Source organism: Lepidothrix coronata, unplaced genomic scaffold (genome assembly GCF_001604755.1).
Source record: "Lepidothrix coronata isolate B3197 unplaced genomic scaffold, Lepidothrix_coronata-1.0 Scaffold183, whole genome shotgun sequence".
NCBI lineage: Eukaryota > Metazoa > Chordata > Aves > Passeriformes > Pipridae > Lepidothrix > Lepidothrix coronata.
The window spans coordinates 1,388,968-1,450,700 of NW_016690363.1; the positions used below are offsets into that span (position 1 = coordinate 1,388,968).

Here is a 61,733-nt window from a genome sequence, read left to right on the forward strand (position 1 = left end):
ACAACAGCTTGGAGTAAAAAGGGAATCTGGAGGCTGAGTATTTTTCACTTCCTCAGCAAGAAAGGTTTTCAGATTCCTGGATAAACCTCTCATTTCTTTGCCCTCATTTGGGTACTCATCTCACATCCAGCCTGTCTTGTACCACTGCTAAGCACACACTATGTACTTGGATGTTTTAGCTCCTAGAAAGGCCAGGTAATTTTCTGTATTGCCACCTAGGAACAAGTGGTGGCTTGAAAAAACCATCACCCGTAAAGGCAGTGTATTTATCTGTTGGGAAACAGTGGCCAAGGTGAAAAGCAACATATTTCTTATGGCCTCGTGAAGTCTTTCTGCTGCCTCCTGCCTGTGGCCACAGGGTGGCTTCCTCCGTCTGCAAACCCGCTCCCGGTCCTCTGGTAAGGTAGCAGGAAAACCCAGGTGATCACCGTGGAAAGAAAAAGGCAAACACCCAGGTCACCACGGCAAGAAAAGCCCTCCAGCATCAGAGAGGGAAGAATTCAAGCACGAAGCCAAGCTCTCACATTTCCCACGACATTTCATGAAAACACACGGTTATCTACCTTTTTTCCCTTCAGGTATGAGACACCTGGAGAAATTAAGAAGAGCAGGCACCGTGTTGTAAAACCACCTGTACATTTCATTCCACTGGGGAAACTCCAAATAAAGGAAGTAATTCCAAAACAGCAACTTCCTGTCTCTTCTCCAACTTTGCATAGCACAGTGCCCTCAGAGGGAGCTGCTGGGGGCTTTTGTGTGCCCTGCTTTCTACCACTGACAAGTACTATGCACTCCAGCTGCTTCCCCTCTGCCCTGAATTTGGGCCTGATAGTGTGATCTTACAGCACCTGTGTCGTGGTTTAAGCCCAGCTGGAAAATAAGCATCACACAGCCCCCTGATTAACCTCTCTCTCTTGCCCCCCCACACTGCTGGAATGGGGAGGAGAAGAAACAGTAAAACTTGTAGGTTGAGGTAAGAACAGTTTAATAGTTGAAAACAAAGTAAAATACAAAAATAATGGTAAATAATAATGATAATAAAAAGAGAAAGGAAAAAAATCCAAACAAGTGATGCACAATACAATCAGTCACCACTTGCTGACCGACGCCAGACCTCTTTCCCAAACCCAGATCAGCCCACCTCCTGGGTAACTCCCCCCAGTTCATATGCTGGGGAATATCCAGTGGAATATCCCTTTGGGCAGCCTGGGTCACCTGTCCCACCTACGCTCTCTCACAGTTTCCTTTTGTGCACCTTCTCTCTGGCAGTGCATGAGACAGACAGACAGACAGACACACACACACACACACAAAAAACCCCACTGAATTACAATAAACCACGACTTAGCAAAAGCCAAGAACATCAGCGCGTTATCAACGCTATTTCTCATTCTGAACCCAAAAGACAGCACCGTGCCAGCTACTGAGAAGAAATGAACTGCGTCCAGCCGAAAGCAGGACACAAGGGGAAACACTTCAGCACATGAAACAACCAACCCATGTGCGGGCCACAAACCCACAGCGCTACATCGAACCCCTGGGATGGGCGAGAACCCGCCCTTTGGGCAACACCCTGGGAGAGGTTCCAGGCTTAAGGCTCCTGAAGAGGGGCAGCTCCAAAGGCGAACAGTCCATCCCTGCTCCTGGCGGTCCCGGTGCCCCGGGAGGGGCTCCCGCAAGGGAGGAACGGGGTATCCCGGGAATATCCCGGCAGCATCCCAGCTCGCTGCCCCGCCCAGGAAGCGCCCTTTGCCCGCGGATCGGGAAGCCGGGAGGCCGGGCGGGAGGGGCGCCCGCAGGTAGGAGCGGGGACGGACACCCCCTCTGACCGCAGGGCCTTCGTGTGCCGGCCCTGCCGAGGATGGAGCCGGAGGAGGACAGGACAGGACAGGACAGGACAGGACGCAGCTCGGAGCAGGGGGAGGGCCGGCGTGTCCCTTTTGCTGCCGTCCCTGTGCGCTGTCATCCCTTACTGACGATGTGGCTTCCCCCCCTCCCGCCCCTTCCCACCTGCGGCAGAGCGGGTCCCTCCCTCGCCCCGGGTCCCTCCCTCGCCCCGGGTCCCACCCGCTGCCTCCGGTCGCGCCACCTTCGCACCCCTGCCCCGTGCGAATCCCTTGTTGCCAGAAGCCGCCTCGCGCTCGCCCCCTCCTGCATTCCCCCTCCTCGGCGTCCTCCCCATCCCGTCCCCCCGCGCCCCAGCCGGGCGCGGAGCCGCGCAGGAAGGCGGGCGTTGTGTTCAGGAACAAACCTGACGGCGATGGGGGGAGGCTCCCATCGCGCCCGAGAGAAATGCGGGCAGCCGCGTGGTGAACAGCTTTCTGTGATTTAAAAACAAACAAACAAACAAACAAAAAACAAAACCAAAACAAAACAAACAAACAAACAAAAACAAACCAAAAAAACCACAACCGAGTCTTCACCTTTTGGCTTTGCCGCGAGCGTTATCTATCCCCGCCCAAAAAAGTAGCTGGGGAGAGGAAGGTTTGAGCGCTGCCTTCTAAATTTGGAGTTGGTGCTGTTGTTGCGCCCGGAGAGCGCTCGGCTGCTGGAAGCACGTCAGGAGCACGAGAAGCTGAAAGGATGGAGCTCCCATAAACCCCACACCTCGGTACCAGCCATGGGGGGAAAGCAGAGCTGAGTGTTCGGAAGGGAAAATGAGTAGCCGAGGCAAAGAACGTACGTTGTAGGCTCCAGCTACAAAAATAAGCTATCACAATGCTAAAGCTGAGGCCCCAGGAACAGTGTGGTGTGGTTGCAAAGCCCCTGTTGAGGTCCAAATTGAGTGTCCTTCATGTCTCGTTTTAGTAAAGCTGTGGATGTTTCCTGCAGTAAATCCACACGCCCCTGTTTCGGTTTCCACATTCAAGCAATAACCCCATATGCCCAAGGCTGTGCCTTTGCTAGTAACAGATGAAATCCCTGATGGAAGTTCCCCTCTGTTGATGAGGTTTGTCCCCTCCTTTCACAGAGACATGACTGTGATCATGGGAATCTTTCTCCAGACTACCCTGTTGATTGTACAAAGGTTATCTGCTTTCTGCTGAGCTGCCATAGCAAATCTGAGCATAGCAGCAGTGTCTCAGTGGCAACCCAAACTAGGAAGTTTTTGCAGGGTCAGAAGGGAACTCTTCCTTCTACTTTATCTGCCTGCTTAGATGTTTCCCGGGGTGGTGATCATTGGGCATTTGTCAGGTGCTGGTACCACCTCTGAAATGCTGGTGGATTTGCTCCTCCAAAGTTCCTGTTTGTTGACAGCTTCCAGAGCAAAACCCTTCTGTTTGTGGGGAGTTGCCTGGGGGAAAGGTGTGTGTGTGTGGACATGGTTCTGACTCCTCCTGCTCTGGAGCGGGGGTGGCCCATCTGGTACACATTGCAGCATGTAAATAGCTTGGTTGGGTTGTTCTGCCAGACTGTTGCAGCAGAAATTCTCGGTAGTGGCAAAATCCTGAGAGCTGCAGGGCTGCAGAAAGCAGCCTCCCTTTGTCTATTGCCTTGGAAACAACCCATCTGCAGGGGTGGTCCACTCCAGCATTCAGCAAATATTTTAAGTAGGGCCTGAGATTATTAGCTTTGAAGGTTTGGGGGTTTTTTCTTGGGTTTTTTTTTGGGGGGTTGGGGGGAGTGTTTTGCTTGTTTTTGTTTTTTTTTTATAAGGCTTCTTTTTTGCTTATCTGATTATTTTTTTCTTCATGATTCTTCAGGTCAAGACTGCAGTCTGTCTCTTTTGCTTGCTTGCTTTCTTTCTGTCCAGCTTTGCCACATAGCATAAAAGACTTCAGGACTGGTGGTTTTGTGGTCTCTGGCATTCAGGGTCCAAAACTGTTCCATTCATCTGAGCTGTCTTCTTGATTCTGACACAATCCAATCCCTTATTACCCACTGTTAAATAACTGGTTTTGGTGGATGAAGCGGTCCAGGACCAGGCACCCATCAGTTTGCTGTGTTTATTTGCACCAGCACTCATCTGTCCAGTTCAGTCAATGCCATCTGGAGCTTGACTAGCTGTCCAGAGGTATTGGTTGTCCAGAGAGATTGGTAGCTTCAAGCAGAGTACAGCATCTTTGAAGTGATTCAAACTGGTAGTAAGTATCTATAAAGAGGGGGGAAAGAAAGTAATGTCTTAAATGCTTTAAAAATATTCCTGTATGTGATCTCAGCTTTACCCAGGGTGCATGTGGCTCTCTGGTTATAGATTCATCCCTGTGGTATCCCTTCCCTGCCATTTTTGATTCGTACTTTTTAAAATAAAGTGGGATTTTTCTTACCATTGTATTGTCCCTGTTCTTCTGCTTTTTTTTCTGCAGCAACTGCTAACTGCTGTTGCTTGCTGTTTGTCTGGGTTTGGCCTCAAAATAGTAAATACTGATGGAAAAATTCTTGTCTTGGGTGCTGATGGCATTTGTAAGAGCACTCTGCCTGAGAGTTGCATTCATGGTGGTTGTTGGAGCTCAGCAGGGATGCCAGGCTGGCAACTGAGAGAATCCAGCCAGAGTTGACAAGACATCAAATTGCTTTTTTGAAAAATAGGCTATGTCAAACTTGGATTTTATATCAAATGTTAAACATTTTTTCTTGCATAAAACTTTTTAATTTGAACGCTATGGTTAGGAGTTGTTCATGATTACGAAGAGGTAATCATGAAACTGATTTCTAGAATTTCTGTGATATTTTTATGGGGGGTTTTGACAATTTTAATAATGACTTTCTAAGGAATATGGGGGAGGCAGGATTCTGAGAAAGCAGAATGAACTGACCTCTGAAGAGATCTTCCCCACTTTGATGAGGAGAACACTACTACTGGGAGTCTGTCCTTAAAAGGAATTTCTAGCTCAGGCGACTGCTTGGTACGGGGGAGGAGAGAACTGGCAGTAATAACAAAGATGTTAATATCTCTAGCAGGAAGAACTCCCTGTAATGAACGTGGCAGTGTATACTGAAATGCCTGTTCCACCCACAGAGACAAATGGGAAGAAACCACAGTGTGCCTCAGGGAAGAAAACGGGGAGATCAAATCTGTTGTGCTGCGGGGTTTTTATTTTCAGCACCTCACATAAGGCCTGGTGGTAACAATGAGCTCTCACACAGAGGTGAGCTCCCAAGTGGGAGAGATCACTTAGGGCAAGGAGAATGCCCAGCATGAAGAACATGGGATCCCGGGGAAGCGAGCAGGCTGTGACCAGAATGTGACTGGAATTGCTGGCTGAGCAATGTGGATACATCCACACCTTCCCTGGCCACCAACTGCTACCACAAAGGGCACAGCTTCGTGCTCCATTGGCAGTAGATCTGGTTTCAGTCATTTGTTCTCACTCTACTGCCACCTTCTCCCCAAGAGTCTGAATTAATACAGCTGTGCTGAGTGTTCTCATGCTCCAGGATCCTTAAGGGGATCCACGTTTCTTAAATGACAGACTTCATTTTAAAATCTGTTAGTCCAGCCTAGACCACAGCCTTACAAGGAGCAGGGTATGTACCACTGAGAGCTTGGAGTCAGAGAACAGACTGGCCAAAAAAAAAGAATGAAATAATGTGGCCAGTATTGCTGTTAGTTCCCAAGAAACACATCACTTAAGATGTTTGTTGCTTTTCCTTCTTCTTTTTTTTTTTTTTATGTTTCTAGGAAGGGCTAGACCTGGAAAAGCCTGACATAACCTAGAGGTACTAATCAGCTGAGTGAGATGATCGATATTCCTACAGCACTTTTGTGTTGCCACTTGATGTGTTAAAAGCACACCAGCATGTTCCCCTTCACTTTGCTCCTGTGCTTGAATTTAGTGCTTATCTGCAGGCAGCTGTTTTCCTTTTCTCCTCCCAGGCTCTCCCTACCAGCTGCTTCACGAACACCGGCGTCCTCGCTCATTAACCTAAACTGTTTTTCCAATATTTTGACCGTGGGTTCTTTTTGGTTTCCCCATTAATCTGAACAAGCTTAATCATGAAATCGGTGTAATTGAGATGCTCAAACGGGAAATCAGTTAAGCTTGGCTGCAAGGGCTGCTTCTTAATTGATTTGCTTGCAAGTGAAGTTGAGCTTTTCACAGAAGTGTGTGGATCTCAGATCTCCACAGCAATACTTGGGATGCTATCCATACTCTGCCTTTCAAAGATCTTTGAAGTAGTACAAAACTATGCTTCTGCTCTTCAAACACATTTTGAGATGTGTTCTCTGCATGCTGAACATGTTCAAGTGTTGAATTGTTAGACTTATAATTCTCTTGAAATCCTCTAAAGCCCCTTGTTGTTGGGAGCTTTTCAACTCCAGGCTCATCGATGTGATGAGGGAAGTTGGGACACTTAGGAATTGTTTCAGCTACAATGCAGCATCTTTGCTTAATTAAGAAGTGTTTCTCATCAGGATGACTGACTGTCCATGGAGACATCTTGATTACAGAGCTCTGCTGCAGAAGCTTTCCTTTTACAACTGTTCACAAGAACCAGCCTAGGTTGCATTTTACTGAAACTGGGGAGTGAAATTTTGCACTCAGGCACCATACTGACTTGAGCAGAAGGCAGCCCTAGATCTCTCTTCTGAGAAGCAAGGACAAAAACTTATATAGATATGAAAATATATTTCTATCTAAAGGGGAAAAAAAAAGGAAAAAAAATTAACAAAAAAACCCCAAACACATTTCACCATTTCACTCCGCCAGTACTATTTAAAACATACCTCAGGCTCAGAGCTTGCTACCCACACAAGTTCTGTCACTCTGTCCATCAGGTGAAGGCCTATTTATGCATGAGACCAAGTGCTCTCCAAGCCTTGGCAGCTCGGTTCTGCAAAGATGCAGGTTCCAAGTAGCATCAGGGGGTTCTGGCTGTCAGGGATGCACACTGCAGTCTCTGTAAAGCAGCTGCACTAGACTGCATGTGCACTGTGGGTTTACTAATTTAAGTAGTTGTACTTTCTCAGGAATCCTGAGCACTTGGCTGGGCTAGTGGTTCCACCTCAAGGAGCTGGGACTCCGAGGTCTAAAGAAAACTGTTCTGGGTACCAGCCCCACACATCCTTTCTGTATGCACTGATCTCCACCTTACTGGATGTCAAAGCCCTTGCCAAAACTTGTGATTCCAAGGTGAGCAGGACTGAGGCCTGTACGAACACACGCTCTGGCTTTGCCAGGAAGCAGGGAACTTTGAGAGACTGAATTAATTAATCATTTAGCAGGCTCTTGAGTGCAAAATGCGACCAGTTGGAGCTCTGCCTCTCCCTACTCTGGAGTACCTATTCAGAGACAAGTGCACCGAGTGATCTGTTGCTCAAAGAGAAGATGTGATAACTGGGACATGAAAATCACCCACACCTGCTCTGGAGAGGCTGATGGAAACTAACTTGACATGTAAGCAGAAAGGATTTCTGTCACACAGTGAGGACTAAACGAAAACACCACACCTGCTGTAATTAAGTGGTCCTGTGCCACTTCAGGCAATTTTTTCAGGCTCGTTTCTCTAATTCAGAAATGGCCCTGAAATCTCAAACCTGTATCTACAGCCAAGAGCTCTGGACCAGCTGTGTCTGGGCACAGAAGAGCCTTACCTGTGTGAGGGGTAACCAGGAGCTTACAGTGGGAGCTGCAGGGGCACCTCTGGCTTCTGCCTTGCTGGCACAAACACCTCCCCAGCCAGAAGTGCTCTCCCACAGAGTTCTGAGCTGGGTGACCTCTCAGTACCTCTGTTGTCAGGTCTTTCTCACGCCCATTAGTCTTCAAGGTACAGGTGGGCACCTTTCCTGCTCCACGTTGGAGATTCCTGTGGGAGCAGGGGGGGAGCATTGAGGGATGGAGGAGGAATAAAGCTGGCCAAAGGAACACTGAGCACGTTCACGTGGGGTCAAATAAAGGATGACAGACAATTTTCAGATACAAGTGTTAAGCTTAGAGGCCTTTACCACCACCCTCCCCACTGCATCAGCCTCTTGCCAGCCCTCTGCCTCCCACCACCCTGGCAGGAGCTCCTCTCACCCACCCCCAGGAGCAGCCAAAACATGGCCAAGTGGTCAGCTCTGGGCCCCCAAAATAAGAAGGATCTGGATCTGTTGGAATGAGTCCAGAAGAGGAGACAAACATGATCAGGGGGCTGATCACGTCTCCTATGAAGATGGGCTGAGAGAGTTGGGACTGTTAGACCAAAGAAGAGAAGGCTCTGGGGAGACCTCATTGCAGCCTTCCAGTATTTGAAGGGGGCCTAGAGAAAGATGGGGACAATCTTTTTAGCAGGGCCTTTGTGATAGGGCAAGAAGTAATGGTATAAACTGAAGAAAGGTTGATTCAGATTAGATATAAGGAAGATTTTTTACAATGTGGGTGAAGAAACACTGGAACAGGCTTCCCAGAGAGGTGGCTGATGCCCAGTCCCTGAAAACATTTAAGGTCAGGCTGGATGGGGCTCTGAGCAACCTGATCTAGTTGAAGATTCCCCTGCTGATTGCACAGGGATTGGATTAGATGACCTTTAAAGATCCCTTTTCACACAAACTATTGTACGATTTGGGAGAGGCAGCCAGAGAGGGGCTGAGCCTGCTCGGCCTGACTGGCATTGTCCAAGGAAACAGGTGTCCCTGGATAGCTTCCCTTTCCAGTGAGGAAACTGGAGAGCCAAGGAATTTCCCTTGCACAGGGAAATACAGAGCAGAGCTGTGTGCACTTCTCTCTCACCTGAGTGCTGGTAACACCTATCAGACATGGATCTAAACATGTAAATGCTGTTCAGATTACACCTACAAACAGTGTGAGTCTGAATCCATTATTTATAACATGGAGACGGGATCTGAATGAAGTTGCTTGTTTATGAGAGTCAAAAACATCAGTCAAGAGTACTGCAGGCTCCAGGACAGTGAGGTCATACTGCCAAAAGCAAATAAGATTTCTACAGGAAAAAGATAGAAGTTTCCCTCTAAAATCCACAGGAAAAAAGTTTTTAGGTCTGCAAAACCAGGGGAGAGTTTGTCCTTTCTGTGCAGTAGTGTGGCTCCACAGGGTACTTGCAGGGATTTCTTGAATGAAAGGAGGATGGGAAAAATGGGTTCGTATATGTTATCCTGTGAATGGTATGAAATTTATGAAGGGTCTCCTGCTCCACTTGAAAATGTTTGTTTTATTGTCCTTTAATCAAAAAATGGGTCGAAAACCACTCCTGTAAACTTCTCATTTCTTAGCAAAAAGTGGGAAAATTGTTTGCCTGCAGGATAATAAAAAGGTAGATTGGTGGTAGCTTTTCCTGCATTTATTCTCCATGGTGACAACTCAAAGACAACAACTTAGATACTGCAAGCATGGCAAATGTATAATGCTTGGTAATTGGGGATGAGGATGTGTCTCAAGAAGCTATAAAACTATTACATTTTCATTATAGAGTATTGTTATGTCCTTCTTCCCCTCACACTGAAAATAAGTTCATTACAGGGGAGAAGAAAAATATAAGTAAAATAAATAATGACAGCCAAGTACAGCAAAGAAAGCCACTCACTGTGTGATGGCTGGGAAATGGCTGTGGCAGGCAGCAACAGCAGCAGGGAGAAAGCCCAGCTTGTTGGTAAACAGCAAGAGAACTGTACCTCTGAGCTGGGGCTCAAGTTTCCTTGGACTGAATTTTGCTTTTAAACTGAGCCTGTCGATTTTTAGTCCACACTTCTAACTCACACGTAACTGGGAGCATCTTGGAACTCCACTTACCTTCTCACTCATTACGTGCTGCTTCTCTCTGCCACTGCTCTCACCAAGGACAGTGAAACCTGAGTGCATTTGCTCCTGCTGTTTGCACTTCAGAGCTCTGACTGCAGCTGCCCTGGGGCTGAAAACAATTCTTACTCTTCTTGAAATTATGTTCAGCTTTAATTTTTAAAATGTTTCCGGTAACATCCCTGCTTGGGCTTGAGAGAGTATCTGGAGGGCTGGGGGTTTTGTTGTGGGTGCTCTGTAATTTTTGCTTTTATAGGGGGTAAAAATGTCTTTTTACAAAATGCCACTCATTCTACATCTGAACTGATCCGGAGCCCAAGGCACAACGCTGAAGGTTGACTGGAAACAGCCAAAGGAAAGCAGAGGGGTCACAGAGGCACTACAAGCACGACAAAAAATGACAGGCAAAAGGGAGAGGAGGTGATGGGCCCCCTGGCAAAGGCCCCCCTGCAGGCAGGGGGAAATGTCAAAAAGCAATTATAGAGGTCACAAGAGAATTCATATGGGAATCGTGGCAGGTTCCTTCCTTTAGTATTAGCCAAGTTTATTCTTCAGATTTTTTCTGCTTCTAATGCTGGTAATCCAGCTGGCATTTCTGAGATCATATCAGAATGGTACCTGTTCTGTCACATCATGTAATAGATCCCTTTTCTGATCTTCCAGGAAATGGGAAAGGGACTTTAAGAACCCCAGGTGATGATGAAGGTGGTTTCAGCATCACAGCTGTTGTAGAAAGCACGTACAGCCAGTGGAGCCCAATGGAGATGCTGCACCGCAGGGATTTCGGGAATCATAGGGTCAAATCTGCAGCACCTGGTTTATGCCAAGGGTATCCTTGCTCCTGGACCCAGACAAAAAAATGAGCTAAAGCCCCTTTAGCTTTTATTTCCTTGTGTCCTAAAGCTTGTACTTAGTGACAAAGAACAGATTCTCACCCACATCTTTGTGTGAAAGCTCCCTGGAGAAAAAGGAAGACAGCTCCATGTGGTTTCTCAACAATCTCCACGTCATTACAATTATTTTCAGAATAGCCCAGGCATCATAAACACTGTGGTGTTGTGTTTATGTACCTGTAACAGTTTGTGGCAAGGTCTGACTTCTGAAATATTTTGATTTTTCCTTCTCATGGATCTGTATTTGTACAGCCCAGTGGCTGTCCTGTATCTCTCAGAGAAGCAGCCTGGGGAGGAACCTTGGTACTCAAAGATACAGGAGTCCTCTTCCACTTCAAGAGTATGGAGAGTTCCAGTTGATTTGCTCAAGACAACCCAGACCTGTAGGAGCAACTTGACCAAGGAAAGGTCTTCTGTGCAATGTCAGATCACTGTTATTGGAGGAAGCTGGTCCCCAGTCCAGTAGTGGCATCCATGTGTGGTTAACCCTCCTGACACTCCCTGAAAAAAAAGCTCTGAAACCCCTTCTCTCTTCCCTGCAAAGGGCCACTTCCATCTTACAGTGCCCAATACTTACTTTACACACAAATTTATATGGCCAGTGTAAGGTAAATCTGGAGAGGACTGGAATGTAAAAGTGGCGACTTGCAAAACCACTTGTCTTATGTTGGAGGTGAACTGGTGCTGCCCACCTGGAAGAGGTCAGGCAGGCAGTGTAACTGCTGATCCGTGGCCAGCAGGGACCCAAAGTCACAAGCCAGAGTGAAAACCACAATTCAGTGAGCTGTGGAAGGACCCAGATACCTGAGCAGGAGCTGGGACCCCCCACAGGGAAACCTGGCACACAGAGCTGCCAGTGGTGGCTGCAGGGGAGGAGAGGTGAGCCTAGGGGACAGGGCTGATGGCCATCTCTGACCTGACTGCAGGAACAAAGGCAGGGATGCCCAACAGTGCCCTGTATTACATGCCAGCACAAAGGCCTGAATCATTCTGGCTTGCTGTTTCAGGTTATAAATGTTGGAGTTTCTCAGAAGTTTAAAATATTCAAAGTGCTAGTTTTGTTAATTTTCCATCTCAGTGGAAATGGAGTGTTCTGAGGATACTCACATTGAAGCCACCCACTGGAACTTTTACAATGTGCTCTAAAGGAATAATGGGATTGATGAGAAGTCATTACCACTGGTATTTATTTTCCCATTCCATTATGTCAAAACTTTTTTTTCACTAGCCAAGATCACTTTTCTTGACAGCACAGCCAAATCTACCACTGATGCTTGATCCTGCTGTTGCTCTAAGGGCTCTTTTATTTTTAAAGGATTCATTAATCACCTCGGTTGTCTTCTTAGCAAGCCACTGTTGTGTTGTTGTGATTTCAAGATCACAAAACTATCCGTGTCCTTGACATGACCCAGACATCCATATCTGGTACGAAAAGGATTTTAATTTTATGCCAGCAATAAAAACCGATAACTGGAAAACTTATAATAATTTGAGACCACATAATAACCAGGCTCGTTCTTTTCCAGTGCCAGCGTTCTGCAGGTGTTCTGAAGGATGGTGCAGACACAAACCATTGCTTCTCTCCTGAAACACGAGGCTCCTCTCGGGCTCTCCAGCAGCCTCTGGCCCCTGCTCCCCCGTTCAGGAGTCACGGGTCATTAGGGTTGTGTAGCTGTACAAATACTCTACGTCACCCCTCACTTCTTGATTTGGTCCATTTGCTCCTGCTGCTGCTGCAGACACATTTCTAATTGGAAAAATAAAAGGTGGCCTGAGCACAGACACTATCAGTAAGTGGAAAACATGAAAATGCCTTCAGATTTGGGGAGATAGGAAATCTGAAATTTTAGAGCAAGGTGCTGCCCAGATCTGACTTCAGGGAATTAAGACCTGCTCTTTTTTTTTTTTTTTTAAGGTTGAAATTCTTATCATCTGGTAAAACTTCTGGAATCACTAGTTATAAAATCTTCAATACTTTTCCAGCTACTTGGATTCAAGAGATGTGGAGGAGTTCTTACAAACAGTTGTTTCTATAATTAAAAGAGTTCTCTTAAGAGAATTAGTTTGCAACTACTTATTTATAAGCTAGATACACAAATGGCAACTTCTTACACACAGTGTACAGAAGCCCTAAAGTACCAGCACTGAGCAAACAAAACCAACTCAAATAAATGAGGGGAAGGCTTGTATTTTTAATACACACAAATCATTGCTGAGGGCTTGATCAAATAAACTGCAGTGACTGAGATAAGGGACAGAACATAACCAATATGAAAAGGAGATTGTGATGCTCAGTGTGATGCTTTCAGTGTGATTAGAAGATAGAGGTATTCAGAGACTGTAAAATCAGGTTTTTGGCCCCTTTCTGACATAGTCATTGTTGCAGATGCACTTTCAAATTTCTATGTAAACTGAGTCTTCTGGATGTCTCATGGAAAGGATAGAAGGCTGAGCTCCCTTGAAATTCATGGCATAGGGGTTCCCAAGGTTTTCAGACTAACAAAACATCAACATGCCAGTACCATCATATGTCAGGGATGAAATGTTAATTTAAAACAACATGTAGTGTGGCTCCGTAGACTCCTCAAGGCCCCAGGGGTCTCAGATGGCAGCCACCTCCCTACTTCTTGTTAACTGTACTGGGATTTTCCTAGGAACACACATCAGTGATGAGAAGAGATGAAAATACTCAACATTTAGACTCTCCAACCACAATACAAGCACGTAGCTGGCAAACGTAGTTGCTAAGCTGCTCTCCCTATTTGAAAAGTCATGGCAGTCAGGTTCCCCGTGGCTGGTAAAAGGGAAACATCACACTCATTTTTAAGAGGGGTAAAAAAAAGAGAACCCTAGGAACTATTGATCACTCAGCCTCACCTCTAGGATCATGGAAGAGATCCTCCTGGAAGCTATGTCAAGGCGTATGATGGCAGGGAAGTGATTAGAGACAGCCAGCAGGACTCCACCAAGGGCAAATCATGCCTGCTCCCTTGGAGGTCTTCTGTGATTTCCTTATTCCCCAGACTGCACTGGGGAATAAGGAAAGTGAATCTGATGTCATCCATCTTGACTTTTTACCTTCAATGGAGAGGGGCACTGACTTGCAACTAAAAGACGGTAATTTAGGAGATACAAGAGAGAAATTCTTTACTATTAGGGTGGTGAGGCACTGGAACTGTCTGCCCAGAGAAGCTGCAGATCACTGGAAGTGTTCAAGGTCCAGCTGGACAGGGCTTTGAGCAACCTGATATAGTGGAAGATGTCCCTACCCATGGCAGAGGATTGGAACTAGATGTTCTTTAACAACAACTTCCTGCACAAACAATTCTGTGGTTCCATGATTTTATGTCCCTGCAGGCTAATGCTTCTCTGCCAGGAAGACCCAGGACTATGATTTCCAGAACTACAGAGGAATATGGGAATAAGGAAGAAAGCCATCCTTTCACCAATTCACCTTCTCACATGAAAACTGCGCTGTCATCAGACCTATGGAGATTATTCTTTCTCTCCCCTGACCATTCCTGGTGGGTGAACTGACCTGGCAAAGGAGTAATACAGAAATTAATCTATCATTTTTTATGGAGAACTGCAGTGATTTAATACACCTTGTCTTCAAAACAGTACTACCAGTATCAGCACCTGAGGCCAGACAGGTTCCCAAATTCCCAGAGTAACAACAAAGATGCAATTTCAGAGGCTGACAATGTCCATAACACAACAGGGCACTAAGTTGTTTCTAGGCATAATAAGGGGCAAGATACTGGCCCTTGAAATAATCCCATCATCTTCCTTCACATGATGATTTTGGCAGCTAAATGACTGCATAATACCCTATGAAAAAAAGAATGTCAGGCTTCCAAATGGTGTGAAGCACTCACTTCTGAATTCAGCTGTTCCTGAGACAACAGCCACTAAAACCCCGTCCCAGTCAAGGTGACTGAAATGGCTGTAAGTGAAAAGGGTGACTTTCAAAGCTTGTGTCCATCCACAGAGCTTAATTCTTTTTCCACTGCTGTTACTGCTCTCTTCAGTGTCTGGAAACAATTCCCAGAATGGAGAGATACCAGTAGCATGGACTGAAGGTCTGCAGCTGCCTTCTCACTGAGACTGTCCCCTTTTTGCTTCTTTAAAACAAAAAGGCCACTCACTCTGCAGGGATGTCTGGTGGTGCTGGAAGCAGAACACCAGCAAGGCTAGAGCACTGTTTATGGTACAGTGGAGTAGGTACTCTAGCTTGAAGCTCTACAGGGTCATAGCTCAGCTGCAAGGAAATGCAGCTGCATCAAAACAAAACACAGTTGCGGACAGGGGGAAAAACACATCATGCTCTCATCACAATAAAAGCTACTTTGACCCACTTTCAAAACAATACATCAATCTCACCTGAAACTCTCATCACACAATGAACAGAACTAAATATTGAACAAACCAGCTCATAATTGTCTTTCTCCATTCAGCCCTTATCAAAGTTAACACCTCATCAGTCCTTTTCTTAGAGGATGTGAGTTTTCTTTCCCATTTAGGGCCCCATCAGCTGGAGGCAGTCTGCAGCTGTAAGAACAAGGCCTCCTCCCATCATGGGGATGACACAGATGGCTCTAAGTATGGATGACAATTTTGATCCAGAGAACTGAGGAGGCAGACAGCAAGAGGTATGCACAGGCCTCCCTTTGCACATGAGACAGGGCAGGAGGCACAAAGCCATCCTCACTTGTAGTTCAGGGCTGCAGGGACAGTAGGGATGTGGCTGCCTTCCAGTGCAGAATGGAGGGCACTGGGAAACAGGGTGCCAAAGAGAGCCCTGGCCTCATTTTCTTGGCAGATTCCCAGAGCCTCTGAGACCGAGTGCTGTTCATGGGTGTCTGTCTCTTACAAAAGGCTCTGCTCCCCTGATGAAACAAACAATTGAAACAGTCCACAGGTGATGGCTGCAAAGGGTCACAGAGTCTTGCTTGTTGCTCTGTATCTTCTCCACTGCAGTCACGTCGTGATACCCAGCCCATCAACATGAGATGTCCACAACTTCAAACCACAAGGGACATCCTCGTTGGGAAATCATTCTGAGAAGAGAGGGAGAAGACAGAAGTCAACGAAAGATTGAAGTCAACAGGAAAGCACCCATAGAACAAATAGATAGACAAAGCTTTGACAGAGACACAACAAAACAGCAACAGCTTTGTCCACTCACAACCCATTCCTCTCTCACACATGCCACTTAAGCTCAGGCCTAACAGCCAAGCTACTCTAGCGACAAGGTCTCCTTCATGGAGCAGACTTCAGCCAGATCCCTATCCCCACCAGCCATGAACTCATCAGTCCTCACTAGCTGGGACTGTGGCAGGATGTTTTGCATTTGCTGGTAGCCTGGGTGAGGAATGCCTTTGGCATAGAAGGCCCTACACAAGCCCAGAGGAGTGGGTCATCACCCCTTCCAGAAAGATGTCTCTTACACCATACCTTGCTACCAGCCCTGTCCCGGTCTGAAGAACAAGAGCCTCTCAACCCTTCCTTAACAAGGATCAATGCCAAAGCCCTGTAATTTCTGTAAGCCCCAGGTTACTTCCCTATCGTGATCCTTCTAAACTCCAGATAAACTCCCACCATCTTGGATCACCAGGCTACAGATGCCAAAGACATCCCTTACCTCCCTAGTGCCAGGCACATCTGGCTTTCCCCTCCATTATGAACTTCCATGTAGGAGCTATTTCCCATTCTGGTCCCCTACACCCACAGTGACCTCCCCCTTCCCACAGGCAGTCACACCCAGACCCCAAGCTCTACCCTCCTGGAAAACCCTCTTGCCCGTTAACCCTGGTTAGTAACCCCTGCCTGGTGACTCTCCGCTCAGCCTATTTGGACCAGGACCACCAGACATGGCCTCACTGTTTTCTTGGGGTCCTTTTTCCTCTTCTTGTCAGAGGCATTGAGGTAGGCCTGTTCCCTGGCCCTGTACGAGGGGCCCCGGCTCAGCTCCCTCTCGCTGTAGGGGGGCAGGCTGTCCTCCTCCTCATCCTCCTCCTGAGACGACGGCGGCTGCTGCGGCTGCTGCTGCGACTTCTCGGCTTTGTAGGTGGAGGGTGGTGACCAGGCATAGTATGTTCCCCCTCCTCTCTGGCTGGGCTGCGAGCTCAGCTTCGAGGGGGTGGCACAATGGTCACCGCTCTCATCGTAGCTCCGAGATTTCCTCTCCAAGACGCTGCTGAGGTAGGAGTGGTCGTATTTCTGGCTCCCTCCGGGCGTCCGGCTCACCAGCCTGGGAAGGTGCTTTTCCTCATGGGCCCGTCTCCGGGGCGGAGTGTACGACCAGCCCCGATCCGAGTCCGTCAGCGGCTCCCTATTCCCTCTGCTGCGCTTGGAGTAGTACTCCTCCATGGAGCTGTCCTGGTGGGGCAGCCCCCCGCTGCGGCCGCCGTGCGACTCCGACCGCTCGAAGCGCCGTGTCTCCTGGCTGTCCGCCCGCCGGGGCCGCTGGCTGTAGGACTCTGCAAAGGCTGCCAGCTCGTCCATGGAGACAGCCGGCACTCCCACGGAGAAGCTCTTACGGGACAGCATCTCGGACTTGGATCTCTGCTGGCTGCAGGAGGGAAGAGGTAGAGTTAGAGGGCAAGATCCGGCTGCGCTCGTCCCCTCGGGCTGCCTGCACAGACAATGGAGGGAAACAGGCACTCCTGGGAGCATGAATCATCTGGACTGTTTCCATCATCTTCCATAGGAAGAGATGTGTCACATCCTTGAGACCCGGGTTCTCTCTGCTGACTGTAAAGGCAACTCGGTGTAGACAGCTCAGGCTCTGCATATCTAAGGTTACCCGAGATTAACCCCAGAGTGCACCTGCCTTGACCTCCAGTGTGCAGGGCTGGACTTGCTTCTTCTTGGCCCCAGAGCTTGTAGGTTTATGTCCTGCTGGGAAAACCCAAGAACCCTGCCTCGGAAGCTCACAGTAGGGCAATTTTGAAGCAGTGAACTGGCAAGATAGCACAGTACTGAAGGAAGGAAATCCCTGCCATTGCTTTTGGAGACTGGGATGTTGGTATGTGCGGGAAGGATGTGCTATCTCTCTTCCAGGTACCACAGTGTCAGTCCTTTAGGCCTGGAGTACAAGTCTTGCTGCACCAAAGCACCAGGGTGCAACTCCGAATAAAGCGAACCAGCACTGGGAAGCGCTGGAGGTATCAGGTGCAAATCTCAGGAGAGAGATTTGTAACTGTACCTTCCCACTTTGGGAAGGGTGGCTTGGTTCCCTATTAATCTCACTTTTATATCCCACTGGGAATGGGGCTGGTACCTAGCCTTACCCAGCTGGGTAGGCTTCAGCAGGTGTGTGGGAATCAGATTCTTTCTGACCTCATCTAACGACACGTCCAGATTTCCTATTTCTGTCTAACCCCTCTCTCCCGCTAAGCAGAACCAGAGCAGCAGGAAATGGAGAAGAGCTACCAGTCAGTCCATCTGTCCCTTCTCCTCTCTTTACCACTTTGCCAGATATAGCTGCCTCCCAACATGGTGATTCCTCACCTGTGCCAGTAACTGTCCCTCTCATCTCTGTAATCAGAGACAGCCTGAGACCTGGACGTGCTGCCCCCGCCGATGACTCCCGCCCAGTATTCCGCGTCCCCGTCCATGTCCCCCGCGGGAGGCAGGGGTTTCCTCCGCGACTGCCGGTAGGGCTGGCGGAAGTTCAGGTCCTCCTCGTGCAACGAGCTGAGCTCAGACACGGTGTTGTTATCTGCAGAAAAGAAATGAGATGGGCATCCTCACCTGACAGCATGTGGGAGAGGGGAGGAGAGGACAGGCTGTGATGAGCTCAGCTGCAGCTTTCTCAGCAGAAAAGCTGAGCTGCCCTCTGTTAAAAAACAATCAAAATGGAATGAGAGGCCTTCACATCCTTGAACAATCCTGCCCAGCACTGCTGGAGCTCTTTCTGGACACAAGAGCTGCTGTTAGACCTAAAGGTCTTCTGAACTTGTCGCTGGCAGCCAGGTGGGATATTCCAACGATACCGCAAATGGCATGAGGTTCCTGCGTTCCAGAAATTCCCCTCAGCCCTGCTTCAGTAACACATGTGAGCTCCCTGCCTTGGGAGGTGGGCTCTGAGCGTGGTGGGACATCAGCACAGCACAGCAGTTGTGCCACCTCCCCCTTTCCTGGTGAGAGACAGGCTGGCTCTGGATTTGCCCTGACTTGCCCATCTAAAACAAAAGCAACACCCACAAAAAAAGATTAAGAGAAAAGTAAGTGTCTGTCTGAATCACTGTCAGTCTCTACCCCATCAAACACACTGACATCTGGAGGCCTGACATACCAATCTGCAGAGGTCTTTTTATAGTAAAGTTTGTGGGCGGAGAAGACAGCGTGCTCAGCAACGACTGTTTAAGAAGAATATATCATTTGTTCGTTATGCCTAATCTGTACAAGAGCTTTGATGGAGTGTCATTCCCATTGCCTTACCTTCATTGATTTGCAGCATCCCACATGCCTCTTTTAAATGAGTCTCTATCGGTGCCTAACATGGGTTAGCTCAGTGTCACAATATCTGGCTTCTTGAATGTTTCTTGTAGTCCCTGCTCCTTCTGCAGCAGCCACTCCAAACAAACCTTCTGCACCCTTCAAACCACACTGTGGTCACTGCAGCCCACAAAACTTGTTTTCAGTAAAACCATCCCTCTCCCATTTTGCCATGCTGGGAATTTACAGACCGTAATTTACACTGTAAGACGTATAAAAATTGTGAAAACAATATCCCAGCTATTATCACACCACAGGCTGTAAAAGGTGTAAGTATCATAAGGTGCTGATGAGCCAAAAGTTTAATTACCTGAGTGCACAATTTTCACGAGCTTTTCAGTATCCCTCATTTTGTCTGCTCTAATTAAGAATAATTAGGTAAGCATCAGATCTTCAAAATCTGAACGTACCTGTAGATACCTAAAATCTAGGCTTTATCTGCCCCATTTACCATATCCTAGACATCATACCTTAAAGGCTGACCCTGAGGCAAAGACAGCCAACTCTGAACTATGAATTTGCAGTCTTTTTCCAGTCAGTGGGAAGGAAAAAAACAAACCATGCTTCTTTCTTACATCGTTCTCGCATCCTCCTGGCTGGGTCAAACTGAGCCAGTTCTTTCTCGACATAGTACAGCACCTTCATGGAGTCCCTGTCCTTGTCAGCCTGGATCCTGTACCCTTTGCGCACTGCTAGGGAGAAAGAAAAAAAGCACAGGAGGGAAACACACATTTAAGATTTTGAAACAATTTAAGAACAAGACATTCCAGCAACATTGCTTCTGTAATTGAGCTCATGTCTGCAGACAGGTAGGCTGCGTCAAAACAGACTGAGTCAGTCGCTGCTTCGGAGGAAATTCGTCTAAAATGTGGGATGTGAAGTTGTAGCAGTTGCATCATTCTGAAAGTTTGCAGTTAACAGCAAAAATGGTTTTGGAAATGCCCAATTTGTACAGCCAAATGCATCAAGTGGTGTCACTGCCACAGAGCGATTCCAACTCCCACAGACGATTGCGAGGAGAAAAGCAGAACTCCTTTCTCCTTCCTCAGCACCACAGAAAGGATTCGTCATGGTACAGGAGAAGCAGTCCCGGAAGACCAGGCTTCCCCTATGCAGCGGGGGCCGTAAGCTCCCAGTCTGCAGGAGCAGCAGGTGGCTGAGCATTTGGGAGCTGTCACTCTGCAGGACCACTCCACCCTCCCGGCACCACAAATTCTGCTGACACAGGTTGAAGAGCCTGTGGCAGCAGAAGCTCCAGAGAATACAGAAGGGAACACCAAATCCCACAAAGCACATCACACTGTTTTAAGATTTATACCCAATCCCATGATGAGGTCACTGGTAGCTGTGAAACTGCCTGCTCTGGCATTCTTTATGTGCTTCACTCTACAGAAAAGGTACGTCTTACACATACATTAAGTGCTTGACTCCTGGGATTACTCCATTTACAGGGGAAGTCTGGACAGCTTTTTGGGGGGTTTTCCACACTCCTGTGTGCAGAAAAGAAGCCCCTACACATCTGGAGCCACAGCAGCTCTAACTCTGGGAGGCTGGGTCCATGCACACCTTACCTGCTAACAACAGCTATGAACAGCCTGACTACCCTAAGTCAGCAAGCAGAGAACTCCACCTGTCAGGGCTTTGAAGAAAATAAGGCTTTTATAGCAGATCATTTAAGAAAGGTCTCAGCCTGGGACTATTTCAGGCCCAACACAAACTCAGGTCTAGGTACAAAAGAGGACTACAACCCTCAAATTCAGCCTCACTACAGAACTGTGATAAGGACAATTCACTTAGCACTATAGAATGGAACCTGTCTGCCTTGCATGGGGTTAATATGTTCCCTTGTGTGAATACTGCAGTGGTGCATGAGTGCTCCTCTTGTGGAACAATTTAAACACTTGGAGAGTGGTTTTGAGCCAACCTGTTCCTTCTGTTTTATCCCTCACTGCAATATATCAAGCTACTAACATATGGGTTTGGTAGTACGTTGCATACTAGGCACTGTGTGGGCTGAGCAAGGACTTGGCAGAGGTATTCTTAGGCACCTTCTGTCCTACACAGCTGTGCCTGTGTCTGTGCACTATCAAATTACCATGTATTACAGCCATTCTGCTTCAGGAATGGCTGTGCCATAGAAATGGGTAGAACAATCCCTGTCACAATCCCACAGGTTGCTTCAGGAGCAAAGTGCTTTACTGTGGGTTTTCCCTGCGCACATGTAAGTTAAGTGACTACATCTTGAAATATTACCTTGTGTGTCTGCACTTGGGAAAGGTATTAGATGTAAAAACACAGTATGGGTCTATCAGGGTCCTTCTTTTAATGTGGCTCCAGATAGCTTAGCTGACTGCAGTCTAGAGTTCTGCTGTGCTTTATTATCCCCATGAGTGTGTGCACAATGGCTGCAAAATGCACACAGTGGTTTACAGAACCCTGGGTAGGAACCCTGTCTCTGCCTTCCAAAATGAGCAGCACAGCACATCTCCTCAAGTGAGATTTCTACTATAAAGAGGGGCTGGACTGAGTGGCCTCAGAAGAGATGGCTCCTGCTGCACTGCACGAGCAGCAAGGCCAGTTCTGCACCTCCCTATCACGGCTGGCCTCTGCCTGGTACCTTGCCAGGAAAGAGGCCTCTCACTATTCTTTCTTCTAATGTCTCTACCAGGAGCTCAGCTAAGCTGCCACCTCATTTACACACAGGCCAGCAAACAACCATCAGCTGGAAATGACTCTGACCTACTAATAACCTTTGGGGAACTCGAACAGGCAGCTTCCAGGCTGTCTCCCCGGAGCCACTACTCACACTGAAGCTGCACCAAATATCTATTTGGGCAACATCTATAGCTCCTGGAACTGATGGAGAATTAGCTAGGCTTCATGCTTGACTTGCAATTGCAGCTGTGTATCAAAAGGCAAATGAATTTCTTGGTTAATTCTGCAAGCATCTAGAAATTAATTTTGGATTTAAATCTGCAAAGATGACTGTGAACTGCTCATAAAAAGTATTTTCCATTACCGATGAACCATTTTTTGTCTCTATGTTTATTTATTAAAAACTTCTCATAATGATATTAATAATGTTCAACTTATTAAATCTCTTCACTATCCCTTCATCTGAGAACCAAAGATATTACTGCTTCCTCCTCAAACCTTTCTTCATCTGTAATTGCCATAATCCTTTAATCAGGTCTGAATAATTTTAGGCCCATCTTAATTATAAGGAAATAAAGATGCAGAGATGTTGACCACATGTCCAGAACCATTCACTGAAGTCAAAGAGAAGAGAACGTTCTTCCCTGTTAGACCATATTTTTTTCTCCTGAACAGTTCACAGATTTCTAATGTTTAAATTGTGTTTAACTAGACATTATTTTTATTCTTCTGTGGGTGGAACCAAGTCAGCCAAAACTGTAAGCTGTTTCCCTCCCCAGAAAGGACAGCACTACTATTTTTTTCAGACAAGTATGGTTAGGAAATAAATGATGCCTCATCCTTAAACACTTTAAATGTTAAAGGTCTGCAGCCCAGCTCTAGGATCAAGAGCTTCCCTGTGTGCAGGGTTTAAGGGATATATGCAAGAGTCTCCAGGTAACCACTGGATTTAAAATAGAGCATGAATTCTAAATCATGTGTTGCCAACACTTCTAAATAAGAGAGCTAAAAGTTTTGGGATTTTTTTTCCTTATTCAGCCCTAAGTTTAGGATGGAGTTCTTAGGCTTAATCAGAGCTTTGTCATATGGCTTTTATGTAACCCTGGAAAAATTTTCTAAATATCCTCATGCCTGAGTTTGCTCACTAGATCCCCTCACAGGGGTCATTTTTAAGCACAGAATCTATCTAGGGCAAAGGCTGTAGTTTTTAACCTTTTTAGGCTCCATCCTCTGTCCTCCAGCACTTCTGATCCTGCTTTTCTAAATGGACCTGACAGAAAGGTTGAACTCTCAAAGATAAAAGGTTTCACATCAGACCTACACTGGCTGTGTGGAGGACACAAAGACCATGATTACTGCTCCTTCTGAGAAAAGGTCCTTACTATAAACTCAACCATTACCTGTTTTGTTTAGCTTGCTGTCTGGCCAACCAGCAAATAAGTAGCATGGAAAAGCCACATAATGTTTTCTCTTCCACAGCCTGTCATTAGGGGATATTCTGGCTTTGTGAAGGAACTTAAGGGACAAGGAACAGGATACATGCTATAACCCTTCCTTAGCTCTACAGTTCAAGGAACAACAGGTGCATGATCAAGACTAAGGGTTCGTCCACATTCTTGCAAAATAAATTAATTAAAATACTAATAATAAAAAAGAAATTAAGAACCTCTGCTGTCTTGCCACAAAGGTTAAAATTCTGTGATAATGTTTTTATTTGCAATACATAGTATTTCACGTCAAGTCCTGAGGTGAGGGATTGAGTCCAGACACCTGATTTGGATTATATAATAAATGCATCCTTCTGTGTAATGATCATGCAAATTTAAGAGCCATTCTGTTTGGTTACCAAACACATCCACAGTTTTTCATTCTGCACTTGTGCTCTGTTAGCACAGACAAGACTGGGGCTGTGATCTGACTCTTAAAAAATCCCTCGAGTTCCCACAGCCACCACCACGCTCTACATGCAGTGACATTCTTCACAGGAGAAAAAAAATTAAGCACTGGGGTGTCATTCATCATTTTCTGACAAAGGTTTTTGAATCAGATACATTCTGCTTTGGATCAATGATTGATTTATTTCCTATTTTAAAGTGCTCCATTCCAGAGCTGTTTTGATTTCAGCGGCAAAATAAATTATGATTGTTGAAGGAAAATACTTTTCGTAATTCTAGAAAGGTTAATATACTGACTGGGGCAGCAGAAGGATGTGTAGAGTTGTTCCAAAAACTTAATTAATTGATTATGCTACTTAATCTTGTCTTTTCATATGTGTTTTATCAACACACTGTCACGAGCAAATTTGACAATTGATAATTAGTGTGCTTTGAAATCAGACATGTAGCTGGATCAGTGGTGACTCTACACGGGTAAAACCCACCACTCCAATCCTGAAATGTGTGTGGCTAAATAGCTGCCCTCTTTTTCCTTGATGGCAGCAGAAGTGACCCTCAACGAGACAGTCATGATAGTGACAGTCTGTGTCTGACACTGATCCACAACTCCTTTCTAGTTAGAAGCCTTTCATCTCTCACACTGCACAAATGCAAAGGCTGAAGAAAAAAGTGCCCTACTGACTTCTGTAAGGCAAAGTACGGGGTCCAGCCCCAAATGCTCTTGGGCAGAAACACCAAGGGAGTAGGTTCTTTTGCCCAAAAGGCCATCGGAACAGTAAAACATGCTGCAGCCAAAACTGCTACCAAGCAGTGCTCTACAGAGGGTAGGAAGAAGAGTTTACAAAGGGAAAGCAGCTTGCAAGGCATCAGCTCTAAGGGGAAAATGGCCACTGCCTCTGTTCCCCTGAAATCATCCTTTTGTCCTCTGCAAGTAAATATCAGCAGCAATAACGAGAGGGGTCCTGTACAGGAACTTGGCCTCCCATTCCCTGCTGATGTAACTGGGGATCCACAGACTGACACTGTGCTGATAGCACTAGAAAAGTTGGACCGTGTGGCCCTGAGGGATGCAAATGTCATTGTCAGAGACAAGATTAAAATGCAGTTTCTCTGTGTTTCTTCTGTTCACACCACTCGACCAGTGACAATCATTCTTCCTTTTCCCAGCCCTGCTCCCAGTAAAGGGGACTGAATGCTGTGCCTGGCACTGCAAATTACCATTCTGGCTTCCTCCACTGGCGTCACTTGGGGCTAAGGGAGGGGGGTGCGACTTATCCATCAGCACAGCAGGAGATGGGACACCAGCTACAGGAACACTGGGGATGTAGTATGGACCTGGCATGGCAGAGACTGGAGGAGGGTACCCAGCTTTTGCTGCTTTGCCTGCTACATACACTGAAAAAGAAAAAGAACAAGAGTCAGTGTCACAGCAGCCCCCACAGACCCTCACAGCACGTGGCCGAAACCTGCACACATCACAGGTGACAACACAGCAGGAGACAACCAGACAAATGAATTTAAAAAGAACCAACCTGAATTTCTCTGAGCCTCAAAGGGCATTGAGGGGAGTTTAAAAAAGTCACACGGCAGGTTGAACGAGCACTGCGAGATGCCCAGAAAGACACTCAAGGGTGTTACAGCCACCACTACCACTGCCACGATTTAGTGGCAGTTCAGCTTTAAAAACAGCTGATGACCTAAGCAGCAGGGATGAGGCTCATGGAACTTGACAGATCTGACTGAGTCTGACCAGGAACCTTGCTGGGCTGCAAGGATTTTGCACTGTTGTAGAGGGCAGTTGCTTTGCATTGCCAGGAGGAAGCCTCCCAGGATGCTCTTAGCTCTGACCCACAACATTCACTGACACAACAACAACTTTGGAATGGGAGCATGACACTCTGGAGAAGCAGGCACAGCTGCCAAGGCAGGGAGGGCTCGGGGAATTACATTTGTAATTAACTTTGAGCGCTCAACCATTGAGTAATAGGTCAGATGCTTCACTCCCTAAGAACGAGTTCTTTAGCCAAGCAAAGTGCTCAGGGCAAGGGAAGCATTATTAGCAGATTCTCCTCCTGTTCTGCCATGGAGCTGAAGCAGTACAGCAGAAGATTTGCACCAGGCTTGGGCAGGGTCACTCACGTGCCCGGGGACAGCAGCAGGACTCAGGACAGCAGGGGCAGCGGACGTAACAGCAGCAGCTGTGTGGGCAGCACTGGCACCAGCAGATCCCCACCAGGAGGAAGAACAGGAACGCCCCCAGGATCACCAGGCCCACAAAGACCCACTCTGGAAAACAAGGGGAGAAAAGAAGATACTTACAGGATTGCACACTGCTGTGGAAGGGACGTCAGCAACATCCTCCCAACGGAGAGCACGGGGACAAAACAGACAGGTGAATAACAGAAGTGGACTGGCTCCCTGTGGGTCCAGGACTAGGTCCTCCTCTGTCCTCTCCACTGGCACATGACAGTGAGAAATGGAGCTACAGAAATGTGGTCCCTTCTGGCACCACCTCTGGCTGGCTGAGAAACCAGCAGCACAGAGGCAGGAGCTCCCCTTCCCCAGCCAGGAAACCCGTCACCCCTCAGCAGACCCATGAGAATGCCACAGGACGTGCTCCATTAGCATTTGGATCTCATCAAAGACTCATTCTTCTCGGCCATGTTCATGCCCTGCTTATGTGTTTGTTCCCTACCCACATTCTGGTTTTAATGGGACAAACTAGATGGTGAAAAGCACGCTATAAATAGCCCAGTAAATGAGCCAGGCCTGCCCCCTTGCAGCAAGGCCCACGCATGCAATTATTCTTTTGAATGTGCCAAGCGAACATCCTATTCAGGCGCTGCAGCCAGCCAGGAAACACAACAACCACTTTTTTTTTTCCCCCACTGAAGCCTCAGATGATGTCTGAGCCAAGCCCCAAAAGGGAGCAGCTGAAAAACACCCTACAAATGAAAGCACAGAAGAGCTGGTCCACAAAAACCAGGATGGGGTTGGAAGGGGAACCCAGCCTGTGCCAGGGCAGCTCCCAGCTCTGCATCTGAACACTCTGCACTTTGCAGGGGATTGCGAGCACAGGGTTGCACCTACTTCCATGTGGGAATTCCACAGACTAAGGGAATGATCAGTGAACACATCTGGGCTGAGAAATTTCAAGATTCTGAACATACAGGAAGCCTAGAGTTGGTTTTATGTCAGAGAGATACACAGACCTATCCAGAAGCCAGATCACTGGTGGGGAAAGACTCCAGGTGTTATTCAACCACCTTGGAAAAATGGTAAAAAAACCAGATAAAGACGTGGTGGGGCTGCTTTGCAGTGGGGTAGGGTTTATCCCCACCCCAGACAAAAAAAGCAGCAGACCACTATTTCCAAAAGATGTCCAGAGCTCTCTAAGGGATCTCCTGGCACATCACTATCCAAGATGAAGAAGTATTGATACAAGGATTGCAATGTGCACACAGAATTACACTGGAAAAACAGTGCACCCCTCACCTGCACACCCAGGCTGACAAGTCAAGGAGAAATGTTCCACTTGGACCAATCAAAACAGAATTTTTTCTAGTTCTTAATAAAACACAAAAATAAGAAGGAGACATTTTTGATTCATCCACAGAATTGTGTTTGAACAAAAGTATGTTTCTTTGCTTAGTTGAGTTTTCCTTAAATCTTTTACAAAGAATTCCTCTTTTTTTAATGCCATTGTAAATCTAGAATTTAAAATTTCCTTTAAAAAATGTCAGTCAAAGATCTGGCATCTACAAATCAAAACACTTCATTTCAGAAGTGTGAAGTGAAATGTTTTCTATTTTTTTGAATATTTTATTTCTTTTTTGGCTGAAACAGACGAATTTCATTTAACTTTGCAGTTAATTTTGGTCTCCGTGGAATTTTTTTTTTTTCAGTGAACTTACTACATGCTGAGAATAATTCTGCTAACGAGTAAGGAAATGGCAGAAGAAAAGCATTCATGAATGGAAAAGCAGGAGCTGAGAGATTACTGACACAGTTCCTCAAGTGCCAGTTCTTGCAGCTCTTTTTCTTAATATTTTCATTATTTACCTTGACACAGAATATAAGAATATGTTAATATATCTTGACAGGAAGTAGTGGGGATGCATTGTCAATAAAAATGAAGACTGGGATGTGCTGCAGAAAGGGCCAGTTGTCCTGGGACCTACAATAAGAAATGTGAAATGCAGCAATATCCTGAATTTCAAGATACGCAGCAATACTTTCAAGGTCAGAGGTTCAAAGATTAAGAACAACTTCTGTTCTGAACAGGACATCACTAGCTGAAAACAACCAAAAAACAAGAGAAATGATCCAGTATACTATTCCATCACAAGATAACTGCCACCAGTTATGCAATACAGCCACAAAGAATGGCAGACACAATCCTATGCCCAATAAGGGAGGAATTTCCAGTAGCATTAAGGAAATATTAATGACATCACACAAGGTCTCCCCTCTATGTAACTTCATCTGAAGTTGTATAGTACAGCTCTGGTCATCTCTGTAGAAGAAAAGATGAATTCGAGTTGGAGCTGATTCCAAGCAGGGATCTGAGGAGATGAAGGGACTCGGGAGCCTGCCTTGCAGCAGGGGAGCTGGAGCTCCCTGTGTTAGTCCATTTAAAAGAAGGCTGAGGGCAGACGTGGCTGCTCCCCATAAATATGCTAGGAGGACAAATGCAGGAGGAAAAGCAGGAATTATAGTTAAAGGTCTTACATAAATGGGCACAAACAGGCCATCGGGAATGTAGAGAGAAGCTGAAAGAAGCACATCAAAGAAAGCGATCCAATGGGAAAGGCCAAACCCAGACTACCCGGCTAAGCTTATGGAAAGGATGAAATTACATGGCTGGCAAGCAAGACAGCAAGCCAGACTATGCTTTCCAGTCCTGTACTTCCTAACCTATGCCAATCTGAGCAGGGCAACAGCTCAGTGGTTTTTTCGTTTGTCGTGTTCTCATCTTGTCCTCTACAACCATCGTGGATACAGAGAAGGTGGCGAAACAGAAGGTGGCGTGACACAAGTGGCCAGCCACAGCTACGCAATGAAGCTCAGATGCCAGATCTCCAGAGCTGTTAGTGAACAGTTCACAACCACTCCATAAAGGATAAAAGCCCAGTAGAAGAAAAAAACAGACACATCAAGTCCATTGCAAGAGTATCTGTGGTCTGCCTGAAGACATCCTGAGAGTACAAAAGGGCGTCGGGTTAGTGTGTACCTTGCACGGTGCCAGATACTCAGCACCAGAAGTGGATGTTTGAAACCAGTGTCACAACCACTGGGACCTAGGAGTCAGGAGCAATTTTACTCCACAGGAAGTCAGACCTTTTGCTTCTCTGATGACGTTAAGAAAACAGCAGAAGAGCCTGCTGGCTCCTCCTGCATGCACAAAACTGGGGTTCAACCAGTTCCTGACACAACTGTGCAACACTGGGATTCAAATGACTACCAAGCTGAAGTGCTGTGTGTCCTTGCTGTCTGGAAACTACTGGTTTGTGCTTGCAGAAGTATCTGCTTTTGTTTGTTCAGGTAACAGGCAATGCTAACAGCTGAAAAGTGTTTTGCTCCTGCATCTTACACTTTCTTGTTTACCCGTGCAGTAGGGGTATCAGAAAACTACCTGGCTAACACACAAGAATTTTATACCCATTCAATAAAATTGTAAATAATGGCGGAAAAAGTGTTAGGCAACAGAGAATCAACTGCTGTCTATGCTGAAAAGACCAATCCCTCTTCTGCTATGCAGAAATTCTAGGGAGGTTTGGGTTACACTGGAGGTGGGTGAGTGTCTGCCTTCTCTCCATTTGCATCTCTGGGACAGACTCGAAAATAGCTTCACACGTTTCTGTGAAGTCGCATTTTTGCCCAAATGTGTGAAAGAAATGCTCCTTGGGCACCATCAGGGAATGATCAGATGACTCAAGGGCTAAATGTTCTCACAGCTTTTCCCTTTCAAGGACAATCTGTTGCACAGTCTCTGTTTCCTCTGCAAGCAGTGCCAGAACTGGTGGCCCTCGCTAGTTTGGCTAACAAGGGATCTATCACGGGCACGGAGCTCTCACGTCTGCTCCAACCACCTGGTGTTACCAAGATGGTGCCCTGGCCATGCAGCACAAGGGAGGCTGTGCCACTGATGGGCTGCTAGCCAGTGTTCTATTTCTAGCACCTCCTGTGCCACCAACTGTGGCAATGGCTGTGGCAGTGCCACAAGCCAGGGTCTGGGGAGCTGAGGTTACTGCACAGGAGCAGCTGAGGGGTAGAGCTGCATGGGGCTGTCGAGGTCTCGTGGGCTGGAGCAGCGTTACCTTTGTGCTGGGGGAGGGCAGAGAGCCTGACACAAAACCTCCCCAAAACAGCACTGGCATTTCTGTTCTCACACTGATCCTGGCATGACATCAACCATCTCTGTACTGGCTCCCAGCACGGCCCAGCATCAGCTTTCTCAGATCTGAACCCAACACACTTTCCCACTAAGTGACAGGCTTTTCTCTCTTTATCCCCACACATGAGTGAAATGTACACACATAAAGATGCTGCAGGAGGATAAACAGACAAGGTGACAGAGGAATGGGTATTGAAGGGTGAAATGACTGAATACCTGGCATAATCTCCACAGCAAAACTGGGCAAGAGATCAGCAAGCAGCCCTGTCCTGCCTAGAAAAGACAGAAGGAGGAGAACAAGGAGAGAGGTTACTGCAAGAAAAACACACTCCCCAGCCCCTGCCTTAGCCTCCAGTTCCCTTCCTCATCAGCCCACTTGCACTCTCGTGTTATGTGAATTCCTATCAACCACAGATGTCATCCTGCTCGATGCCTGGTGTCTGCCTCTGCACTTCTGCCATTTCTGTGTCCTTGCATTTTATCTTTATCAGCAGAGCTGGGGGGAAAGAATCTGGAACAGAGCTTCTCCAATCTAGGCACAAAATGACAAGAAAAAGGAGTCCCTTTAGCATGGTTACATGGTAACATCTTTCTGGAGATATGCTCTATGCATGCAAAAAGCTCCTGGAAATACACAACAGTCCTCAAACAGAAGGACTTTGTTTACTTTTGAAATGCACTGATGTAGTTTCTGTGGATGTGAAACATCTTTAGCCCAAGGCCATTGATAAATCAGACATATGCATCCAAAACCCGTGGGTGGTGCTCTCCGTGTGGGGCTCTGCAAGTGCACAGACAGCTCCACGAAAGGAGGCTTGAAGCATGACTGTGCCTATGTGCTAATTATTTGGAGATGCACGAGGAACTTGGTGAGACTGTGTCATAAAGCCCAGCTCCCAAGCGAAGCGAACCAGCCAGGGGAGGATTTGTGTGGAAATTTGTGTGGAGTCATTTTGCAAAAGGGGGAAAAAAAAACCACAAAGGCAAGTCAACTTCAAAATTTAAAGCCAAATACAAACAAACAAAATCCAAGCCCAAAGGCAGCCTGGTGCCTATTTGTTTTGGCACTGAATGTCTGGGATATTTCCAACGCACAGCAAACATCCTGCCCAGTGTTCAGCTATAATTTACACACACCTGCATGGGCAGAACGGTCGTGCAGCTGTGCTGTGAACTCTTCTACAGGGCACCAGGATCATGCTGGGATTTTTAAAGACATGCACAAGGCAGGAGAGCCGCACTCTGAGGAGGGACACACACTGTGGGTGTAACATAACAGGCGCAGCTAAGGGTAAGCCAGTGCAAAAGTGGTAGAAAGCTACCTTTAACCTCCCCACAGGCCCTGCAGGTCCTGCACTAAGCAGCACTCAGACACAATGATTGATGAACTGGATCCCAAGTTCCTCGGCCTCTAGTCTGTCCTTGAAGCACATTACAATCAAATTCCCACTGTCCGTTTTTTTCTCAGTGCTTCAGCAGAGGCTCTGTAGAGATCAAAAATCCACAAGGAAGCCTGCTGGAGCCATAATGAACATACTCTTGAGTGTAGGCAGTGCTTTGCAGCCAGTTGCAACTCATCAAAGCTGACTAGTACTCACAGTAATGCCCATCATGATGAGGTGGTCCTGAACTCTTAGCAAAAGACAGCGTGGTGATGTTTCATATAATTGTTCCCCATTTACCACTTTGAGGGAGGGCTCTCGCCATCAGTCCACTGCAACGTTTTCATCTACATTTACAAAGAGTTTCATGATGTTCTTTGCAGTCCATTTTCTGCAGGGATCAAGTGTCCAAAGCACTCATGACTAGTGTGTTGTGGGAACGTGCTCCTGTATGTCTTCTGCTCACAAAACATATGGACACGTATACAACATATGTGTGGCTTAAATCTTGGGTGCCACAGGTGGGATCCAGACACGTGCACCAAATGCATGCCTTGTATGACAGTGTCCTAGATTTACAGTATGTTCCACATGCACATTAAATATATTCCTTATTTTCACAAAAAAAACCCCAAGCAGTTCTTTCACAGGCCTCTGTGTGTGTGTGTGTGTGTGTGTGTGTGTATGTGAAGAGCACACGCATGAACCACATGCATGCAGAACATATGGGCAGACATGAGCATGTAGCTTGCCTCCCATGTGTTATCATCTCTGCACAAGCTCACATGCAGCCCCAGTTTGAGAGCAGATGTCAATGGATAAACAGCTGGAGGTATACAGCTAATTTAGGGCTTGAATCCGTGTTAACAAAGGTAAAGGAGTGACACCTATAAGGAGCAAAAACTCCATCTCAAATGGCTATCACCAAATAGGTGCCTGCTTTATTTTGAACCTACCTGAAGAGCCTTGAACCCTGCTAGTGCTGGGTCTTATGGTACCTTCTGATCCCCAAGAGGAACTACACGACCAAGGGGCAGAAGCATCCCTCAAAAAAACAGTGCCTGAGAACTTGCTAAGTCATTACAAAGACAACCAAAGTGGTTCCTCTGTGCTACCTACAAGCAGTCAAGTATTTCCCTGCTCGTGCAGCCCGACTTGGTTCATCAGAGCATTGCCTGGGGAATTTGGATCCCTGCCCTGGCAGCAGGGCTCACACAGCCTTGGGGGCCCCAGAGCCACCAGCAGGGATGCACAAAGCCTGGGAGGACCTGAGGCAGCAGCTAACACCACCACAGCTCAGCCTGAGCTCTGCTGCCTCGACTACCCCAGCTGACAGCCAGCGAGCACAATGCTGCCTCTGGACTGCGTGCCCCCAGCAGCCTTCCACAGCTCCGACCCCTCCCCACCCTGGGCTGAACTAATTCTCTGATAAACCTTCCCCACACTATTCGTTCAGGGAAGCCAACAGGCCGAGGCCGCCCGTGGTTGCCTCAGCAACGGGAGGCTCCTGCCATTGTCCCTCACTGAAGGCAGCTTTCCTCACTCTGCTGCTGCTGCTGCTGCTGCTGCCTCCAGCAACAAGTGGAGCAAAACCCCCACCCCGGCTGCCAGCAGGCACAGGGACAGGGCAGCGCCAGGGGGCAAGGGCTGCCAGTGGCTCTTGCCTCCTAGCCTGTGCAAGCCTGGCCTATATATGGGCACACCCCAGAGCCAGGCAGTGGCCAGCAGAGGGGATCCTGGGACAGCACCCCAGTGGGTTGCACAGTGCCCAAAACACAGGGAGCAGGGTCTCCTTTTGGACCCATAGCTGTAAAACCAGCCAGGACATGGTCACAGCACCCATCCAGCTCTCCGTGCCAAGGATGCTCCTTCCATGGGTGTTAAGCTCACCTCACTTCTCTCATTTTTTTTTAAGGAAACTTTAAGGTGGAGGTTGGGGCTAGATAGCAATTGGTGGGGAGGAAACAATTTAGTAGAACGTCCTGCCAAGAGACCACCTGGCCACACCACATCTGCACAGCAGCTCTGCCCAGCTGAGTAAAGGCTGCAGGCACTCCAAGACATGGCTGGGCACCGCTGCTGAGTCACAGCTCTGTGCTCCCACCCACAAGAGCTACGTGTCCTCTGTGCAAGCTCCCACGACCTCAACACTCCCGGCAGAAAAGAGTGAATAGAAAACGGCCCCGTTTACCAGGGTTGTCCCAGGTGACTGTGTCAGAGCTAGGAGCTTGTCCTCATTCCAGAAAGGATCTGGGACACGTGCCATCTCTACTCCCACCACGCTGCTGTGGGGCTTTACCTGCCCGAAGTGGCCTCTCACCAGGCACCTCACACGCCCCAGGCCCCAGCCAGCCTTGAAGTGCCAGGGAGCCCATGAGCCCCCCGTCTGCTCTGTGCAGAGCACAGCAGTAGAGCACAGGAGGAGGAATGGGAGAGGAAAAGCTGAGGGGATGATGCAGAGCGGCTCCAGGAGGTGCAGAGACACAGCGGAGGCGAGCGAGGACAGGAGTTAATACACAGGAGGCAGGCAGGTGACAGAGCGGGAGAGCAAATAGCAGCGGATCAGGGAAGACCTGGAGTCAAGCAGACAATTAGCAGAGAGTCTGCAGAGAAGAGACACAAAAATAATTAGGGTAAGTGGTGCAGCTGAAAAGAAATGATGGCATGAATAAAGTAGGCGCAGGTGCAGTCAGGAACATGGCAATTGGGTAAATATGGGAACGTGGTAAATGCTGGCAATTGCATAAATGTGATAAATATTGGGTAACTATGGGAATAACTTTTGAGCTGTTTTCCTCTTTGAAGGCTGCTTCTGCAGCCCTACCTGCTGCAGTGGAACCACGGGATGCAGCAGCTACAGAGAGAACTATTTCCTTCTCAGTGGTGGAAAAATGTGCCAAGCCATGCCACAGCAAGAGGCCCCTGGCATGGGACACTGCCCTGAGGGGAGGCTGGAAAGTATAAGATAGGAAGTGTGGCCCTTGTAAATCAGACACTTTTCCAAGGAGGCTGCTGTGAGATTTATTGGGAGAGCATGGCTCTGCAATGAGTTCCTCTGTGCTCCCTCTGCTCGGAGTAAACTTTATCCTTTCTTTCCATCCTTCTCTTCAATTGGAGGGAGAAACAGCAGCAGCCCCTTTTGGAGATCAAAGTTTTAGCAGGCAACAGAGACCTCCAAGGAGGCTGTTGCCATGGCTACCTTAGTAACAGAGGTCTTTTAATCACACCAGTCTCCTTTGTGAGCAGCATGGGGCTGTCGCTGACAAATAAGGAGGAAAAGAGGGGTAAAAAACCTTGGCAACAAGTAGCACTTCTAAACGGTGTGAAATAACTAACTAGGAGTAGGCTGGGCTAGGGGTCCTGGAACCAGATCACAAAGACGGCAGCACAGTGGTCTGGGGCAGTGCCCAATGAGGACAGGATGAGCACTCTGGGGGTAGGAGGGCACGAGCAGCCTTCCTGGCATCAGCAACTTTCCTGGATTTTTAAGTGGAAGGCTCCTGTGCCAATCACTTCCTTTGCCTGCTGGCACCACCCACCTTTGGTCCCGAAAGTGCAGCTCAAGGTCGACAAAGCCCTCTCCGTTGAAGTTCCTTACAGGCATCTCCCCGGCTGAGATCTGGCCCTCTCATCCCCAGCACGTGGCCAACAGCACCGATATCTCTGCCAGCTCCTTCGACCGAGCACTGGCTCAGATGCTACTGGCAATTTTTCAGCAAATCAGAGCAAAATCCTAAAACCAACGTCTTGTAAGGGAGAGTTTTGCCAAGAACTTTTCAATCTCCAAAATCATGTCGACTTTTACAATACAGTCCCTCCTGGCACAGAAGAGACTCCAAACCTGGCTATATTTATACCAGCTTTTGAGTCACTTTGCTGAGTAAGAACTGCCTTATTAGCATTGCACATCGTACACACGTGTCCCAGTAGAGATTTGTCCTCTCTGAAAGCCAACACATGTCTCTATTAGTACGTTAATTACAGCACAATTTGCTGTGTGTATGTATCTACATTCTTTCCTACCTATAGGTGTTAAGACTTTGATAAATTTTGGGGTTAGCCTGTATAGATATTGGCTGGTAATACAAACTACCGAAGTTGGCAGTTTACCCTTGTTAAGTGCCCTCTTTGGAAACTAACAAAAACCTCAAGTGCTAATTGTTGTTGTTTAAAGGACAACAATGGGAGAAGCTGAAGGTTCTAAAAGGTTTATCCGGGGAACTGATAAAAAAACTGATAAACTGTCAGCCTGACCTTGGTGGGTGGACATGGCGGTTACAGGACAACCAGAGGATCAGATCCGGCCAGCACGGATTTACAAAAACCCAGCAGGTCCTGTCTGACCAACCTTATCACCTTCTACAACCAGGTGACCCACTTCGGAGGATGAGGGTAAGGCTGTACCCTACCTGGACTTCAGCAAAGCCTTTGATACTGTCTCCCACAGCATTCTCCCAGAGAAGCTGGCAGCCCACAGCTTGGACAGGGGTACTCTCTGCTGAGTTAAGAACTGGCTGGATGGTCCAGCTCAGAGAGTGTCCACTTCTGGGCCCCTCACTACAAGGAAGACATTGAGGTGCTGGAGCGAGTCCAGAGAGGGGCAACAGAGCTGGGGAAGGGTCTGGAGCACAAGTGTTAGGAGGAGTGGCTGAGGGAGCTGGGGCTGTTCAGCCTGGAGAAAAGGAGGCTCAGAGGTGACCTTACCACTCTCTTCAACTACCTGAAAGGAGGTTGTAGACAGGAAGCCTCTTCTCCCAGGCAACTAGTGACAGGAAAAGAGGCAATGGCCTCAAACTGCACCAAAGGAGGTTCAGGTTGGACATCAGGAAGAATTTATTCACTGAAAGGATGGTCAGGCATTAGAATAGGCCACCCAGGGAAGTAGTGGAGTCAACATCCCTGCAGGTGTTCAAGAAATGACTGGGTGTGGCACTTGCTGATGTAGTTTGGTTGACAAGGTGATGATTGGTCAAAGGTTGGACTTGATGTTTTTTTCCAACCTTAATGATTCTGTGATTAATTATAAAGTAGTATTTCACTAATATATAGTTTATATAGTATTTGCTGCCCAAATGAAGGGGAAAAGAGCACAGCCAATGGCTGTCTAGCAAAGCATACGGATCACTACCCAAAGTATCAAACCAACAGCTGGGATTAGTGGAGCCCTTTCCTGCCTCTTCCAAGAACTTGACAGGTCCTTGAAATGAAGCCACTGTTTCATGAAGCATGTCTAAGCTATGTAAACTCTCAGAATGCAAACACTGCTGAGCCTGCACAGACCTACACATCTCAGGGTACCCAGCTGAGCTGAGCTGTACCTACAGCCACTGCTCTACAGCTGCACCAGCCTGGCAAGGAGCTCCCACAGGACCCTGCACATGGTTAGTAAATTCTGGCTCTTGGGAAGGCTTACTGGGTTATACACAATCCCATGCAACTAAACTGGACAGCCTCCTGATGTGAGAAGGCCACATGAAGAATGGGGTATCCCCTGACACTGCCCTGTACTTCCAGTGTGAAGGGCACTGCAGGCAGGCACCCTGCACCCACTGCACTGGTACATGTGCAGTTCCTTCAGAAAGGCTGCAATGAATTACTTTACTGGAGCCCACTGACATTCTCATATAAAAAGCAGTACACAGGGGCTATGAATAACAACATGATTAATAGCACTGTGTTTCAAGAAGCAGGACACTAGCTGATAGCTACTGTGACAGAAACGTACTTTTTAAACTGTTGCATTCAGCCTTTTAGATTCAATCGCATTAGTTCTAAAAAATAAAAACATACAAAGTTGCAAATGGATTCACTAGCCCAGCTATAATGTCAGCAAAGGTTCTACATTTCTAGTAACGCACATGAGTGCAGAGAGCATCACTTGGCTCCTGCTGTGGAATTGCTAAGCTCTGTCCAGTCCTGCTGCAGCAGAAGCAGAGCTCATACAGCTTCCAGCACACTACACCCCATTTGGAGATTCCAAAGACCATCAAAATACACATATATCAGAGAATCACAGAATCATTTAGGTTGGAAAAGAACTCTTGAGACTGTTAAGTCCAACCTATGACCGAACACCACCAGGTCAACCAGACCATGGCACTGAGTGCCACGTCCAGTCTTTACTTCAACACCTTCAGGGATGGTGACTCCACCACCTCCCTGGGCAGCCCATTCCAATGTTTAACAACCCTTTCTGTGAAGAAATTCCTTCTGATGTCCAACCTGAACCCCCCAGGCACAGCTTGAGGCCACGTCCTCTTGTCCTGTCACTTGTCGCCTGAGAGAAGAGACTGACCCCCACCTTCCTACAACCTCCTTTCAGGTAGTTTTAGAGAGCAATAAGGTCTAAAATATGTATTTTATATACAATAAGTGTGTAATAGTACTTTTTATTTAAATTCTTCCCTCACTCTACAGGAAGTTCACTACCAGTCAATCTCCTCTTGTGTTTCTGAGGCGCAGAGGTTACTCTCCCTCTTCCCTCACCTGCACTGATTCCATCAGAGAGAGTAAAGGCCCTGACTAAGCAAAAAGACACTGGTCTTCTCAGCAAAGCACATAATAAGCACATGCTTAACATCAGGTATGCTTTACAAATCCTATCAGCTTTGCTGAGCACAAATGGATATAAATAAATGCTTTTATGCTCTTCTGAAATAGGCCTGAAATGAAGGCAGCACAAGGGATTCTCTGATGCTACGCAGAGCTGACCAGCAGCTCTGTGTGCCAACACGACACATCCAGGTGACAAAACCCAACATGCAAACCCATCATGGCCCAGGCTGACTGGCTTAAGAGTTCACTGGTAGTCTCAGTGATTGCTTCCCTAAGAAAAAAGAAATGCTGTAACTTGCTCAGGTTTTGGATTTTGCTCCAATTTGTGATAAAGCAGCTTTTGACCGATTTTTAAAGGTGTGATTCACTGTATAAAAGCAGGACCCTCCACTTTTGGCTGAACAAACTTCCATTAATTTATTAGTGCTATTAGGTATCTACCATTTTTGCCTCTCACACCTTTCATGGTTCCCACATGCTGTAAAACTGCCCTGTCCACCAGTATCTCTCTCTAACTTAAACGTTCTGGTTTTCCTATCACCCCAAATGATAACGTGACAACGCCCTGGTCAAAATCCTAATTTAAGCTTAAATCATGCAGCAACTCCAAAATAAGCAATGTAAATTATATCTGAAAGCCCAGTCTCAGCAGGGAGCAAACAGCAATGTGCTGTGGGAATCATAGTGTCTCTCACACACCATCCCTCCACTGCTCCAACCTAACAGGGAATCTGGGTTCCACCCAAAGAGCAGAAACCAGAAAAACAGCAAACAAAACCCTTTTACCACATGTTTCCTAGGACTGTAGAATCGCTCCAATCTACATCTGTACCCAGTGTCTCCTTCCAAGCAGTGGCATGGAATAAAAAATGCCCCAGAAGATGCCAGAGTATTAAGAAATGGTATTTTCACCGCTAGCTGCTTTATCATTTAGCCATCAAAGGGGAGAGATAAAAGGAAAAAGAAGGAAAAGTAACGGCAAAGGCAGAAGTAAAAGGACAAGGTGGGAAGGGGGAGGGAGGCAGGGAGGGAAGTAACCCTGGAATTGCACCAAAAGCTGGAATGTTGCCTCCGTACACACTACCCAGGAAAAGAAATATTCACAAGCTGCGCCTAACAGCATGAGGCAGAACAAAGTATGCCCACAACAAGTCTGCTTCATGCTGCTGCCAAACTTGGCACGAGTGCTGCACACAGCGCAAGGTCAGACCCACAAGCTGAACAGAAAAGCAGATGTGGCCGAGGGTAACACAAAGCTACGTGTTTCCTCCCAACATAACCACAACAAACTGGGAACAGGGACACCAAGCCAGCTCCAGAGGAGGGGATTTCTATGTTTTCTCCCCACATAATCTTCTGTACACACCAAAAACCAGATTCTTCCTGTTACCATGGCACTGTTTCATCACTGGTGTCTGAGCACAGTTGTAGACACAAGAGGAAGACACCAAATCCTGAACAGGAAGGTGGAGAAAGGACAAAAATTCAGCAGCTCATCACCACACAGCCCCAGACAGGTCCTCTGGAGAGGGTATGTAACAGCTACCATTGCCATCTGGCAGATATAATGTTACCTGAGCCCACACAGGTCAGTCCTGGGCCTCTTATTAACTGGCATATTATACACAGTCACACCATGGGTTTGGACAGGCAAATGACGCTTTTCTGGAGGGACCAGGCTGAACTTCCACCTTCTGACCTTCCAATTGTCCATTGCTTGACCATCCTATGAAGGGCTGAGGAGACGTGGTGGTACTGTTACAGTGCCTCACCCATTCAACCTGGTTTACTTTGTGATGACAACTACAGCTCCAAATACAAATGTCGATTAAACTCTGGCCTTAGGCAGAAGGGCAAGGGCACTTGACAGATTTGTTCTATCATGCTTCCACATATCACCTAGACACTATTGGCCCAAGCTTTTTAACATTTCCTTCCCAGGATGTACAGAACCTGTACACCCAAGAACCATGCTGACTAGACAAATGTTGCTATCAGCAGGTCTTAAGGAGAGTTGGGAAAAACTCAACTGAGGCATCTAGGGTTCAACTACTACAGCTGGCTCAAGGCACATCAATGAATGTCCCTGAAAGGCCCATTCCACTCTGCTTTTCTCCTCTAGCTGGGATGGGTGCTTTTCTGACCTTTACAGTGAGCTGGATCATGGAAGCCATCACTGAAAACTAACCCTGCAAATAGGAAAGAAACTGCTCACCACACTGCTCAGGGGAGCTTAAGCCAAGCATGCAGACCACACAGAGGGTATAGCTCCTTTCAGTGGGAGCACCAGCTCAGACCTCACTGGGGTGACTATGAAACTTCACCTCTAACTGGACAAGTAGCATTAGGCAGACAAAATAACCTCCCAGACTGACACACCTAACACAGTACTTCTTGACATCCTTACAGGTCAGAAGAGCGGGACAAAGGGAATGCTAAAAAGACAGCAAAAATCATAAGATTTGCTGTCTTCTGGGTGTCTATTTTTAAAAGACTCTGTCTCAAGTGTTCATTTTGCCGCAAGTTTATTGTTTTGCACCTTAAAAACAAGGGTTCTGACTTTCCACAGCCCTGCACTCTCTGCAGTCACTGACGCCTGTGTAACGTGTGAGCGGTGTGGGTGTAAACACTCCTATTCTGGTTTGGTAGCATTTGCCACCCACTTTGCCAAGGTGTGAATGACTGCACAAGGTGCAAGGCAATGGTGAAGGTGCTGTTTTACACAGCTCCTACACCCCATAGTAATATGGTGCACAGATATGTGGAGAGAGCGAGAGGGCAGAAGGAAAGGTGCATCAGGTATCTGCTGAAAAAGCAATCTGACAAGAGGGCTCACCCAGCACAAGCAGCTCCACTGATTCTTCATTCTTGCCCTCCACGTCATCTGGTGTGATAATAAGGCAGTAGTAGAGCCCACTGTCTCCCCACATCAACTTCCCAATCTGCAGGTCTGCATCTGGAAGGCAAAAAAGAAAAGTCAAGCTTCCCCTCCAACACCTAAAGGAAGAATGAAGCGTTGAATGCACTGTGTCCACCTCTGTGTCCCAAATCCACTTCATTTCCTTACTAAGGAGAGGGGTTAATCTTATCCTGAACATCACAGTATTTAGGAAAAAAACCAACAGGCTCGGGACTTGGAGCTGCAGGTGGGAAGACAGATAATGCTGCAGAGGCAACTCTGCAAGTGCCAAGAGCAGAAGGGGTAACTAATGTCATTTTCTATCCTCCTCCATGGCCTGGGGACCCAAAATATTTACATCATTAAAGAAGGGCTTAGACATTGTCTCCCCTACTGCACCTCAGTCATCTGCCAGAGGTTACAGGGAGACAAAGGAAAACATTCCTCCTTGCTGAGGTTGATCACACACTCTCCACTTCTGGTGAGGAGGTGTCTTGAGCCAAGCAGAAACCTTTTACTTTGGAGGGACAAGGTTTCTCACACAGCCTTCCAGAAAAAAATCTATCAGGACCCTGACACCCCTCATCTCCACCCAACAGGACTTCGCCCCACAGAAATCTCTTCTCACTGCCCAAGGCTGTGTGGCTTTAGATTCATTATAGCTAAAGTCCATGGCTGAGCAAACATAAGGCGTAGGATAATCTGAGGATTTTGGAACTAGGAAAAAAATCAGTAGGATTTGTAAGGAAGAAAAACCTAGCTGGCAGAGGCTGAATTCATATCTCTCTTGCTGGAAATCTAGATTTCCTTTGTTAAGGAAAATCCATATACAGAGCAATATGCAAAAGCCAGGAATGAAAACATTCCACTTCACTGAAAGGAAAAAAAGAATTCTGTATCTGGGTTGGAGACCTACATGGAGACAAACAAAAGGAAGTGCCAAAGGAAATTACGTTTGGGTCTAGGGTTGGTTGGCTGGCTGAATCCTGAATGTCCGACATACAATCCCATCCCACAGCCCTTTCTAAGGGAGTTAACCAGACAATTACTGCCAGATTCCAGTATCCCAAATTGCTAAGGGTCCATTCCAGCCCCCACCAAGCATGACTGGGGTAGGAGAGTTACCGTGGACAATGCTGACATCTCTTTCCTTATAGAAGTCTCCTATAGTGATGGCAGATCCCTGTTTGGAGGCCACGACACGGACTGTCCTTCTGCTGTCCACACAGTCCAGGTACGGATCCCAGTCCAGGTTCCTCTTGCTCATTGTTTGTAACCCAGAGGTCACCATTCCCAAAGCTTCTCCCATCCGGTCCTGGCAGTAAGATTTGTACCTCCACTGCACCACAGCTGGTTGGGTGGAAGAAGTAGAGAAATGGCAGCGAAGCAGAGCAGGCTGAAACAGCATGGCCACCTTCTTCTTCTCAGGCACAGTGACCTGTAACCCTTCCACCTCAGCTAAAAGACAAAAACATGAGTATCATATGCCTTGGCACTGCTTGAAGAGGGACCTACTGCATTTCATCACAGCATCATTCTCCCCCCACACATAAAACTGTCCCTCTGTTTCAGGTGCTAGGGTGCAATATTCCTCAATGTATGCTGCAAGGACGCATGTTGGCAGCAGAAGTAAGTTTGCTTTTTTCCTAGCCTACAGCCACAAATAAAAATACACCATGATGGGGCTGAAGGCTCAGATGTAGCACCCTTATGCTGCACGGGCCCTAACACAGTGGTGTGATGATTCACAGCTTCTGTGGCAGGTTCACGGATAAGGAAGAGGTATTTTAGGGATGGCCATGCTGCACTTCTACAGCAGGTCAGCCAAGGGGTCAGATCCCAAGTTCATAACAACCCTACTGCAGAATAAGTCACCCCCCCTCCCTATTTCAGTGGCATCACACTTCCTCTTTGTAAGCCATGCAACACACAGCACCTGGCCCAGCCTGTTGTGCACTGGTTCCCAGTTAGTGCTGCTTGCTCTGCCAACCTCTAGAGATGCATGAAGGAGTGGATCCAAATCAGACAGCTCATCCCAGGGCTGGCAAGTAGTGCTGAGAGAAATTGCTCCATGTGGGAGGTGTGGAGAAAAATGGCCCAAACACTCAAGTTTTTCATATTCCCAGGGAGGAGAGGGATCTCAATATGTAATGTTTATCTACCAGCTGACAGGAGAGCTGCAGCCTGGAGCTCTGATGTATTAAGGCCCCAGAGAAGACGCATGGGACTGCTGCCACATCCTTATGTAGCTTAGGGAGAAGAAAGAGTCAGTGAGCAGTGTCAGTAGAGCCCTTGGGAGAGTGAGGTACTCCATCTACCCACAGGGGAAAAGCCAAAACCTTCCCCACATGCCCTTCACTGCTTCTCTCCTTGTGCTGCAGGCAGCAATGCCTTGGAGCACTTACACAACACTGGAGAAAAAGGAACCAGAGTCAGTATTGAAAATATTGGTGATGATTCCCTACTCACAGTTTACACACATCCCAGAGCAGTGCACGATGAAAAAGAGGACAAGACACAAAAGACATTCAAGAGAATAGAGCAGAAGAGAAAGTTTACACAACATCTGGAGAATGGACTGATGGACTTAGGGAACCTTAGGGAGGAACAAAAGACTGAGGACAAATAAAGGTTTCCTGATGTCAGGAAGCAGCAGAAGAGAAGGGAAAACACCAAGAAAGAAGAAAACAGACAGAGTAAGGATAGAGTATCAGGGTAAGTATAGGAAGCAGAAGGATAAGCAGGATGACAATCATGGAAGCTCACATTCAGCTGGAAGAAACTGAAGAAGGTGTCTCAGCCCAGGTCAAAATAATTTCAAAGGACTGGAGTTGCAGGAGATTAAGAAAAGATGTAGAGAAGAGAGGAAAAGGAGTCAGCAAAAATAACCCACCCACTCCAGAAAGTGGAGATGAAAAGGAGATGGAAGCTGGCCAAAGAAAATGAAATGACAGGAGGTATCTTTAGAATGGGGGAAAAAAAGGCATAGACTAAAGCACTGGAGCTTGAAGCAGACAGAGAGCAATAAATGTATCGACAGTATGACAACAGCAGGCATGAAGAGACAAGGTCGAGTTGGAGACAGCTGCAGACCTGAAAAGCAAAAGCAAGGAGAGATTGCACAACCAGCATTCAGAACCCAAGGAAAGTGAAGAGGTTGGAACAACAGTGAATATTAAATTCAACACGTTATCTATGTCCAAACTACTAATCACAACCAAGCCTACAAATACCACTCAGAGGATAAAAAGACTGCATGGACAGGGCCTAGGGGAAAGTTTATTTCAGACAGGCAAGATGGTCCCTGACACTAAAAAAAGAGTTACTGATCTAGGCAGGACTTGATGCTGGGGACTATTATGTGAAGGCCTGAAGCGCACAGGGGTGCTGTGGCATTTGCACATAAATGCCATATTATGCATAAAACAAATGCATGACATCATGGATATAATGCTTATGCCACATGGAAGCTGCACAAGAGATATTGGTCCTGACAGAAGCGCTTGGACACAAATCCAAACACCGAAGTGTGGGTGATCTCCAGAGTGCCACCAAACACAGCTGAGGTCTCCCACAGGAGGGGCAGGGCCATGAGGCTGTTCCTGTACTTTTCCAAGGCACAGGCAAAGAGACAATTCAGGAAGCAGCCACTGGGACGTTTCTGCCAGGCCTCCTTTTCCCAGCAACCAAACGCAGGGGCCGTGCAGCACTAAGGGAACGACAGCACTTGCTTCTCAAGGTGAACCGAGCGGCGATGTCTTATTCTCTCCTCTCCAGAGATTTGTGCTTTCTGGGTTGCATCTGGATGCAACAGACAAGACAAACACCTTGAAAAACAAATGGGTCCAGGTCAGACCTGTGTCTGGCAACTGTGTGCCTGACCACTCGCAGTCTGAGGCCAAAGCCAGCATGTGACATGAGCTGATCAAGTGACTCATCACGTTACCTCAGCTTCAGGGATAAAACAGTGACACACTGAATATTTAAATCTTTCCCTTGTGAACCAAGTACTCTGCTTAGTAAACACTGTGCTTTCAGCTAACCATGCACTGTAGCCCTCCTTTCCTGTTAATGAGATTAATGAGTTTGACAAGCCAGGGACTGCTTTAATAAATGATTAGCTGAGCTTTAGCAAATTCTCATCTGACTAACTTTCCCCACCATACCCCCATGTGAATGTCTATATCAAGAAAAGAAACGCAGCTTTTGGGAACACACAGGAATTTTTTTTCTAGATTATTCTTTTTCTAGCTTTTTGGAGACGTGCAGAAAATTATCTGGCATTTTCTATATCATATCCCAAGCTCTTTATTAACTTCTGAAGTATTATTTTCGGATTCTTTCCAGGAATAGCATTTAAGAGCAACACACCACCTCAGACTGAGAGACTGGAGCAGTGGAAACTTTAGATCTATTTGAGTCAAATTATATATAATTATATATGGCTGAACTGGGAAATTATACACCTGTTATTTCCTCTGCCAAAAAAAAAAAAAAAAAAGGCTGGAATTGATTCATGTAGCACGTCACTGCTGTAACAGTGTCCATCAAAAAGGCCAACGGGATGTCTGACAGCCTGAAGACAAGATGGTAGCTTTTACACGGATCAGTTACGTCCATGCACAGGAATTATAGTGGTCTGCTTAGGACCTCCTCACCTTCAAGAAGAAACCGTGACCTCAAAAAACTTCAAGAGACTAGCCAAGATAAGAAAAGCCTCAGATGTATCACAGGGCAGAACTCTGGGTTGTTAATGTAGCAGAGAAAAAACTTGAAATACATGAAAAACAATGACAAGCCGAGTGACAGCACCACAGTAGCTTTGTCTAGTTCAATACAAGTAGGACTAAAAAGAAACTGAGTTGTGTTGTGCTATGTTTTGATTAATGCAGACAGAGCAAGATTAGCCTTTACTTCAAAATCCTCATAGAAGTGCAATTCCTGCACTCCAGAGAAGCAACCTGTTCATTGTGAATTTCACAACGTTTGAAGTTTCACAAGAAAAAAAAAAATCTAGCTCGTGAGAGTACTCTAACCATTTTGCTTTCCATCCTTCTTGTTCTCGTAAACCCTCAGAAAAAGGTCTGAAAATATTAATCAAGTGCACCTTAAAAAACCAGATATCCTTAGTCTTAGAAAATAAAAAGAATCCATGGTTTTGTGTGCCTGTACATGTGTATATACACAGTCCCAGAGAAAAAGCTTAAAAATAATCACACTTCAGAAATATGATTGTATGGGGTCTGTCTGCTTCAACTGGCAATGTGCATTCCTCTCCTCTCTCTGTTTCTTTTCCTAAACTATCCTCAGATTATGCATTCAAACTATGCAATCAATGCTACACACAAGCTATCACTAATACATTTCACTGGTGATTAAAGCAAATTCCAGGAAGTGATTACAGAGGGGATATTTGTAAGGGCGCCTTTGAGCCTTGTGAGTCTGATCTCCATAAGCGCCTTCCTTGAGCAAAAGAGAGAAAGCGATTGAGGGGTGATAACTGAGCCTTTTGCTCTGCCCTTGCCCTCCAGAGAAGTCTATGCCTCCCTGAGGTGAAATGAATCCCAGGAAGATTTACCTCCACCACACAGCCTTAAGTTAGCCTCTAATAATAGAATCACAGAACAGTTTGGGTTGGGGGGGACCACAAAGATCATCTAGTCAGAATAAAATTGATCTAAAGCACCAATCCCTGTAATGGCAAAGCCACACAGTGTAGTTCAGCCTAATGGGTCTCAGGCTGCATCCTTCTGGCACACAAGATTTGAGTCCAAGAGAAGGCAGGACACAATATTCTTCAGGTCAGCATGAGTCTCCCTGCCTGTGCATGCATCTCATCTCTTTCTTTGCTATTATTTGGCTCACACTACCACTTGCCCAAGGTAGCACAGCTGATGCTATAAAGCTACAAAAATTACATCCTCCCAGTTTTACACACCTTTATTGACAGAAGTTGTTGCACGCAGTTGGGCCCTAAAACAGGCACCTCAGGAAAACTACTCCCAGACTATACCTAAGGGCTTCAGCAGAAAAGCATACACTCATTGGCAAGAGACAGTGCCCCTAGGGCATAGTTTATAACATCTCTCTGAACAAAATAAACTGTTGGGCAAAAGGATCTTTGTTTATTGCACCTTGGCTACTAAGCATCATTTAGAAGTGTCCTTTCCCCCTCTGCTGAATACTGGCACACCATCCACTCTCAGATGTGGATCAAGCCTGAATCAGGAAGTGCAAGACCTGGACTTCGAGGTCGGAAAGTTAGAGATGATAAACAGATGTGTAAACTGATGAATGGAGAGCCAGTGGGATCACTAGGATTGTGTTGTAGATTCTTGCCTACTCATGCTGGACTAAATCCAATCCATGCAATTTATCAGCAAAAGCCATCACCATCAGATTGTGTTGAGTGCCTTTTGGGAAATGAATTGGATGGCTTGGTCTGGTTCCTATCAGACTTGTGTTCTTAGCTACGTGACCACTAATTGTCAGCTTTTTCAGAAGCAAGAAACCAACTCCTGAACAGGTCAGGTGCAACTGAGATGAAAGCATGGATCTGATTTTTTGCAGCTCCATAGCAAAACCAAGAATTTCAGCTCTCTGACTGTTTAACCTGGAAAGGGGAAAGCCCACAGCAGCTGCAGAAAAGCATGGCCTTGCACACCCAGCACAGTACCTCAATTAAAGAAAAAACAATCCATGTAGGACAGCCCAGGCTGTGCAAACAGACTGGACTATTCCATGCTCTTCCCCATTCTCTGTGGTGCTGTTCCCAGGTACCCTGTGCTTCTGACTTTGGTCTCTCTTCATCACTTTCCCCATGCTCCTTACACTCCCTTATGACCTGCCCCTTTCACATATTGACAAAAGTCACCCCAGATGTTCTCAGGCAAATTATCTCAGTCTGGCCACCAGATCAAATCCACCCTGTCTTATCACTGTCTGAAAGTTGTTTTGATTGTCAGATGCCTCATGATTTACAGTATTGGTTTAGCATCCTAGAATTCATGCTCAGAACTATCACTCAGCAACTGATCACCACCACACCTGAGAACAAAGGAAAATAAATGGGAAGAGTCTCTCCGAGGTTTATAACACCAAGCATTAACACCTGTCCTTGGGATAGCACTGGAATTTCCACTGGTGCCAGTCCCACTCAAGGTGACCTCACAGGACTAGAAAGTAAGAAAAAATGTGAGATTTCTTCCCAGTTATGCTGCACGTATGCTCTGTGAAGCCAGGCAAGGGAAGTCAGATGAACATTTTGTGTCAAGACAGATGAGAGAGTCCATCCATTTCCCTGCCTTCCCAAGAAGCGTGCTCAGTTGGCCAGGAGACAGCAAAGAGCTGTGCTCCAGCATGCCCCCTCAGCCTGCTCTCCTGAACTGTGGCTGGGGAAGCTGAGGTAGTAAATACACCCACCTCTCTACTACACTATTGCACTGCAGTGGCTCTTCTGCATAGGGAGAATAAACAGGGACCAAGCCCTAAATTAGTGGTAAAAAATTACTCAGGAGGGAGAAAAGACCCCATTTCAACATGGGCAGTCTTCTAATTGTAATCTTTCCAAGCTTAGTCCAAGTTATGAGGCAGAAAAATATTGCTCTGCTTGTTCTGTGCATAAAACTGGAGCTCAGCCTCCAGTACAACACTTCTCTCTAGTTTTAATTGCATTACAAATTACAGCACTATTAAGAATAACGGTAAGCACAAGGAGAGGATTCATTCCAGAATCAAGCTGCACTTGGTAGTTTACAAAAACCAGCTTTACACAGTGACTTAAGAATACCTGGCAAATTGTATCTTCTTTCTATAGAATGAGAACACGGTCCCACACATATCTTAACCTGTGTGACCTCACAGGAAGGAATAAAGGATGACCTGTTCTTCATCCATTTGCTGTTGTTATTAAAACACTAGCTTTAGAAATGTGGGAGAGCAGGACAGGAGGAGAAGCCAAACCAAACCCTTTGTACCTCACACAGGATTTTTTGAAATTGCAGTAAGAACTCACAATGCGCAAAACCAAACAAAAGATAAATGCAAGAGCCAAAAATTAAAGACAAACAAAGGACAGAGAAGAATTACTGCTGGGAGGAAAGGAACTGCAAGTGCTGATTAGAAATTTCTCAGCCCATCTCGAGGAGGGAGGAGGGGAGAGAAGGGGACGGGAGCCTTCTTTTTCGTGCTCCCTTTGTCTCCCTGCTTCCTCCCCCCCATCTTGCACTCTGCCTCCTACCCTGGCCCCTCCACCTCCCAGCCCCCACTTCTCTTTCAGAGAGCAGAGTGCACCACTCAGGCTGGATTAGGGCTCCTTACCTTGATGCAGACCTTTCATTCCTTCGTACAGCCACTGGGGAGAGGAAAATCTTGAATCCATGTTTGCTAGCCTCTCCTCCCTTTCTGTGCACACACACACACTCACAGTCACACACCTTGGCTTATTTGCTTTCCTCTCGGCCATGAAAAAGGACAGCAGCACCTGATTTATTGCTGGGCAGCAGCGGCCAGAGGCTGGAGGGGAGCAGGCGGGCTCCGGCTGCCTCCATCTCTCAGCACGCAGCTGTGGATAACCTGTTGCCTCCGGAAGCCGGTGCCCACTGGCTCTCGACTAGCACCAGCAGCACGCAGTCCTGCCTCAAAACCCCGGGGCTAGAGGAAACGGGAAGGTCTTCCTACTACTGCGGCACCTCTCTCTCTCTCTCTCTCTCTCTGCATTGACCCTGCATGCTCCGAACAGCGGTCGCTGCCAGGAATCCTGAACTACCTTCGGTGGAGGGAGGAAAGTGTCAGCAGCCCAGTCTTTTAGCCTGATGGAAAAGTCCTGATCTATCCGCACATGTCCAGATAAAGGAGCTCTTTAAAAAGAGGGAGGAATGTAATGTCACGTTTATCTGCACCCTGTACTCCTTTCCCAGTCCCTGGATGCTGTTTTATCAGCTCATTACTATGGCTAGTGGGAAAGGAGCGGTAGTTGTGGGTGCGCTGGCACTCCAGACCAACTCGGTGAAGCAGGATACATTTGGAAGCAGCCAAATGGCAGGGAGGGAGGGAGGATGAGCTGGAAGCTGCTGAAGCCCCAGATGAAGCCGTGAAACCCTGGAAGGGAGCAGTAGGCAGGCACCGGTGTTGAAAGATGACTCAGAGCGAAAAAGCAAGGAAAGGGGTGGGTGGGTAGTGGGAGAGAAGTGTTATGACTAAAAGCCGAATTTACTGCTTGTGAATCCTAAATCTGAATAGGAAGAGGGAAGAGGCTGAGGTCTTCTTTGTGGGATACATCGGTGGCGGTGGGAAATATGTGCCACTTAAACCAAGTGCGTCTGTTTCTTTCAGCCTGTAACCAGCCTGCCTGGCTAAGTCATCCTGCTGCAGCTTTTCCTAAAGCCTGCTGCTCCTGCCTGTGCCTGGCTGCTGCACCGGCTCACAGGAGCCAGATCTTGTCCCTCAGAGAGGGCTCCCTCTTTCCTCCCTGATTCCCGGCTGCCCCGCCGTTCTCATTCTGTTTTAATCCTTCTCTTTTCCTCGCTGTCCAGCTCTCAGACCCAGCCCCTTTTCAGCTTGTTCCCCCTGCCCTCTCCCCCTCTTCGCTCTCCTCTCCGGCTCCCCTCCCCCTGGCTCAGGGAGGGAGGGCTCGCCCGACGGGCAAGAGGTGGTGGGCGAGCTGGGCTGGGGGGGGGGAGGCAATCCCCTCCTGCGGTCACAAAGGCCTGGGCACAACTGCACCGTCACTGGGAAGGCCCCCCTGGAGGCCGGGGCAGAGGCAGGGCAGCCCCCTCCTCTCACACCTCTGTTAGGACGGTGTGTGCAGTCAGGACACCGGGTAAAGGAGAAGTTCCTGCGATTGTTCCCGGCTCGGCAGGGGCGGGCGAGGGGGAGCCGAGGGTTTGTCGCCATCCCTCCCGCACCGCGGCCAAGGACACTCCAGCTCCCCCGCTTTCCAGCTGCCTTCCCGGGCCGGCTCCCACCTTCCCCGCCGCCGGCGCGCTTCTCTCCCGCCGGCCCCGCGGCGAACAAGGGACCCAGCGCCCCGCGGGCCACGCGGAGCGAAGCCCCCGGGGGCCCCTCGGACCTGCCCCCGGGGGCCCCTCGGACCTGCCCCCGGGGGCCCCTCGGACCTGCCCCCGGGGGCCCCTCGGACCTGCCCCCGGGGGCCCCGGGCGGGCAGGAGGCGCCGCTTCCCCCCCCCTCCCCGTCCCCAGCCCCTCTCCGCGAAGTCTCCGCAAACTGCACCGCGGGACGCCCCGCAGCAGCCCTCACCCCACGCCGGCTCCCTCCGCCGCTGCCCTCCCGCAGCATCTCCCCAAACCCCCCCATTTTCTCCCTAAAGAGAGCCGCGGAGCCCGGCGGGCTGGGCACGGCACGGGCACGTCGGGGCCGCCGGGGCGCCCGTGGCCCTACCTGCGAGCCACAGCAGGACGATCCATCCCAGGACGTGCCCATCCATCTTTCCCAGTGGTCCAGGCGGCGCGGGGCGGGAGGGAAGGAGGGCGGGAGAGGCGCGGGGGCGGCCCCGCTCGGGCAGCCGCCTCCCCGCAGCGCCGGCCGGGCTGGCGGAGCGGCCGCGCCGTGTGGCTCCGCTCCTGCTCCTGCTCCGCTCCTCCCCCGCCGCCGGTGCCCGCGGCCGCCCCCGCGGCTGTCCGGGCGCGGGAGGGGGATGCGGCTTCCCGAAACGGCTTCCCGAAACTGCTTCCCTGCCTCCCTCCCTCCGGCGAAGGCGCGTTTCGGTTGCCAGGTGCCGCTCCTCAGCCTACGGGCACCCCGGCACGTTCCTCCGCAAATCCTTCATTCTTCCCCCCGGCATCCCTCCGCTTCTTAGCGGGGTTCTTACAACTTCTAGTAAGCGCTTAAAAATGTCCCCGCCGATCGTCTGTCCTCCCCAAATTAACCTTAACGTGTACCTTGGGAAATAAGTGTAGACGGTTCCTGTTCGAAATTTCCCCGGGGTTTCCACTTCCAGCATGGGCACTGCAACTAATTACTGTAATTTTTAGATGAAGAAGGGATATAATTTTAGATGGAATATAATTTTAGATGAGGAAGAGGTGTTCTGGCTGTCAGCAACGGGCAGCTGACTTGCGGGGTGTTAAGTTGTTGTGCAAACGTGATAATGGGAGGGGATGGAAATTTTTTTGTGAGGAAGGCGACAGCGAACTAGATATACAGTTAAAAATGACATTTTAGAACATGGACATTGCTTGGAAATTAAATGGTCCTGGCCACAGTGAAGCCACATGGATACACACTCACTGTACTTAAAACTTTTACAGTTTCTGTGAAAACTTAATAAGTCAGTGGAATTATTCATAGGCCTAGAGCTGGCTCAAATAGCATCATGCTTCCTTTGGTGGCTCAGCACCTTCCAACATGGCACTCACCACTCACAGCATCCAGCACAGCTCCCCTTTGCACGTTTGTTGTTCACCCTCAGGCATTTTTCTTGCAGGGGCTTGGCTGGTCTTTGTAACCAAAGCTGGGATGATGCAGATATCAGCGATACACATGGGAGATGGGAGTAGTCTTCATCTCATCTGGAATCTGCCAAAGAACACGAACAATTCTGATTTTCCTAACGCAAAGCACTGCCAAAAGAGTGCACAGGGGTGCCTGCAGTAAAACTGTACAAGCCATTTTCTTTCTAGCAGGTATTTTCCAGGTGCTTGTAGATCCCTCATCATTTTGCCTTTCAGACTGAACTTCTCTACAGGCAAGATAAGCTTATTTTAACAAGTGTGAATGGAAGAAGATCAATAATTTCTGAGTGAAAAAGCATGTTTGCTGTGATAAAAGGTGTGTTGAAACATCCTTGGCTGTTTTTAAACAGATGTAGTCCCTCTGTTAGCATAGTTAAAGTAGAATTAAGCAAGGAGACAATCCCTAGGCAGCCAGTCTGTTTTTAAGTGTTTTATTCAGAGCTATTCAATGTTATTGAAAAATATTTTTCACATGGAAGCTTATTTTTATTCAACATTGCATTAAAAAAAAATACACACCCACCCCAATCACTGTTCTGATGTTCCTCTGACCTGATACCTTATGAATTTAACTGTTTTGCAGTACTAGCTAAAAGTCACTATTAAGAAGTAAACCTCTGTTAACACTAAATCATGTATATGTGCAACAGCCCACAGCGGTGTTCTCCTTTAGCACACAGGAATCTGACCCCCCACTGCCTTTGTCCATACTTGCAGGTGGAAGACAAAGTAGAAACTCTCACTCGGGCCACTTCAGCCTCCAGAAATACCTGTGGTTCCAGAAAACTCAGGTGGATACTGTGCATCAGCTGAGGGCCTGCCTCGCCATTTTTACATATCTGTAGGATACGTACGATCCATGAAGGTCTGGATGGGCTGAATTAAGACTCCTAAAACGTGAATATAACGTTATTTTTCTCTCCCTCCCTTAGCCATTTTTCCTGATAACCCTCAAAATCCTGACTCCTTGCCTTTTTGTGACTTAATTGGCCGGGAGTCTGATCCATGGTTTCCTGAGACAATGTTGATGTTGATATTATCTCATCTGTTTAACACTGGGAGCAGTACAATCCCTTATGTGTCACTATTGTTAGCTACTCCTAGGGGGTTTTTTGCTGTTTTGTTGGTTTTTTTTTTAATCCACTCCAGCTTTTGCAAATAAGTTTGGCATACATCAGTTGTGCTAAACTTTTGACTCACGACAAAGGAAGGAAAGATTTTCAATACACGGAAGCACCATTGTTTTGCATGTAACGATGGATTTATATCTGCTTTGAAATTCTCATAAACTCACTGTACGGTCCTTTTTCATTTAATGTGAGCTGTCATTTGTATACATCCACGTGTGATGGATGCCCAAGCCCGGAATAGATGTTCCAGATCTCTGTAGACCTTTGATCTGAGTATTGCAACATCTGAGCTGGCTTAATAGTTAATGTTGGGATGTTGTCTTTCCTTTTAGCCGGGTCTTGGAGACAGAAGGTTGTATGACTGCAGTTAGCCCCAGTTCACCCTCAAACGGTGGGGAAATTCCTATGCAATTAGCCAGATGGCTTCGAGCCACGGCCCAGCAGGGATTCTCTGTCCCTTGAAAAACAACATACCGGTAGACTTAAACCTTCGTCTCCCTCAGTAACTTCTCCCTGCTTGTCCTGCATAATTTAGCCCCAGATTGAATCTGAAGAATACCACACCTCAACACTGTTTGACATCGCTTATACCGTGATCCCACCCGAAGGAGTTCTCTAAGCAATGGGATCCCGAACAAATTCAGTTGAACAATAGGGAAACAAACAAACTCACTTTTTTATTCATGCTGTAGCAGCTGCTGGCTTTTTTCTCTCCTTGCCAAGTACTTCATTCCTCCCTCCCTCCTTTCATCTTCCAGTACCAGTCTTTTGTGGTCATTTCCTCTGTTGATAAGCAGAGTCAGCTTTTTAAATTACCAGCACGTGGAATGATTTACACCAGCACCTCACTCAGAATGACCCATCTCGGAAACATCCCCGAAAACCCACTGTGCTGCATGAAGATTTTCTTGCCATTCAGCCCCCTGGATTTCCCCTATAGAAATTTCCATAGAAACAGCGATTTCAGCAGCTTTCTGGGATGTCATACTACATTCAGCCAGTAGACACTGCTTTTCTTGATTTAATACTGAGACCAGCACACTACAGAAGTTATTAGGTGACACACCATCAATTCACAGCGTTTAGTGAGTCTCTTCAGCATAGCTACTAACTAAAACTTTTCCTCGTTTGCTTTGTCACACTGGAATCTCCTTTTAATCGTTGGTAGCTTCACAGCAAGACATCACTGAAATATATGCACTCTGGATATGTTGGGTTTTTTTCGAGCTGCCTTGCCACATTTGATAGCACAGTAATACAGAGCTTTTACTTCCCGTTAACATGAGGAGTGAGGGATATAGATATACAAACTGCTTTTGTTTTTAACCGTGGTGTTTGGACCAAGAAGTGTTTAGAATATTTAATGGAGAAATTTGACTTTCTCGTTGCAATGAGCCTTCAGTTCTGTAATGCAAATTCAGCATTAGAAAGAAACCAAGAGAACAGCATCTTTCTATAGTATTTATTTCTCTGTCTAAATATCCTGTGTTGCTCCTGATCCTTTTTTTAGATACCAAAAATCACAGCATAACTTCCCTACACTTCAGGGGGAACCTGAAATTTTCATTTAAGTCAAACACTAAGGACATGTCAGCAATAATGTTTTGTGAAGTTATTATATAGGCACACCACGACCACAAGTGAATCATCCCAGCTCACAATCCTGTGTGTCACTATAAGCAAAAATACACAGTATAGGAATAAGAAAACTCTGCTTGCGAACCTACAGATAACCAAGGAGATAACAAGTTGTTAAACCCTCTAAGGTTTTGGCTGTAGAGAAACTGTGGGCAGCAAAAATACCTTCAGGGACCTGGAGTTCATAACCCAGACTGCTGTGACTGTCTAATCCAGCTTTTTTAATAAAACAGGCCACATCACTTTGCCACATTACATCCATGTAGTTTGAACTGCACCCTGTTTTGTTACAAAAAGAATCACAGATTACTTTGGGATGGAAGGGACCTCACCCTGCCCCTAATTTCATCTGACTTCACCTTCTAGTACTGCCAAGCTCGAAGACAGGGCACTTTTAAGGCAATTTCTAAACAGAGGTAATGACAGACTATGATCAAAGCACCCTTAACATCCTCTCTGGAAGTTCAACAGACTGTTATTTTGCTATATTCTTGAGCTAACACCAGAAATAGAGAGGCTCAGTTGCTAAAAGGATCCCACTCTATCACCTATGTTATTCAGTATTCCCTCAATCTTTGTATTATTTGCAAGTAACTGTGATGACTGTATGTCTCCTTCAAAGGTATCAAAAAATATTTAGTAGTATGCAGCCAAAAAAGGACTTAAGAAAGATCTTGTGAAAAAGTGTGATTGCAATTCCTCATTTAAAATTACATTTTGAGACATCCTAAGCTAATGCATTATCTGGAGACTGGATGGTCTCTGTATCATAAATCTGTATCCTTGATTCAATGTTCTGTGGTCAAGTCACATGCCTCACGTGTCTGAATGCATTACCTTTAGTAACCACACTTAATATCTTTTTGATGCAATTACAGACCAATGTGACAGAATCTATTTGCTGCAAACCCACGTTGATTGGCATTAATTATGTTACTTTTCTTTAATTCATTATTGAAGCAACTCCTGTGTCAGCGGTTCCATTCTTTTGCCTGGAATCCCTGTCACTCTGACAGGTCTGTAATTACTCAGGGCATCCTACTTGGGGCCAGATCTAAAACAAGACTTTGGAAAAATTTTGGGCAATCTAAAAAAACCCTCATTGAGAAGCAGTTTGAGAAGGAAAGCACACATGTACTGTCAAAGTACACGCTTACAGTTCTCCTTCCCTGCATACCCAGATAGTACTGAGCACACAGATGTCTAACAAACACTCAACCCAAGGCTTACATATATTTGGGTTGTCGAAGGTAGATCCTTGTCTTATCAGATATTAAGGATTTCCCAGTATTTGTCCAGGATACTGGAACAACGTGATGATTTCCCTGGAGGCATGGCTTTAAGGATATTTGAAATTTATGGCATAGAGGGGATGCAGCTGTACCACACCTGGGCAGCTGGTTACCCTGTGGCTTGTATCAGCTTCAGTGGTCCTGGGATGTGGTGCTCAGCAGGGTCACAGCACTCACCCAGCAAGTCCCATGCATCCCACAACTCCATGACCTGCTGCACTGCAGCTCCCAGCACAAATGCTACTGTTTCTGGAGAGCAGACAGAAGCATATCAGCTCTCACTAGAGTTCCCTGTGAAACCTGGAAAAAAGATGCTGATACTACGTCTGAGGCCTGGTCCAGGACATTCACAATGGGTCTATCACTCAGCAAAGCCCTGCAAAGACAGGGTGATATGGCTTACCTTTTGTGAAAAGGCCTCCTGACTCCTAGTTGATCTAAGTTACATCCTTAAGCACATAGCTGAGGTGTAAGGCACCCTGAAGTCCTTTTGCAGTTGTGGCACTGTTAAAAAAAAGAAACCCAAGATTCAAAGATTCACTAGGTCAAAGGGAGTGGGACTAAGAGAAAGCTGGCAGCTGTAGCATACTGGTTAAATCATTCACCTGGGGAAGGGGAAACCTGCAGATTCTGATCCCTGAAATGTCTATGCATTACATATGAAACAATATAGTTACTGGACCAGAGAGGCAAAGTTTCCACTTTGTTTCAGTCTCCAAAGAGACAAATTCTTTTAAACCTACAAATTCTTTTGTAGGTTTAAAACCTCCATAACCAGGCTGAGAAAGACATCAGCTGTGACAGAAACTTGTCTTCACACACAGAGAGGAGTGCAGAGAGACAATGCCATGGGGGTAGCCCAGCAAACACCCTGCCTTGGCTCCTCCCAAACCTGTCTCAAAAGCCCATCAACAGCCCATTTCCACAAGTCCAAAGGCGCACAGGGACACAATGGCAGACGAGAAAGAACGCTCAGATAGGAACTCAGAATAAAGGGAAACCTGTCCAAGCCCCTCCCAGGGCTGTCCCAGGGAAGCCTCAGCTCCAGGGTGCAGACTTGAAGCCTATCAAGATGAGTCAACAGCACAGCAACTTTAGGTTGCAGCCTACGGATATAGGACTTGTTACAGGATGCAAGGGAAGAGCATTTCAGAATTGCATAGGGCTTCTTATGGGATGCTTAGGAGAGGAATCAAAGGCAAAGAAAGAGAGAGATGTAGATGATTTGGGAAGGAACAAGTAACAGAAAGAAATGGATAAGGGGATAGAAGACCCAGTTGTGTGTGTGAAGAGTTTGCTGGGCAATGTGTTTATCTGTCACGCACAGCCCATTCCCTTTTTCTTATTGAATTCCTTTATAACTTTTTTTCTGAGAGAAGGACTCCCTATTTTGCCTGTATGCATGTGTGGGGGCGTCTGTGCCAGCCTCTAGTCAAGCCATGGCTTGGAGAGTCCACATGCCTGGGTGACAGTGACTGGAGAGACAGGAGGAGGTCCTGACTTAAATGTCATCAGCTGTACTAGGTGAGAGGGTGGTGTGCCCTGAGAGCCAGGGAGAGGGGAGTGGATGGTTCATCCCTAATGGCAAAACAACAGGAGGAGCTGGGTTAAGCTGGGATTACATACTTGACCTCCCTTTGGTTGGACCTGGGAGGGTGGAGCTGCACCCGCCTCGCCTCTCTTGGGCTGATGGATCTGGCCTGACTCCTCTAACATAAACACCAAATATTTCACTCTGTGGGAGGGTGACATGGCCCCAGACCAGCAGGCAAGTGGGTAAGAACAGATGTGGTCACTGCAATGTTTTTTTGGAATAACTTTGCTCATTCTTTCTGACAAACAACTGCAAGACATACCTTGGAAAGATTATAACCGTGAATCCTGAATGAATGAATATACATTACTGGCAGAAAAGTTCCAGATAGTTCTTCTGCCAACAAAGTACTAGGGTACACAGACCCTATTTTGAGATACCTGTGGCAAACTCCATGCACTGATGGAAAAGCACAGGCTGGCAAATGAGTTCTCTGGACCATTTACAGTGATTTTATAAATTCTGGAGCTGTGTTTCCAAGGCCAGGTACCTAGGACCTGAAGTGTTGGCACATTACTTAATTGAATTAAGTGCCAAAAAAAAAAAAGCAATATATAAATACTGGCACAACACTTGCTGTCATCTGCTGGAATGGCCTCAGTGCTACAAATCAGTTATTTACAAATCAGTGTAAATGGTCCACAGAGCTCCTTTGCCAGCTAAGTTAAACAGTAGACAATTGAAGAGCTAAAACATGAGTTCAACAGAGGCACTGGGCTCTCCTCAGGGCTCTGGGGGAGAATACTGATGACATGGTGCTCTGGAGATGATCTGTTCCCTGTTCTTTTCTCTGTCCCCACAACCCACATAGGAAAATCCTTTCTCTCTCTGCTGCTTATGAATTTTATTTTCCAACCACACCTCTAGCCCTAGGAGAGCTATTAGTGGAGCCTTGTGTTTTTCAAACAGTTGATGAACCCATTATCTGAATTTCTTTAAAAGGAAGGGCTGCTAAAGGGTGGGTCCCAAAGCTGCACACAAGAGAAAAGAAAATGATGCAAAGAAAAAGAAAACACAAGTGCACAGATGCACTCCTAGCAACAACTCTTACAGTAATATAACAGTAAATACTTGCCTTTCCGCCTGAAAAAAACTAGACTCTGTGCAGATGTTTATATTTACAAGATACAAGTTATTTCTTGCAGTCTCTCCTCAGAGCTTTACCATTTAATGTAGCCGGAACTAGACCTGAATATAAATTATTTCCACAGCAGTGAAAGTAACTCTAAAAATGCTTACCTGTTTTCATCGAGGTTACATCACAATTTTATACATTTCTAGCAATGTGACTGACTCCTCCTGTATGTTTAACAGCAAATTTAGCAAACGGTTCACAAACATAAACCAAACTGTTTTCACTAGATTTGAGCCTCCAGAAGATTAAACTGCGCCAGCATTTTTTAACCCTCTGAGAAACCAGACACCAGGGAGATGCAGGAGCAATTTAATCTGACCTTACCTGACAGCAGTTCTACCACTGACAAACATAATCAGCTAAGCCAAATATTTAAGCCTAAACAAGAGCTACCTCCTTTGGAGCTGAACAGCCTTACATTATCTAACCAGAGGATGAAAAAAGTAGCAAGACTGAGGAAAAAAGAAGCAATGTTTTCCAGCGATTTGGAAATGCATGGAGGTGTTTCATCGCTGCTTTTATCCTCATGTCTAAGTTTAGAGCAGATTTAACAGGGCTGTGGGATAGAGAATTGCAAAGAATCTTTCAAGTCAGGGCTACACCGTTTATTTTTATCGAGATTGTCCAGACAACTCCACTGAAGATGGCTGCACAAGAAGCAGCACGATGGCTCTTGTTCTGCTGCACTACTTGTGCTCTGCAGGAACTGCAACCACATGCTGAAGGAGATCCCCCAAAAGACATGGGAACAGTGAGGAATGTGGGAGACATCACATGCCTCGGACAAGGAAAACCAGGCCAGTGAAGATCATTTGGGCTTTGAGAGAGATCAATAGAAAGCTTGAGGTCAGAAGCAAATCTGTGCTACTCATCAAGATGATGCAGATCAGATTATTTCCAAACTTTATTTTATCTGAACTGTGCAAACTTTCAGTGAAGGAAGTGTCAGTTATGTCAATGAGACAGATGGCAGGAAAAAAACCCAACAACCACAAAAAAACCAAACCAAAAAACAACCCAAACCCACAAAAAGACAATCTGAGCAGCAGCCTCAGTTTTGTATAACATGAGCTCCCAAATTATTTTTAATAAGCAAGTTTGCCTTTCCAAGCACACGCATGCCCTCTCACATCCTCCACTTTTCTGTCATATATCTGAAAACCAAACCCAGGGTTCTCACCTGAAGTTGGTCTCCACTTCTTCCTCCACTCCTTCCTGTACGTCCTGGGCCACTACCCCCATGATTTGTTGGCCCCTATTCTCACCCAGGCCCCCACGTCCTGGTAGCATTTTGAATGCTACTGGAAGCATCAGAAAAGGCACATCACCGTGATCATCTTGTCTTACAGAGTACCGGCTGTCAGGGAGCAGCAGGAGCCAGGCTGCTCCAGAAGGAGATGAAACAATGGGAGCCAAGGGGGCTCATGCAGATATCAGGGCAGGCATCCTGCCAGCCAGTGCCCAGCCCTACAGTGAGAGGCAGGAAGAGGTCTGTTTTGGCCCAGATGAACTACAGAATAATAGAATCATTTAGTTTGGAAAAGGCCTCTAAGATCATTGAGTCCAACCATTAACCCAGCACCACCCTGTTCACCACTAAACCATGTCCCCAAATGCCACATCCACATGCCTTTTGAACACTTCCAGGGATCGTGAGTCAACCACTTCCCAGGGCAGCCTGTTCCAATGCCTGACCACACTTTCAGTGAAGAAATTTTTGCTAATATCTAATCTAAATCTCCCCTGAGATAACTTGAGGCCATTTCCTCTTGTCTTGTCACTTCTTCCCTGAGAGAAGAGACCTGGCTACAACCTCCTTTCAGGGAGTTGTAGAGAGTGGTCAGGTCACCCCTGAGCCTCCTTTTCTCCTAAAAACACCCAGCTCCCTCAGCTGCTCCTCATAACACTTGTGCTCCAGACCCTTCCCCAGCTCCACTGCCCTTCTCTGGACATGCTCCAGCGCCTCAATGTCTTTCCTGGAGTGAGGGCCCAGAACCGGACACAAAGAGGGTAAATTTAGGTTAGATATTAGGAATAAGTTCATTATTGTGAGGGTTGTGAGGCACTGGAACAGGTTGCCCAGGGAGGTTGTGGATGCTCCATCCCTGGCAGTGTTCAAGGCCAGGTTGGATGGAACTCCGAGCAACCTGGGATAATGGAAGGTATCCCTGCCCATGGCGGGGAGCTGGAACTGGATGATGTTTATGGTCCTTTCCAACCCTCTCATCATGGCTGGGCTTCGTGAACGAAGATTTGGGAAGGTCTCTACCCATGTTTGTTGCAAGCACGCTGGTGGCTAAAAAGGCCAATATGAGATAGGCATGTCCGATTGCAAAAGGCACAGCAGAAAGACTCCTTAGATGGTATATTCTGCAAGGCATGATTCTTTCTGCGTTGCCTTTTCTCCTCAAGGGTGATCCTGCGTGCTTTCTCAAAGGCATCAGCAGCGTTATAGATGGTGTGTCTCCAGGCCTCCTGACTGGAGGCCAGAGTAGACCAGTTATGATGATCAATATGGCCAAGGCTGAGATGTTGTTTCAGGGAGTCCTTGTATCTTTTCTTCGGGGCTCCTCTCATGCGGCAGCCAGTGGCAAGTTCACCATAGAGCAGGATCT

The 61,733-nt window shown here is 47.0% G+C and overlaps 1 protein-coding gene and 1 long non-coding RNA gene across 6 annotated transcripts; both read right to left on the minus strand.

The window, feature by feature from the left end:
• Positions 1 to 11,740: 11,740 nt before the first annotated feature.
• Positions 11,741 to 51,343, minus strand: ILDR2 (immunoglobulin like domain containing receptor 2). Of its 5 annotated transcripts, none has more exons than XM_017830793.1 (10): positions 51,257 to 51,343; positions 41,984 to 42,316; positions 40,796 to 40,915; positions 30,239 to 30,295; positions 25,765 to 25,911; positions 24,844 to 25,020; positions 19,651 to 19,764; positions 18,086 to 18,296; positions 16,454 to 17,144; positions 11,741 to 15,630 (listed from the first exon to the last, which is right to left on the minus strand). In XM_017830793.1, exons 1-10 carry the CDS (start codon positions 51,300 to 51,302, stop codon positions 15,595 to 15,597), a joined length of 1,932 nt encoding a protein of 643 aa, XP_017686282.1. In that variant the 5' UTR covers positions 51,303 to 51,343; the 3' UTR covers positions 11,741 to 15,594. The 5 variants fall into 5 exon arrangements, with proteins under 5 accessions (XP_017686282.1, XP_017686281.1, XP_017686285.1 ...); XM_017830792.1 differs by having other exon boundaries at positions 19,651 to 19,767; XM_017830796.1 differs by lacking the exon at positions 51,257 to 51,343 and adding an exon at positions 49,178 to 49,455.
• A 1,508-nt stretch (positions 51,344 to 52,851) lies between these two features.
• Positions 52,852 to 60,687, minus strand: LOC108505077. The gene is made up of 4 exons (XR_001877379.1): positions 60,299 to 60,687; positions 56,793 to 56,893; positions 54,133 to 54,242; positions 52,852 to 53,219 (listed from the first exon to the last, which is right to left on the minus strand). It is a non-coding gene; the product is annotated as an uncharacterized LOC108505077 (long non-coding RNA).
• Between the last annotated feature and the right edge of the window lie 1,046 nt (positions 60,688 to 61,733).

What these genes read in the sequence shown, in the direction of transcription:
- ILDR2 (XM_017830796.1), bottom strand. Translation starts at nt 49,322, where the DNA reads ATGGCCGAGAGGAAAGCAAATAAGCCAAGGTGTGTGACTGTGAGTGTG. An exon ending in AGATGTCAGCATTGTCCACG is followed by an intron (nt 40,916 to 41,983) that starts GTAACTCTCCTA and finishes TTTGCCTTCCAG; the next exon opens with ATGCAGACCTGCAGATTGGG. An exon ending in CAGTGGAGGAAGCCAGAATG is followed by an intron (nt 19,765 to 24,843) that starts GTAATTTGCAGT and finishes TCTCCCTAGCAG; the next exon opens with TGCGCAAAGGGTACAGGATC.